General features: G+C 56.3%; 5 protein-coding genes and 1 long non-coding RNA gene across 13 annotated transcripts; 4 read left to right on the top strand and 2 right to left on the bottom strand.

The window, feature by feature from the left end:
• Positions 1–7,979: 7,979 nt before the first annotated feature.
• On the top strand, positions 7,980–9,784 carry RETN (resistin). The gene is made up of 4 exons (XM_045496469.1): positions 7,980–8,169; positions 8,302–8,476; positions 8,847–8,924; positions 9,453–9,784. Exons 2-4 carry the CDS (start codon positions 8,362–8,364, stop codon positions 9,587–9,589), a joined length of 330 nt encoding a protein of 109 aa, XP_045352425.1. The 5' UTR covers positions 7,980–8,169; positions 8,302–8,361; the 3' UTR covers positions 9,590–9,784.
• Positions 9,785–15,222: 5,438 nt separating this feature from the next.
• On the top strand, positions 15,223–17,906 carry MCEMP1 (mast cell expressed membrane protein 1). Of its 3 annotated transcripts, none has more exons than XM_045496464.1 (7): positions 15,223–15,314; positions 15,666–15,805; positions 16,336–16,464; positions 16,692–16,742; positions 16,821–16,967; positions 17,247–17,312; positions 17,435–17,906. In XM_045496464.1, the coding sequence occupies exons 1-7, from the start codon at positions 15,256–15,258 to the stop codon at positions 17,449–17,451; spliced, it is 609 nt and encodes a 202-aa protein (XP_045352420.1). In that variant the 5' UTR covers positions 15,223–15,255; the 3' UTR covers positions 17,452–17,906. The 3 variants fall into 3 exon arrangements, with proteins under 3 accessions (XP_045352420.1, XP_045352421.1, XP_045352419.1); XM_045496465.1 differs by having other exon boundaries at positions 15,225–15,349; positions 15,668–15,754; XM_045496463.1 differs by having other exon boundaries at positions 15,225–15,349; positions 15,668–15,805.
• Positions 17,907–18,952: 1,046 nt separating this feature from the next.
• On the top strand, positions 18,953–21,200 carry TRAPPC5 (trafficking protein particle complex subunit 5). Of its 2 annotated transcripts, none has more exons than XM_045496466.1 (2): positions 18,953–19,044; positions 20,588–21,200. In XM_045496466.1, exon 2 carries the CDS (start codon positions 20,600–20,602, stop codon positions 21,164–21,166), a length of 567 nt encoding a protein of 188 aa, XP_045352422.1. In that variant the 5' UTR covers positions 18,953–19,044; positions 20,588–20,599; the 3' UTR covers positions 21,167–21,200. The 2 variants fall into 2 exon arrangements, with proteins under 2 accessions (XP_045352422.1, XP_045352424.1); XM_045496468.1 differs by lacking the exon at positions 18,953–19,044 and adding an exon at positions 19,072–19,161.
• A 2,106-nt stretch (positions 21,201–23,306) lies between these two features.
• Positions 23,307–39,277, bottom strand: FCER2 (Fc epsilon receptor II). 4 transcript variants are annotated; one of them, XM_045496460.1, is made up of 14 exons: positions 39,133–39,277; positions 38,059–38,172; positions 35,627–35,678; positions 33,189–33,275; positions 31,229–31,349; positions 30,093–30,212; positions 29,714–29,767; positions 29,115–29,177; positions 28,822–28,884; positions 28,656–28,718; positions 28,461–28,550; positions 26,199–26,632; positions 25,965–26,071; positions 23,307–25,738 (listed from the first exon to the last, which is right to left on the bottom strand). In XM_045496460.1, exons 5-14 carry the CDS (start codon positions 31,248–31,250, stop codon positions 25,600–25,602), a joined length of 1,155 nt encoding a protein of 384 aa, XP_045352416.1. In that variant the 5' UTR covers positions 31,251–31,349; positions 33,189–33,275; positions 35,627–35,678; positions 38,059–38,172; positions 39,133–39,277; the 3' UTR covers positions 23,307–25,599. The 4 variants fall into 4 exon arrangements, with proteins under 4 accessions (XP_045352416.1, XP_045352418.1, XP_045352415.1 ...); XM_045496462.1 differs by having other exon boundaries at positions 26,199–26,350; positions 39,133–39,272; XM_045496459.1 differs by lacking the exons at positions 31,229–31,349; positions 33,189–33,275; positions 35,627–35,678; positions 38,059–38,172; positions 39,133–39,277 and adding an exon at positions 30,872–31,124.
• Positions 39,278–48,810: 9,533 nt separating this feature from the next.
• Positions 48,811–52,095, bottom strand: CLEC4G (C-type lectin domain family 4 member G). Of its 2 annotated transcripts, none has more exons than XM_045496456.1 (9): positions 51,962–52,094; positions 51,529–51,630; positions 51,130–51,183; positions 50,844–50,906; positions 50,608–50,712; positions 50,197–50,286; positions 49,848–49,996; positions 49,613–49,728; positions 48,811–49,344 (listed from the first exon to the last, which is right to left on the bottom strand). In XM_045496456.1, the coding sequence occupies exons 1-9, from the start codon at positions 52,041–52,043 to the stop codon at positions 49,206–49,208; spliced, it is 900 nt and encodes a 299-aa protein (XP_045352412.1). In that variant the 5' UTR covers positions 52,044–52,094; the 3' UTR covers positions 48,811–49,205. The 2 variants fall into 2 exon arrangements, with proteins under 2 accessions (XP_045352412.1, XP_045352414.1); XM_045496458.1 differs by lacking the exon at positions 48,811–49,344 and adding an exon at positions 49,351–49,473 and having other exon boundaries at positions 51,962–52,095.
• A 478-nt stretch (positions 52,096–52,573) lies between these two features.
• LOC123607328 lies at positions 52,574–55,956 on the top strand. The gene is made up of 2 exons (XR_006716714.1): positions 52,574–52,661; positions 55,659–55,956. It is a non-coding gene; the product is annotated as an uncharacterized LOC123607328 (long non-coding RNA).
• Positions 55,957–60,948: the final 4,992 nt, after the last annotated feature.

Here is a 60,948-nt window from a genome sequence, read left to right as displayed (position 1 = left end):
ATGTGTAAATGTGTGTGTGCGTGTGTGCGCGTGTGTGGTGAGAACTTTTACAATCTATTCTCTTATAAGGCAGTTTGCAGCACTGAGCCTGCTTGGGATTCTCTCTCTCCCTCTCTCCGCCCCTCCCCCCTCGGAAAAAATAAACAAACTTAAAAGAATACATATACAATACAGTAATGTTAACTGTAGTCCCCAGAATTTATTCATCTTCTAGATGGAAGTTTGGACCTTTGGACAACCTTCACCTTCACCCCTCCCCCCGAACTGCCTTGACAACCACCTATCTGTTCTTTTTTCTATGAGTTTTTTTTTTTTTTAAGATTGTTTTATGGGGGACACGTGGGTGGCTCAGTCGGTTAAGCATCTGACTTCGGCTCAGGGCATGATCTCACAGGTTTGCGAGTTCGAGTCCTGCCCTGGGCTCTCTGCTGTCAGCACAGAGCCCACTCCGGATCCTCTGTTCCCCCTCTCGAAAATAAACAAACATTAAAAAAAAAAAAAAAAAAAAAAAAAAAAAAAAAACCTTCCTAGAGAATGGGACACTATTTACTGCACTTTATTACTCTCCTCTATTTACTTTGGTAAACTGTCCACCGTCCAGATGAGCGTATGATGTTTACGCAAGAGAGCGGGAGGCGTTTTCCACAGCCATAGGGTGCCAGGAAAAGGTAAAGTGGTTTAGGACTTTCTATGACCCGATTACAGCTGTCAAGGAATTTTCTGTATTTTTAGGACTTTTGGAGGACCTTGCAAAACGATCATCTTTCACAGCCCCAGAGTCGATGAGCATCATGAAACTAGCATTTCAGTTGCTTTTCCTTATAAAAGCTATTTTAGGGGCGCCTGGGCGGTTCAGTCCGTGAAGCATCTGACTTCAGCTCAGGTCATGATCTTGTGGTTCCTGGGTTCAAGCCCCGCATTGGGATCTCAGCTGTCAGCGCTGAGCCCGCTTCAGATCCTCTGTCTCCCTCTTTCTGCCACTCCCCCACTCTCTCTCGCTCTCTGTCTCTCTGTCAAAAATAAATAAGCACTAAAAAAAAAAAAAAAAAAAAAAAAAAAGATTGAAGGGCGCCCGGGGTGCTCAGTTGGTTAAGCGTCCAACTTTGGCTCAGGTCATGATCTCACGGTCTGTGAGTTTGAGCCCCGTGTCAGGTTCTGTGCTGACAGCTCAGAGCCTGGAGCCCGCTTCGGATTCTGTGTCTTCCTCTCTCCCTGCCCCTCCCCTGCTCTGTCTCTCTCTCTCTCTCTCTCTCTCTCTCAAAAATAGATAAATATTAAAAACAATTTTAGGGGCGCCTGGGTGGCGCAGTCGGTTAAGCGTCCGACTTCAGCCAGGTCACGATCTCGCGGTCCGTGAGTTCGAGCCCCGCGTCGGGCTCTGGGCGATGGCTCAGAGCCTGGAGCCTGTTTCCGATTCTGTGTCTCCCTCTCTCTCTGCCCCTCCCCCGTTCATGCTCTCTCTCTGTCCCAAAAATAAAAATAAACGTTGAAAAAAAAATTAAAAAAAAAACAAAACAATTTTAAAAAATTAATATGTGAAATCTAAAAAAGCCAGGCTGGATGGAGGCCTTTCTACCCCCCTGACCTTGCTCTCCATGTACCCCCTCCCCGGTCCGTGTACCACGCTCCCCATGGTTGGGGTGGGAACATGCCTTAGTTAAAAGGGAAGACTTTGGCATTGGGCAAATCTGAGCCTGAAATCTCCCCTTTGAAAGTGATCGACTTCACCCAGGTGAGTTTTCCCGTTTTGCAAAACTTCACACGGCTGCTTGGAGAACTGGGAAGGCGGTCGTAGGGAGCGCGGGGGGCCGTGGTGGAGGCGGGGTGTGGAGGCTCCGGCCAGACGAGACCTCCCCTCTATCCCCTTATATTCATATTCCTCAGCTGAAGGGGGGGGGGGTGCAGGTTGCTCTGTAATCGCCCCCATTTTTTGATTACTCTGCATGAGTAGGAATATGGGGGACATTTATTTTATAAACTTCTGTATTCTTGGAACTCCTTTTATTTTTTTAAATTTTTTAATTCCAAAAAATTTTTAATTTTTATTTTTGAGACAGGGAGAGACAGAGCATGAGCGGGGGTGGGGCAGAGAGAGAGGGAGACACAGAATCCGAAGCAGGCTCCGGGCTCTGAGCTGTCAGCACAGAGCCCGACGTGGGGCTCGAACTCACGGAGTGCGAGATCGTGACCTGAGCCGAAGTTGGACGCTTAACCGACTGAGCCACCCAGGTGCCTCTTTGAATTCCTTTTTAAATAGGGACGTTTTATTTCTGTCATTTCTTTTTTTAAAAATTTTTTTAAATGTTTATTTATTTTTGAAGGAGAGAGAGACAGAGCGTGAGCAGGGGAGGGGCAGAAAGACAGGGAGAAACAGAATCCAAAGCAGGCTCAGCTGTGCTGACAGCTCAGAGCCAGATGTAGGGCTCGAACTCACAAACTGTGAGATCATGACCTAAGCAGAAGTCGGACACTCAACCAACTGAGCCACCCAGGCGCCCCTTCTGTCATTTCTTTAACAGAAAAAGAAAAGCTGCAGGAATATTCTCTTTTGTTTTTTATTGTTATTATTTTTAAAAAATTTTACAGAGAGAGAGAGAGAGAGCCCGAGCAAGAGGGGGAGTGGGAGGGAGAGAGAGAATCTTAAGCAGGCTCCACACTCAGCACAGAGCCTGACACGGGGCTCGATCTCACGACCCTGAGATCATGACCTGAGCCAAAATCAAGAGTCAGACACTTAACCGACTGAGCCGCCCAGGGGCCCCTACCCTTCTTTTTATTTTTTAAGGAAAGCGGGGAAACTTGCTGTGTGACCTCAGGCAAATGACTTAGCCTCTCTGAGCCTCAACAACCCCTTTTGTCGAGATAATAACCTCATCTACCTGACAGGATGGTGGTCACATGTGTAAATTTCTCCACAAACAGTAGATGGGATCGCCTCAGAGCTCCCTGAGGAGCCTCCACGATGAAAAATATTCCGCAAGGAGGCAACAGGCCCAAGGAACCGAGCCTGGGACGCTGGGAGGCGGGAGATGGTCTCTGCAAAGGAAAATCTCAGGGAGTTAACACTGGAAAACTCTACGATCTTTACCACCCGGCCTCCAGACTCTGTTCCTTGCCCCAGGGGACAGCCTGGCCCGGTCAGCTCCTGCCGGAGCCCACAGCTTATCGTCTCCAAACCTGTGCTGTTTGCTGGCCGCTGCTTAGACTCCCCCTTCTGCCCTGCAGACTCCCCGCCTGCCCCGCCCCTCCCCCACCAGGTCAGAAGTGTTTGTAAATGAAGCCAGGCTCGCCAGCTCTGGCTTAAAGAAATCGGGCAGCGTTCCGAGGCTTTTACTTTCCTGTCATTCAGGCGGCACAGGAAGCAAGTGTCACTGATTCTTTCCTGATTTGGCTCAGCCACCTGTCAGCTCAGCTCTGTCACCAGAACAGCAAGCTGTCTGTTGCCCAGGGAGGCGAGCAACCAACCGGAAGCTCATGTTGCTTCTAGAGGTCAGTTCCCCAGGCTCCGTGCCTGCAAAGCAATCCTTCAAGGGCACATGTACAGTAACCGAGGCGAGCACAAGCCGCTAACAGTTGTGAATATTTCCAGGATCTGCTGCCCCACCCAGGAAAACCAGTTGTACGGGGCACAAAAATCCTCTCTGTCTGCAGTAGGCTTCAGGACACAGGTTTCCTTCAGATTGTTGGGAAACTCCTTTTTTTCCAACCATCATTTAAGTTAGAAGACTTCGGTGCTGGGGACGCCTGGGTGGCTTAGTCGGTTAAGCGTCCGACTTCAGCTCGGGTCATGATCTCATGGCTTGTGAGTTCGAGCCCCGCATCGGGCTCTGGGCTGACAGCTCGGAGCCTGGAGCCTGCTTGGGATTCTGTGTCTCCCTCTCTCTGCCTCTCCCCTGCTCACGCTCTGTCTCTCTCTCTCTCTCAACAATAAATAAACATTAAAAGAAAAAAGCGTTTGGTATTGATAATCACACAGCTCTATGCGTTTGTGGAAACTCATAGACCTCAGTAAAAAGGATGAATTTTACTTTATGTAAATTACACCTTATTTTTCAAAGAGACAATGCTTGGGAAAAACAAAACATTCGTGCTGCCTGCAGATATATATGTTTGCAAAATGCATCCAACTGAATGCTTAAGATAGATGTGGTTTATTTAAAGAAAATCATACCTCAATAAAGTGTGTGATTGCCGTACTATACATTTTAAAGGCCTGGCTCTGGAATTTTATTTGATAGCATTTGATGCAAAATCGAGGCCACTAGAACTCAGTTTCATTGATAGAAATCTGGGGGGTGGGTAAAAAGGGGTGGCTTGGTCGCTTAAGTGTCTGACTCTTGATTTGGGCTCTCTCCTCCTCTCTCTCTGCCCCTCCCCCTCTTGAGTTCTCTCTGTCGCTCCCTATCAAAATAGATAAACTTAAAAAAAAGAAGTCAGGGATAATGAAAACATTTTCTCTTTTTTTAAGATTTTTTTTAATGTTTGGGGCGCCTGGGTGGCGCAGTCGGTTAAGCGTCCGACTTCAGCCAGGTCACGATCTCGCGGTCCGTGGGTTTGAGCCCCGAGTCGGGCTCTGGGCTGATGGCTCAGAGCCTGGAGCCTGTTTCCGATTCTGTGTCTCCCTCTCTCTCTGCCCCTCCCCCGTTCATGCTCTGTCTCTCTCTGTCCCAAAAATAAATAAAAACGTTGAGAAAAAAAAAAAATTAAAAAAAAAAAAAGATTTTTTTTAATGTTTATTTTTGAGAGACAGAGAGACAGCGTGAGTGTTTGTGTGTGGGCGGGGGGGGGGGGTGCAGAGAGAGAGGGAGACACAGAATCCGAAGCAGGCTCTGGGCTCTGAGCTGTCAGCCCAGAGCCCGACGCAAGCCTGACGCGGGGCTCGAACTCACAGACCCAGAGATCATGACCTGAGCTGAAGTCGGACACTTAACCGACTGAGTCACCCAGGCACTTCTATTTTCTTTCTTTCTTTCTTTTTTAATATTTATTTATTTTGAGAGGGAGAGAGAGAGAGAGAGAGAGAGAAAGAGAGCCCATGCATGAGTGGGGGAAGGGTGGGGAGAGAGGAAGAATCCCAAGCAGGCTCCGTGCTATTAGCATAGAGTCTGGTGAGGGACTCATCCCATGAACCTTGAGATCACGACCTGAGCCTAAACCAAGAGTCAGATGCTCAGTCCACCGAGTCACCCAGGTGTCCCTTTTCTTTTTTTTTTTTTTAACTTGGCCTTTTTTTTAGTAATCTCTACACCCCACGTGGGGCTGGAACTCACAGCCCAGAGATCAAAAGTCGAATGCTCTTCCCACTGAGCCAGCCAAGCGTCCCGAAAATATTTTAGTTTTCTTTAAAGACAATGAAAAGGCCTGTGGCCCTTTCCTGTTACTTAACTAAGGGTTTTCAAACTAAGATCCCAAGGAATCCTAGGGGTTCCTCATACTCCCCCTGATTTTCATCCAACCTGAAGTCAGAGCTGCCTACTTCTGTGCCCCTCAAAAGCTTTTACCTGAAAAGTTCTGAGACCAAAGGGTTTGAAGAACCAGAACTCTCAAACGATGACTTTTGCTGCCTCCTGAGTCACCCTTGTGCCCAAGCCGTGTCTGTCCCTTCAAGGAAGGGAGCCTGTGACATTGCTTATCCCAGCCAAGCTGTCTTCCTGCCCCCCTAGTTTTCTTTCAGTTCCTCAAAGCTGGTGCGCCCTGTCCTTCCCCAGGGCCTTGGGACATGCTGTTCCTTCCACCCAGAAAGCCTTCCCTCACTGGTTCTTTTGCTGAACTTGTCTCATCCTCTGATTTCTTCTCAGCCATCTCTTCCTCCACAAACCCTCCCTGGATTCTTCCACTGGGGGCCATGTTCTTCTTCTTCTTTTTTTTTTAAGTTTATTTCTTTTGAAAGGGGGAGAGGAGGGGCAGAGGGAGGGAGAGAGAGCGAATCCTGCATTGTCAGCGCCGAGTCGGATGCGGGGCTCGAACCCATGAACCGTGGCGTCATGACCTGAGCCGAAATCAAGAGTCAGATGCTCAACCGGCTGAGCCACCCAGGAGTCCCTTGGGTGGGACATTCTAATGTCAGAAGTTCTCCCAGCACCAGGTTCCTGTCCTTCAGGGCACAAGTGACTGGTGGGGGTTGAGGCTGACTGAGCACTCTCTTGGTGTCTGTCTTCTTCCGACAGGGCAAAGTGCATGGCGGGGTGGGAGGGGAGGGGTGTCCCCTTGCTCCCCACCACACGCACGTGCGTAGCGTCACATCTGGCACATAGTAGGTGCTCAATAAGCATTGCCTATACTATGGCTCGTGTACACGGCTGTTTTTACATAGGGATTTCACACACACCTATCACTTTCACCAAAATACGACATACAGAAAGACATGGGTGCGGACCTGAGCGTCAAATTTTTCGCTCCGTTCCCAGAAACCCTCCCTCTGCCCTTTTCTCATCAGACTCCCCAGGAAACTTCCATCCTCCAACAGCATAGATTCGCGGTGCTTTTTTTTTCCTTTCTTCTTTTTTTGGCCCTTTTGTTTTGTTTTTTTTTTTTAATGTATGTTTTTCAAATTTATTTTTTTAATTTTTTTAATGTTTATTTATTTCTGAGACAGAGATCGAGCATGAGGGGGGGAGGGGCAGAGACAGAGGGAGACACAGAATCTGAAACAGGCTCCAGGCTCTGAGCTGTCAGCACAGAGCAAGGCTCGAACCCATGGGCTGTGAGATCATGCATGACCTGAGCCGAAGTCGAACGCTTACTTAACCAGCTGAGCCACCCAGGCACCCCTGGCCTAGATTCTTTGGCTCACAATTATAATGGTGAGAATCTTCCAGACTGTTGCATATAGCTGCAAACGATACAGTGTGATGTCTCATTCATACTCATTTCTGTTGACCGGGGTGGGCAATTTTTTTTTTTTTTCCTGTAAAGGGCCCGATATAGCCAGGTTCACCTCTGTAGGCCATATAGTCAGTCTCTGTCACAACCTCTCAACTCTGCCACTGACCTAGGAAAAGCAGCCTCAGATCATCTCTAAAATAGTGGCCATGGCCACGTTCCAAGAATGCTTTATTTATGGGCGCTGGGATTTGAATTTCATATACGTTTCATATGTCACTAAGGATTACATTTTTTTTCCCCCAACGATTTAAAAATGTAAAAACTCTTTGGCAGCTCCCCAAAGAGTTAAACATCGAATTGCCATATGATCTGGCAATCTCACTCCGGGAAACAGGGACTAGAGATGTTTATACACCAATGATTACAGAGGCATCATTCCCGACACCCAATAGGTGGAAACAATGCACACGACAACTAACAGAAGAATGGATAAGCACAAAGTGGCCTGTCCATACAGACGAATATTAGCCATAAAAAGGAATGAGGTTCTGGGGCGCCTGGGTGGCTCGATCAGTTAAGCGTCCGACTTCAGCTCAGGTTATAATCTCCCGGTTCGTGAGTTCGAGCGCCCAGTCGGGCTCTGTGTTGACAGCTCAGAGCCTGGAGCCTGCTTCGAATTCTGCGTCTCTCTCTCTCTCTCTCTTTGCTCCTACGCTCATGCTCTGTCTCTCTTGCCCTGAAAAAATAATAATTAAAAAAAAAAAACAACGCAAAAAACCCAAAAACGTAAAACCATGCTTAACTCCTGGGCTGCACAGAAATAGACAGTGGGCCAGATTTGTCCCATGGGCTGTCGTTTGTCACCATCTGTTGCGGATGGTTCCATTGAAGGAAAATAAACCATGAATGTATCCATTCCATTGTTGATGGGCATCCGGGTATGAACCTCCTACGCAGTTCACACACGGGGAGGTTATTTTGGACATGCCTGCACTCCCCACCCCTGCATGCAAGCTCCCAGCGTCTGGAACCAGGGCTTCTGGAATCATGCCCCAGGCACTACCTCCTGGACCAGCCCCAGCCCGGATGTGACAAGGGTGGGGGGGGGGGCTCTTGAATGGGGAAACTGTGGCAGGGGGAGAGGGGGGCAGGGCTTTCCACCCCTAGGCCCCTGGAGTCTGGCCTGGGGGCTTCCTCTTGGCCCCGGATATGGGATGGGAGGGTCAGGGAGCCAAGAAACTTTGCCAGGACAGGAAGCTCCACATTCAGAAGCTTTAAAGAGGGACCTGTGGCAGGCGCACGAAATCAGTGTCCGAGATTTGGCCTGCTGAGTCCATCCAGAGGGTAAGTGACGGCTGCCCAGAGCCCAGCCCTGGCTCAGCCCAGAGCCCCAGCCCGAGGGGGCCATGGCAAAGCGGGGACTCCAGCCGCGTCCCCCACAGGGACCCAGGGTTCCATATCCCTCCTGCTCTGTAGGCGCGATCCTCCCCGGACCCAGCTGTGGGTGTCTTGGTTCCCTCTTGCATTTCCTGCGGAATGAAGGCTCTTCCCCTCCTCCTCCTCCCGGTCCTGGGGCTGCTGGTGCGTGGCAGGTCTGTGTGTCCAGTGGAGGAAGCCATCAATGAGAAGATCCAGGACGGCACCCGCTCAAGTGAGGACCCTCAGCAGGGGCCTCAGAAACCCCTCTAACTCCTGACATAGAGCCACCATGAAGCCAGCCCCAACCAGAACCAAACCTCACCCCCAGACCCGACCCAACCGCAGCCCCCATGCAGCTCGGCCTTCAGCAGAAGCCCCGAATCCTCCTTCCTCTAAAACACTCATGGGAGCCTGGGAGGCGGTGAGCTGCCCGCCCACGGCTCTCGCTCTCTACCAGGGCCCCCCCCCCCCCCCCCCCCGACCACCTGGGCCTTCCTCCAAAGCGCTTTCCAGACCCCCTGGGCGGGTCTCCAATCCACCCCGGCAGCATGAGAGTGGGGGAGGGGCAGCTTGGTCTCATTCGGTCCCTTCTTCTCCCACAGTCCTTGAGACAATAAGGACCATCGGCCTGAGCTGCCGAACGGTCACCTCCAGGGGTGACTTGGCCACCTGCCCCTTAGGTGAGTACAGAAGTCCTTTGTCCAGGCTCTCAGTTATATTCCCAGTACCCCGTACCCCCTCCCCCTAAGACCAGCCTCTATTTCTTTCCCTTTAAAGGTTTCTTTATTTTGAGAGAGACAGAGGAAGGGAGGGGCAGAGAGAGAGGGAGACAGAGGATCCCAAGCAGGCTCCAGGCTCAGCAAGAGCCCAACGCGAAGCTCGATCCCACAACTCTGGGATCCTGAGCTGAGTCCGAGACGAGTCCGAGGTTTAACCAGCTGAGCCCCCCCAGGCGCCCCCAGCCTCGGTTGCTTGAGTCCACTTCCCTGGAGTCCTGGTCTGCAGCCCCAGCCCTCCCCGCGCCCCCGCTCCGGGACCGCATTTCCTTAGGACACTGGAGAGTCCAGGCCACCCCCCCCCAGCCGCCGGCCTCCCTGCCGCAAGCACTGCGGCCCCCGTTCCCAGGTGTTGGGAGCCTCCAGCCCCCTCCGACCCCCAGGCCCGTAGCCTCCGGCTCGGAGCCAAGCTCCCTCCCCTGTCGCCCGCAGGCTTCGCCGTCACCGCCTGCACTTGTGGCTCCGCCTGCGGCTCGTGGGACGTGCGCGCCGAGACCACCTGCCACTGCCAGTGCGCGGGCATGGACTGGACGGGGGCTCGCTGCTGTCGCGTGCAGGCCCCCGCCTGAGGTCACCCGGCTGGGGGGCGTGGCCAGGCCTCAGAGGGGCGGGGACGGGCTTCAGACGGGGCGAGGCCAGGCCTCGGAGGGGCGGGGCTGGAAATAAACCCTGAGAAGACAACGGCGAGGGGCTGGGCGCCGCGCTGTCTTGCTGGGGTTTGGGGGAGAGAGCTGGCGTCTCCGAAAAGAGCGGGGCACGTAGACGCTGGAGGGAGGCGGTGGCCGGGGGCCATCCCCCTCTTGCCATGTTTGCCCCCACCTCTGCCTCGGAGAAGAGGGCCTCAACTTCCTCTAAGGACACTCACACCCAAAGAGCATCGCCTCCTTCAGGAGGGGAAGTGGGTGTTACCTTTGAGGCCACTTTGACGATCACCCTCGGGTCTCTGGCCTTCCAGGAAGGCGCTGGTTCATTCTGCCCCAGCCCCCACAACGAGGCTTCATCAGGGGTCTAGGTCTGGACGGCACGGGGACCCCCGCCCCCCATCCCTCATACACTCCAGGCCCCCCAAACCCCCAGTAGCCCCAGGGTCAAGGTGGACCCCTGAATCACCTCTCAGCCCAGAGTCCTGAGCCCCCATCCCTCACTCCCCAACCTCATTGAGGGTCCCTCAAGGCACAGGCAAAGCCAGGCCGTGGACAGGGAGGAATCTCCACCGGAGCCGGCTGAGAACGCTTACCTGAGGCCACGAACCGCGAGTTCACGTTTTCACACTTGCAGGCGCAGTTTGGAGGAGTTAGTTAACAACCCGCGGTATATACACCCTCACGGACACTTGAATATGAAAACAGAGTGCAGGGTACTTGTCCGCTCTTTGGTGTATCCCTGGCGCTTCAAAGAGAGCATGTCACATAGTAGGCACTCAGGAAATGTCTGTTACATAAATAACCACATACGCACGTGGATACCCCACGCAGGTGCACACCCTTCAGGTCCAGACACAGTTACACACGGCCATGTGCACACAGTACGCAACCCAGTTACTATGGTCACACAGGGATACGCCATGCCTACACACACACACACACACACACACACACACACACACACACACACACGTAGGCACAAGGAGGCACCCCTGAATCACAAAGGTGTGCCCGTGGAAAGAGGAGCACAGACACATAGACATATTTAAGTCCTGGACAGAGTCCCCATCCCAGCCTGGAAGGACCGCGATCTCAGTCTGAATTCTGACCCAGAAGATGAGTCACGTGTGACCCCTGCACAGCTTCCTGGGGGCACAAATCTGGTGATTCAGAGTCCAGTTCCCTGGGACTCCTAATCCTAATTTATTATTATTATTATTGTTGTTATTATTATCAAATAATAATCCTATTCGTTAAGATAGTTTTAAATTATCTTACAACCCAGTCCCTTGAAAGACACAGACTCAGACTTCAGAACACGTGGTGCCCGGTCTTGAAAGGGACCCCAGCCTCAAATGTCCCAGTCCCCAGCAGCACGCTCCAGGGACTTGGGAATGGGCAATGGGGTGGGATCCTGGTTTTCAAGATGTTTTGGACTCTCCTTCCACAGCCACCCACCTCCTACGATGCCACAGCCTCCTGTCTGCTCCTGGTGGCCATAAGCTGACATCACAAACACTCCTGTTGCCCCTGGAGCCCACCCAGACCCCAATCCAGAGGTTCCTCTCCTAGGTCCTCCCTCCTGACCCCACGGCGGCCATGGGGTTGAGGTGGGACCACTGAGTCAGAAGTGTGTGGAGGAGGAGAGAAGTTGAGTCTAGTGCCTGGCCTGTCCCGCCCCCTCACTGATGTGGAGGGGGGCGCCCTCCTTTGTCCCCAGATTCTGGTCAGAATGCGTCTTTACCTCCAAGTCCTACTCAATTGCCCCCCTGTATCTGGACCCCAAGAAGGTACTCTTCAGAGACTTCACTTCCAATTCACTTCACTTCACTTCACATTCTCTGTCCCACAGTGCACACTTGGACAGGCAAGCTCCTTTCTTAAGCCTCCATTTCCTCAATTGCCAACTGCCCAGCCCCCTGAGGCAGCCAAGATTGGTCTAGTCGCAAGTGCCACAAATGCCACTTCAAACCAGTGTGAGCAAAAGTAAAAGGAAAATTCTGGGTTATGCAACTGAGAGGCTCAGGGTAGAGCAATGGGTTCAGGTATGGCTGGATCCAGGTATCAGATGATGCCTCCAGGACCCGACTGCCTCTCCGGTCTGCTTTCCTCAGGGCTGGCTTCTCTCTCAGTAGGTCCTTCCCCATCACAGCTCCAGGCTTACATCTTCCCAGTCTCTGAGAGTCCCAGTGGAGAGGAAAAAAAAGACGAAATGCCTTTTTTTTCCTGGTAAATGCAACAAAAGTCCCGGGCCTGAGCTTCATGGGCTGACTCTGGCTCATTTGCCCACCCCTGTGTCAAATCTTAGACTCTGATTGGCTGGGCCTGGATCATGTGCCCACTCTAAACCAACCTCTGGTTTACGGTCGGTTGGACTTGAGACGCATATTCTTTCTTAAGAGAAAACTGAGACTATTACTCCATGGCAGGGGCTGGTCAGGGAACCCCACAGAGCCCCCTCATGACCGCTCGTGGGCCTCCAGTCTCACAGCTACCACTTTGCCAGAGGGCTGGAGTCTGGTCTTGGCTTCAACTGACCTTCCGTAATGCGCGGTGCTGCGGCCCCACCCCCTGCACCTGTCCATCACAGCAGAGCCAGCTGCCCATTGGTCCGGCTCCTCCGCGGCTGTTACATCAGGAAAGGGAGTTGAATTCCTCAGTTGCTGACTTCTTTCTAAGGTCAGAGGGAGGAGCTGCCATCTAATCACTATTTTTAAAAAAAATTTTTTTAACGTCTATTTATTTTTTGAGAGACAGGGCATGAGCTGGGAAGGGGACAGAGAGGGCGGGGGGGTGGGGGGAGTCGTAGATTCCGAAGCAGGCTCCAGGCTCCGAGCTCTCCGCCCAGAACCCGACGCGGGGCTGGAACCCATGAACCATGAGGTCATGGCCCGAGCCGAAGTTGGCCGGCCCAACCGACTGAGGCACCCGGGCGCCCCTGCCGTCTAATCACTATTAAACCAATCTCTGAGCAGACAAGGTTGGCAATAGTTTCGAGAACAGTTTAATCACACATTTAAGAGCTAAAACATACTTCTCACACATAAAAGTCTTTTAAATTCTTTTTTTTTTTTTTTAATTTTTTTTTTTTCAACGTTTATTTATTTTTGGGACAGAGAGAGACAGAGCATGAACGGGGGAGGGGCAGAGAGAGAGGGAGACACAGAATCGGAAACAGGCTCCAGGCTCTGAGCCATCAGCCCAGAGCCCGACGCGGGGCTCGAACTCACGGACCACGAGATCGTGACCTGGCTGAAGTCGGACGCTTAACCGACTGCGCCACCCAGGCGCCCCTTTTAAATTCTCTTTTACTTATTGTTCCAAAGGGAGGAAACTGGGATAGCTGATGAGGGAGCACGAGGCAGGCTGAGCACAAACTAACACCCCACCCCACCCCACCCCCCTCGCCCGGGTGGGATCTGTGTGATATTCCTTGGACACTCCCAGCTACCCAAGAACAAAGGAAAGGGGTTTAAGTGCTTGCCGTGGTGATGTGGGAAACTAAGGCAAATGGAAAATCAAATCCGCTTACTGCCTACAGCCCATTGACAAGTCCTTGTGACGTCCCTCTAGGAGCTCAGCTGCCTCAAGGATGACACTTTCCTGGGGGCAAAAAAAAAACCTTAGCTTAACGCGATCCCTACCTCAAGGATCCTGTGAATCCATTTCCTTTATCTCAACTGCCCCAAGATATATGCTGGCAACCATCCTCCCAGCTTCTGGCCCCTCCCCCATATACATCCGAAGGGTCTCGTGACTGAGGTTTTATCAAACAGTAATAAATGGTGTTTCCCTAGCAACAGCCAGCCCCTCAAGGTCCTGGAACCCTTGCTTCCAAAATTCCTTAGAGACTTACTCCATCCCTGACCCCCTCCCAAATGAGGGCATATTTGAGTTACCTGTCACAACCCCAGCGCAGCTCTTTTCGCGCAGGCGTCCTGTCCCCATGCTTTAAGAAAATCACCTTTTTTTGCACCAAGACATCTTTAAGAATTCTTTCTTGGCCGTCGGCTCTGGACCCATCACCCCAAAACTTCATCAATAGTCTAGACCAGCGCTGTCCAGTAAGGCAGCCATCAAATACTTGAAATGTGCCTTAAGTGTAAACACAAGACACGTTTGTTTTCAAGGATTTAGTACCAAAAAAAGGTCTCAGAGCCAAAACCCAAAGGTCTAAAAACCAAAAACCAAAAACATCTCGATAATTTTTTAGTCTCGTCTACATGCTGAAGTGATAATTGTACTATGCTAAGTACAATACATTATTAAAATTAACTCTCTGCTTTTTTGTTATCTTTTTAATGCGGCTGCTAGAAAATTTTAAGATGATTTTTTTAAAAAAAATTTTTTCACGTTTATTTATTTTTGAGACAGAGAGAGACAGAGCATGAATGGGGGAGGGAGGGAGAGAGAGGGAGACACAGAATCGGAAGCAGGCTCCAGGCTCCGAGCCATCAGCCCAGAGCCCAATGCGGGGCTCGAACTCACGGACCGCGAGATCGTGACCTGAGTTGAAGTCGGACGCTTAACCGACTGAGCCACCCAGGCACCCCCAGAAAATTTTAAACTGGAGATGTGGTTTACATTACATTTCTACCAGAAGGCACTGTTCTAGAGTTAAAGAGAAAATTCCCTGTACACGTTGTCTCATTTTTATCTCCAGTCTTCAAGGTCACAGACAAAGAGAGCTCTAAGACATCTAGACAGAGTGCCACCGTGTGAATGCATGAATATGGATATTTCTCTAGGGCAAGCACTTGTAGAGGCATGCCAATGAGCAAGCCATGTGAATACGTGAGCAGATGCGTAAGGGTATTTGGGAGTGTGTGTGAGTGTGGGCAGATGAGCAGATGTGTGGATGAGAGTGAGTGTTTCCAGTGAGTCTCTGTCTGGGGACCCGGGGAGAGGGGACACCCCATCCAGGGTTAGGTCAAGGCATGGGTCTGGCTTCAGTCCCAGATGTGGGTGGGGCTCCAGTAATTGGTCCTCTTGCCTTAATTCCGTTCCTTTCCTCCCATGGGGCCTTAAAGAAGCAGAATTCTTGGGGTGGAGCTGAGGGGTGGGACTGGGGCCGGTGGGGAGAAAGACGTGGCAGGCTCAGGAATCCTGCTTCCAAGCCCGGCTGCCTCAAACCTAAAAGGTGGGGACCCCAGGTGCCCCAGGTTTTCTCCTGAGAGGGGCAGGGGACAAAGTTCATTTGGGGAGACACACAGCTTCCTGTAAAGTTCCTGATCGTCCTTTAAATTCTTTTGAATTTATTTACATCGAGCATAATTGACATGTCACATTGTGTAAGCCTGATGATACATTTGTATATTGCAACAGGATGACTGCCACGGGTTCCTGACCGTTCTGTCCTGTCTCTGGGTCCATGGGCTTCTCTGCTTGACCCTCCGTGAGACCTCTGAACTCCTAAGACCCTCTGGATCTGGGAGGGGAGGAGAGGATGCCCCAGGGTCAGAGGGTCCCAGATCACTGAAAAGAGGAGGCTGACCTCTCCTCCCCCCACCCTCAACCCAGAGATTTCCTCATCTGCCGCGACACCTTCCGGTGGGTGTGGTGTGTGTGGGCAAATTGGCAGACTGGGAACCATGGGGTCTGAGGAAATCTGCTGGAATCAGGAGGTCAAGATGCAGGCAGCAGCCTTCAAAGACAAGAAACAGAGGGCCCCAGACCATAAGGAAGGTTAGGTACCTCCAGGTGGGGAGGGGAGACGGCAGGAGGGAGAGGTTGGGATGGGAGAGGTAAGGGGCTGAAAGCTGGGTCACAGGGCTCCCTCCCCTACCCCAAAAGGCACGTGTGTACGTGTACCCCCCAAACACTCACACACGCCCTCTCCACCTAACCAAGAAGCAGATCTTGTTTCCCCATTCCTTCTCTTTTATCCCAGAAATCTGTTATCTGCAGGGGTTTGGTTGAGCCAAGATCTCTGAGCCCCCCTCCGACCCCCACCCCAGCCCCAGAGCTCCAGGCAGGTTTCCAGTCTCACTCACCCACCTACAGGTGCAGACCCTGACTATGAGAATATCACCTTGACCTTCAGAAACCAGGAGCAACCAAGGGGCAGCCATTCACCACCCAAGAATCGAGGCAAGCAGCCACCTGCCAGCCCGCACCGCACAGCCTCGGGAGGGGCCCCTGGTAGGACATCACGGGAACAAGGGCACTGTGAGGAGGCCTGGGGCAATGGTGTGGGGCGTGGTGGCCTCAGGGCTTGTGAGTTACAGTCGCGGGGGTAGCTCCGCAGGTGGCGATGATGATGCGAGTGGTGCTGGTGTTGGTGGGAGTGTTGGTGACAGTGTGGGTAATGTTGGTGAGGTGATCGTGCAGTGGATCAGGAAGGAACCACCTAGACAAGAGCTGATGAGACTTGTTGCTGGGGACAGTGCTGATAACGACAGGCACTGAGGTGGATGGGCTTCAGTGACAGCTGCTGCTGATGTTGTGAGTGCTGGCGAAGGGGATGGCAAGGGGGAGACCTGACGGTGACAGCGTTACGGACAACTACTGGTGGCTGTGGGCGGGGTGCATGCTGGTGGTCGCAGTGGCTGTATCGGCAGGAGTGGGAGCAGGCGAGACAGCTCTGAGTCAGAGCTCAGTGTAGAGTCAGTGCCGACGGTCTAAGCGGCAGTGTTGGGTCCTGGAGGTCACCTGTCCTGCCTCTGCTCCAGTCCCAGCCTGGTCGAGGCCGGCCCCAGACTCTGCCCAGGTCCCTCGTTGGCTGCACAGAGCCACCCTGAGCCTGTACATCCTCCTTGCCCTGTTCTGCATCGTTCTCTTGGCCTTGGTCCTGGTGAAGAGTGAGTAGGGTCTTCGGTTTCACTTTCCTTTTTGTCGTTCTTTGGTGGGTGGGGAGGGGGCTGGGGCGGCGTAAAGGGGGGCCTCGGGAGGTGGGGGAGGCCCCGTGTTCCCACCCTGTCTCCCTTCTCCCTCGTTGCTCTCCCTTCCCCCACCCTTGTTCCCAGGACAGCCCAACTGGGGGCGCTTCAAGGGTGTTCCTGCCTCCCCCGCCCCTCCTCCTGAACAGATTCTGAGGTGTCCCAGGAGCTGCTGGTCGTGAAAAGGGAGCTCCAGAATGGTAAGGGTGGGACCTGGGGGAGGCCCATGGGGTCGGGGTGGGCAGCGGTGATTCAGACGTGTCTGTTTCTTGCCTCAGTCTCCATCTCGGGACAACAGTGTCAGGAGGAGCAGAAACAGGGCTGGAGCAGCATCCAGCAGCTCATCACGGAGGCCAGGCAGCACATTGACATGATCCAGAGAAATGTCCACGTCGGGAATGAGAAAGTGAAGACGCTGTCAACAGGTGCCCCTGCAGACCCTTACTGGGCGGGCTTTGTCTCATGCTGGGCGCTGGGGGATTGGGGGAGGCGACAGCAGGGGTCTGCCCTCCCAGTGCTCAGGGTTTAGGGGGTGATGGATGTCACCCTCTGGGCGGGGATATTTAAAAAGGGAAGGCCAAGTACATGGGCTCTGCAACACCCAGGCTGGGGCGGGGGCGGGGTGGGCAGGGAAGAGGCTTCCAATAAAGGTGAGGGCCTTGTCTGAGGCCCAGACCAGCTTTCTCCTGTCCCCCTGCCCCCAGACTTAAGCCAAATCAAGACTAAATTACATGAAATCTCCAAGGTACTAGAGAAGAAGCCGCAGCCACGTAAGTTGTGCTAGGGAGGTGGATGAGGAGGGAGCCACATCTCTGGCCCTGGTTTCTCTCTGGGGGGGGGGGGGGGGACGGGGGAAGGGATCTGCCTGACCTTGGGTCTTCATCCTGCTCAGAGCCCACAGCTCAATAAATGAGAAGACATTGACACCCGGGCTGCAGCTTGGAGGACGGGGCTGCACTTCCCCGTGAAGACGGCCGCACGTGTGCCTCATGGCGTCATGGGAGCGATAACACATGACACAGTGGGCGGCTGTGTCAGCAAGGACCGCAGAAGTGTGTCAGCCTGAGCGCGGGTGTTGGTAGCACGTGTTGCACTGTGAACACGTGTGAATGTCCTGTGGTATGTTGCGTGTGAATGTCCTGGAGCTGTGTGTGTGCGTGTGTGCGTGCGGAGCACCCCCTACATGACTGTAACTGCAGGTGTTGAGAGTGTACCCCGTCACTCCCTGTGTTGTCTGAACAGGTGGGTGTCAGTGTGTGACTGATTATGTCACCGAGGGTGTGCAGAGCGGGTACATTTGTGCGTTCCCTTGTTTCTGCACTCACGTTTTGTGATTTGTGACGATAAAGGCCAATGGGAAAGAATGTGGCTTTCAGATCTGTTCCTGGGAGCATCTGGGGGTGGGGGTGGGGACCCGGTGGTGGAAGGTCTGCAAGTATTAAGGGATGAGGAAAGTCACACAGCAAGCACGCGCACTTGATAACCAGGAGCCCTGGGGGCACGAGCGTGTGTGAGCATGAATGCCCTGAATGGGTCCTTTTGTGCCCATGAACTTGTACCCAGCGAGGAACAGTCTCCGTGCCTGAGATTGTGTGCCCAGTAGGGTTTGTGGCCCGAGATATACACTGTTTCCCTAAGTGGGGCTCCTGGGTGGCTCAGTCGGTTGAGCGTCCGACTTCGGCTCAGGTCATGATTTCCCAGTTCGTGGGTTCGAGCCCCGCGTCCGGCTCTGTGCTGACAGCTCGGAGCCTGGAACCTGCTTTGGATTCTGTGTCTCCCTCTCTCTCTGCCCCTCCCCCACTCGCGTTCTCTCTCTCTCTCTCTCTCTCTCTCTCTCAAAAATAAACATTAAAAAAAAATTAATGTCTCCCTAAGTGTAGGGGGACCCACAGATACATCTGAACCCTTAAGCATGTCCCCATGGGTGTAACTATTCCTGAGTGTATATGCCCACTGAGCATATATTAGTGAGTGCGCATGCCCCTAAGTGCACTGTGCCCTGGCTCGTGGACGTATGTCCCCTAAGAGAACATGTGTCCACAGGCAAACGTTTGTCCCTAAGACAAATGGACATGTGCACACGGGCAGACGTGTGTCCCTGAGAGAACATGTGCCCAAGGATATACACGTGTCCCTAAGACCAGAGACTGTGTCCCCAAGGCATAGGTGTGCTCCCAGGCCAAATAGACGTATGCCCAAGGGCACACATGTGCCCCTGAGACCGAGACATGGGCCCATCGTCAACTGTGTGCTCTTGAGCCGGTAGCCATCCGTGCAGTTTGCCTGAGCGCTTGGCACCCCACGCCACCCCGGCCCTTGGCCTCAGGGCCACACCCCTCCGTCGGCTGCCCCGGACACGCGCGCCCCCAGGCGGCTGCTCTCTGGAATCTCCGTGAGCGCGCGCGCCCCGCCCACGAGCCTGTCCGCCGCAGCGCCTGCGCACTTAAGGCCTTTTACGGCGCCGTAAAGCTGCTCGGCCGAACCGAAGGCCTCAGTACCCTGGTGAGACCCCGCCCGCCCGCGACCCCTACCCGCGTCGGGCCTCGTCCGTTCTCGGACCCTCCCGCGCCCGGTGGGCCTGGGGATCCCGGCCTAAGGTCTCGGCGCCCGCGATCCCCGGTCCGTCCGCTTCGGCCCACGCAAGGGGGGACGGTCCTTGAGGAGGGTGGGCTCCCTCCCCGGCCCTCTGCCCGGTTCACGCCGGCGTGGGGGGCTTGGGGCCCCCGCCTCTCCGGGGCTTAGCTTACTGGCCCCCGTCACAGCCCAGTGGAGGGGTCTCAACACCCCCACCCCACCCCACCCCCCCGTCTCACGCTCTGGGCCCTCCTGTAGTCGGCTGCGCACCTGGGGGGCGTCTTGGAGCCCCTGGACCCCCTCCCCCGCTGGCCTTCCCCCCCCCCCCGCCCCCGCAGACTTCGTTGGGGCAGGCCCACCCTCCCCAGACCCCGCCGGCCTCTGGCTCCTTCCCTGGTAGTGGGAAGGGGGTTCTCCGCTCCTCCTCTCGACCCCACCCCTGGCAGAGGCTTCACACTTGAATGGGCGAGGACGGGGGGCGGGGAGGGAGGGTGTCTCCGCGCCTTTGGGATTCCCCCCAGCAGCTCCTGTCCCCCACACCCCCACCGTAGATCCGCTCCGCGGAGATCTTAGCGCCCCCTCTGGGTTTTCTCCAACAGCCTTTTCCGGGTCTCTTCCCCCACTGACCACTAGCTTGGGGCGCTAGGATGGGAGGATCACAGCGCCCCCTCCTGGGCCCCCCAAACTTCGGGTCTCACACTCGGCCTCGGCCTCCTCCACCTTGTCCTCCACTGTCCAGCTACATTTCTGGAGGGCGCGGAGATGGAGGGGTTCCCAACGCCTTCTGTGCGCCCCCCCCCCCCGCAGTCTTCCTTACAAACGCAGGCCCGCCCACGTCTCAAGGAGGCGTGCTTCGTGCCTGACACATGGGCGCTGCCAGAGCCGTTTCCTCCTAGCTTGCGCCTCGCATCTCCTCTGTTCGTCCCCCAAACCGCAGCCCCCCCCCCCCCGCCCCCGCCAGGGGTCTTGACGCACCCTACTGCCTTCTCCCGTTTGTCTGGCTTTCCGCAGGGGAGAGGCGGGGATGTTCTCTTCATCTGCAGAAGTCAGCGCTGTTTTTGCTGGAGCGCTTGCAGGGGACAGTACCCGAGTCTTCTCACGGCCCCCCATCCTTGGTCCCCCCGCCCCCCCATGCACTGGTTCTCTAGTCGCTCCCACAGGTGGCAGAGGGGGCAGGGCACAGAGGTCCTTTCACGTAGGAGCAATCGCCTGGAACTTAAGAGTGGTTTCCAGCGCCCCCTTCCCCTCCCCGTCTTGTGTCTTCCCACCTCCCCCCTTCCCCCAAAGGTGCAAACCTGCCTCTTTCCCCGTCTTCCTTCACGGGCTTAGGCTTCATGGAGGGGGCGTGCTTTACGCGCCGGCGGACGCCCCCCCTTTCTTTCCCCCTCTTCCTTTCCTACACGGGAGGTCAGCAGTGGCGTTCTCCGCACCCCCCTCCCCGCCCCACACGCGCTTCCTTGTGTCCCCGCAGGGCGGCGGCAGGATGGAGGCGCGCTTCACGCGCGGGAAGTCGGCGCTGCTGGAGCGCGCGCTGGTGCGGCCGCGCACCGAGGTGAGCCTGAGCGCCTTCGCGCTGCTCTTCTCCGAGCTGGTACAGCACTGCCAGAGCCGCGTCTTCTCCGTGGCCGAGCTGCAGGCGCGCCTGGCCGCGCTGGGCCGCCAGGTGGGCGCGCGCGTTCTGGACGCCCTGGTGGCCCGCGAAAAGGGTGCCCGGCGCGAGACCAAGGTGCTGGGCGCCCTGCTCTTCGTCAAGGGCGCCGTGTGGAAGGCGCTCTTCGGCAAGGAGGCCGACAAGCTGGAGCAGGCCAACGACGACGCGCGAACCTTCTACATCATAGAGCGGGAGCCGCTCATCAACACCTACATCTCCGTGCCCAAGGAGAACAGCACGCTCAACTGCGCCAGCTTCACGGCGGGCATCGTGGAGGCGGTGCTCACGCACAGCGGCTTTCCTGCTAAGGTCACGGCGCACTGGCACAAGGGCACCACGCTCATGATCAAGTTTGAGGAGGCCGTCATAGCCCGAGACCGGGCGCTGGAGGGCCGCTGACCCCGCGGGAGATAAAGATGCAGAGAGCCCCCTTCCCAAGTGTGTCTTGTGTCTTGTGGGGGGGCCTCAGAGATCCGCTCAACGCCTCGACCCAGGTCCCTGCCTCAGGCTGGTGAGGGAGGCCGGGACCCAAGCCTGTTTGGGATGCCGTGGGGCTGCGGTGGGGGTGGGCTTCCAGACGGGGCCGGGGGAAGGCCGGGGGGCAGTGTGGAGAGAAGTCTGCAGAAGGAGCTGCTGGCGTGGCTGGAGGCAGGAGGATGCTGACCCTCTCTGGAATCACGATTGGAGGCCAGGCCGGAGAGGTGGGGAGGGAGGGATCAGGCGGAGAGAGGCTCCATCAGGCGGGCACACTTCTTCTGTAAAGGACCAGATAGGAGTTTATGCCTAGAAGTCTCTGTCCAGCCACTCTGCTTCGCGGTGTAGACAGCAGTATGCCAAGGATTGGGTGCGGCTGTGTGTCTAGAAAACAGGCGGAGGGGGATCCTTTGCTGACCCCTGCTTTAGAGCCTTGCCTCTCAAAGTGTGGTCCACGACAGGCAGCCTCCGTATCTCCTGGGAGGTTGTCAGAAATGCGGACTCTCGGGCCCCCCCCCGAAGGCCCACTAACAGCGTGTCATTCGGCAAGATCCCCAGGGGATTCCGGTGTACCCTATTTTGAGAAGCGGTGCTCTAGGGCACAGAGTATGTTCCAACTGGGGTGGCCGGGCCCCACCCCCAGAGTTTCCGATTCTGCAGATCTGGGTGGGCTGAGGATTTGCATTTCTGGAAGTTCCCAGGAACTGGCTGATGCTCGGGGGGGGGGGGGGGGGGGGGGGCCCGCATTTTAAGAATTACCCCCCTGGAGACCTGGGGAAATGGATGGGCTCACTTCCGAAACCTCGGGGCACCTACCGTATTTTGAAGTTGATATCGATGATACATGAACATATCCTTGTTGTGTTTTTTTACGATTTTACTTTTAAGTAACGTCTACACCCAACACGGGGCTCGAGCTCACAACCCTGATCAGGATCAAGAGTTGCATGCCGTACCTACTGAGCTAGCCAGGTGCCCCGTGTGTGCCTTGTTTAAAAAGTAAAATCTGACGCCTGAGGCAACCCTGCCTTTCCCTTCTGCCCACCACCCTCGCGGGGTTCCTGAGAGCTCCTCCTCCCCAGGGTCCATCCTGCCAGACTTTTGGGGGGAAACTTTTCCAATGTCTCTTCCTCCCTCCCCCTCCCCCTCCCCCTGGATTTCAATGAGCCTGATGTGAAGGAGAACTTGGCGGTGCCCTGGGCTGGGTCCCTTCACCGTTGATGGAGGGTTTAAGGGCGGGACGGATGCAGCTTTTCCGTTGCATTTTGGGGGTGCATGGTGGAGGCGGGCATGAGGTGGGGAGACCTGAGGCGCCGGGTTTGGTCAGGGGGCAGTTTCGGGAATTCCAACCAGGGTGATGGGGGGGGGGGGTGTCGGCCCATCTCGAAGATACGTGGTCCATAAATGGAACTTGGGGGCGCCTCCCGTGTATAGCACAGGGATGGCCATGGTCAGGAAATAGCTGTTGCCTGGGGAAGGGGGTGGTCACAGCGGCAGTCTGAAACGGGGGGCGAGGGGTCAATGTCTAGGAAGCCAAGGAGGATTGGAGGTCTGGAGTCCAGGAGGCAGGTCCAGGAGTCAGCACAGTGGCGGGAGCCACCCGTCTGGGTGGAGTGGGCAGGGCACCTGGTGCCTGGGAAGCCGGATTTTCAGGGGGAGCTGCGGGAGGCTTTGGGCTTAGCAGCCTCAGGTCCCCCGGGGACTCTGGCGAGCTTGGCCTGCAGGGCCTGCTGGGTGAGGGGCAGGTTGCGGGAGGCAGGGATGGCCCAGCCTGCTGCATCCAGAGGCCTGGCAGTGAAGTTTGCCAGAGAGAAAGGGCAGGGGGAGGAAGAGATGGGCTGGTCCCCGAGGGCGGGATGCGGGGCGGGGGGTTGTGAGCTGCAAATAAAGTCCCTGCTGAAGTCCTGAAGCCCCCAGACAGGTTGGCGGGGGCCCGGGGGTGGGGGGTGAGGAGGAGGAACCCAGCACCAGCCCTCGGCGAGCCAGCCAGACATGAGGCTCCCCCTCGTCGAACAGACCACGAAGTGGGTTCTGCGAGAAGAGGTCATTTGCCCATGGACACACATTGATTATCCAACAGCTATTTATTGAACACCTACTCTGTGTCAGCTGCTGGGGTCACAGCTGAGAGCAAGACCAATGCTCCTGCCCTCCTGAAGCTCACATGCTAGCCCTGGGCGTTGGGGGGGGGGGGGGAGGGCGGCGAGCACACACAGATCCGTGAGTGACAAGTTTGGTTGGAAGGGGAAGTGTTCTGTGGTGAGAAAGGAGATCAAAGGTAAAAGGGAGCCGGAGTCAGGGGTGTCATTTTAAACAGGAAGGACGGGGAGCCCAGGATAGCCCTCACTGAAGAGCTAGCAGGGGAGGGGGCATGTGCAAAGGCCCTGAGGCAAAGAGCAAGCCTATATGTGTAAGGGCCAGTGAGGAGGCTGGTGTAGGTGCTGGGGTTGGGGGAGGGCAGAAAGGAGGTCAAGCTGGGGAGACAAGGCAAGCTGCAGGGATTCTGCAATTGCAAAGCACCCTGTAAGACTGTGGGTTTTTTTTCCTCTGAGCCAGAAGGAAACTTCTGGAAGGTCTGGGACAGTGAAGAAGAGATCGAGGCAAGCTAGGGCTGGGGCTATACCAAGGCGGTTGCTGGAGGGGTGAGAAGTGGACAGATTCTGCACATGGCTTTCCCTGAGGATTTGGAGGGTTCAGTGAGGGAAACCGGTGATGACTGTCATCCCAACATGGGCCTGGGTGACCTGCAGAGTGGGGCTGGGAGTCCCCTTTGCCGAGCTCAGGTAGGTAGTTGTGCTCTGGCCTGGGGCCTGGGAGGGGTCTGGAGGAGGCAGAAATTGGTGGTGGTGGGGGGGGGGGGGTTGGGAGGGACAATGGCTTGGTAACCGGTGACTTAGGACGAGCTCTATCCCTGCCCTTTCCCGGCCCCAGGTCTCCTGGGTGCCACTGTAGGGCCCTCCCCAGCCCCCTAGGCCCGGGCCCCTGACTCCCAGGTCCAAGGTGGTCCAGTGTGGTCCTCCCCCCACGGATTCCCCTCCAGGAGGCCTGAGAATCACGTGAGCCATCTGGTTCTTCCTTTTCTTTTTTTAATGTTGATTTATTTTTAGAAAGAGAGAGAGTGCAAGCAGGGGAGGGGCAGAGAGAGACAGAGACAGAGACAGAATCGGAAGCAGGCTGCAGGCTCCGCCCTCAGCACAAACCGATGCGCGGTGTTTGAACCTGCGAACTGTGAGGTCATGACCTGAGCCGAAGCCAGACCCTTCACCAAGTGAGCCACCCAGGCGCCCCTGGTTCTTTCTTCCTAGGCCGGGAGCTGGGGGTGGGGTGGGTAGGCGAGGAGTTTAACGAGGGGTGTCCTGCGATCCTGGCCCGCCTCCCTCCTCAGCCTCTGGTGCAGGGCTGGTGCCACCTGTTTCTTTCAAAACCTGTGTCAGAGTCATACCAGCACCTTTGGACCTGGGTGGCCAGGCCACCCTGGGCCTGCTAGCATTTACTGAGTGCCTTCTGTATACCAGGTCCATTCAGCACTTCCCATGCGTGAGCTTGTGCCCTCCTGCCAGCAGCCTAGGCGGGGGGGACCAGCCCACTGCCTGCCCTGCGGTACTTTTAGGCGTCTAGGGTGTTCTCTGCTCCATTAGATCCCAGAGGCTTTGTCTCCAGCCCTGTCTAGTACATGCTTCTTGTAATAAAGTAGAGGGGAAACGGTGGAGAGATATAATTGCTGCTTCAGCTGCTCTGGATACTCAGACGGACTCAGGCACCAGGTTCTGGAACTCCCGGCTCCCACACCCGGAGGCTTCTGAGATGGGGCCATCTTCGCCCCCATTTTATTGACATGGGCTGGGGGCAAGGGGACTGGCTGCCTGAGCTGGGGACCTCTCCCTGGGGTGCTAAGACACGGGGACTGCATCTGGGGAGGCCAGGGGTGGGGCGGAGGTGTGGTCCTGACTCCAGCAGACTGCGGGGCGGCCCGACAGAGGAAGCTCACAGGGGTCTGAGGCTCTCTGGAAAGTTCTCGAGGTGGGTACTCTGAGCCCTTGAAGGCAGGGACATGGTGACAGCCTGCTGGGCTGAGGAGTAAGGGACAGGCCCTCAGGGGCATTGGCAGGAGCTGGGGAGGGGTCAACAGCCCTTCTTCCTCTTGGGCAGGAGAAAGGGATGCTGGGGCCTTAGCCACAAACCAGGCATCCAGGCCGCGGCTGCGGGCCCCGCCGTGGGCCCAGCTGCTCCTGTGTCTGAGCTGGGGGAGCAACGCAGGGGTGCACCTGGCAAGTGGGCAGGGGGCCATCAGGGTCTGCGTCTCCAAGGACCTCCCGGGGAACCCCAGGGAGGGGGCCGAGGTGGCGGGGGAGGGGCGGTCAGCATGTGGCCAGCCGGTCACACACCCAGCCGTCCAGCCGGCTGCCACAGAAGGCATCGTTCCACTGCCCGGAGCCCTGCATCATCACACAGTCCTCGCCCTGGCCCTGGTTGTTGGGTTCCCCCGGCCGCCAGTTGCTGGAGCAGAAGACTTCAGGTCAGAGGATGGGGTCGGGGGCAGGAGCCCTACTGCCTTCGGCCTAGACGCGACCCTCAGGGTCTGGGCCCCTCCCCCCGTCCCTGGATCCCCACTCCCCACGCCCTGCAACCCAGGGACACCGGCTGCCCACATCCCCTCCCCTCAACCCGACCACTGCGGACAGGCACCCCCCCCCCCCCCCCGCCGTCGGAGTCTGGGCCTCACCTGTAGTTCAGGGGGTTCTCATCCATCCAGATAAACTCCCCCTCTATGTCCAGGTCCCGGAGGCCAATCCAGGTGCCCTTCCTGTTGGCGCGTCTGGCCAGGAAGTCCTGGGGAGCAGGACGCGGCTGCAGGGGCTGCGGGGTTGTGCCTGGGGTCCCCACCCCCACCGCACACAGAGGTCGCGGTGGGATCCCCGCCCCCTGCTGGCCACGCCCTCTGCAGAGCCCCGCCCACCTGCTCCTCTTGGCTGTGGATGCTGACCAGCCGCCCTTGCAGCTTGCTGCAGGCAAACCGGGCCTGGATCCACTTCTTGGCGCCCTCGCCGAAGTAGTAGCATTTCCTCTGGAAGTTGACCCAGTTCTCGGGGCACGTGTTACACGTGGAGCCTGGGGCGGAGGAGAGGCTCAGGGGCGCGGCCGTGGCGGGCGCCGTGGCGGGCTCTGTGGCCGGCGCCGTGGCGGACGTGGCCGGCACCGTGGCGGGCGCTGTGGCCAGCGCGGTGGCGGACGTTGTGGCCGGCGCCGTGGCGGGCGCTGTGGCCAGCGCGGTGGCGGACGTTGTGGCCGGTGCCGTGGCGGGCGCTGTGGCCGGCGCCGTGGCCGGCACCGTGGGGACAATAGGCAGGGTGGGTGGCAGCGTCTCTCCTGGGGTCACTCTTGGGGTCCGGGCTGAAAGCAGACCAACTTGCAGGTTGCCCCTCTTCCCGGCCAGACCAGCCGCCCGGCGGGAGCACCTCGGCTGCCCGCACCATTGCCACAAATATCGCCCCTCCCCTCCCCGAATGCCTGTCACCGACACCGTCATCGTAGACACCTCTTGGCCAGCAGCTCTTTGGCCTCTGCCAGCATCAGCCCCACAAAGAGACCCGCGGCATCACCACGTCACCAGCTCTGTGGCTCGTGGCCCCTCGACCACCAACGCCATCACCACAAACACGTTCACGGTCAGAAGCGTGTCAACCGCCAACACCATGGCCACCAACCCCACCGCTCTCGGCGGCACCTTCAGTCCCACCGCCATCACCGGGGGGACCCAGGATCGCCAGCAACCTCTCTCCAGTGCCACCAGCATGGCCAACACCATCGTCACACCAGCCACGGCTTAATCACCAGGGCCGACCTCCGAGGCCACGGTTGCCAGCATCACGGTCCCCTTGTATTGTCCCCACCAACAGCTCCAGTGACAACCCTGGTGGCCATTGCTCCCGGCACCCCCAAAACCAGCCTTGTTGACCAGATTTGGGGAGAATGCGACGATTTCTGTCTAGCTGGAGGGACCGAGCAGGAGAGCTTAGGGAGGGCCGGGTCCGCATGGCCTTGACCTGGGGCCACCTTGGTCTCTGTCTCCTCTTGTCCACATCCCGGAGAAACTCTTAGGCACTGTCAACCACACCTCCCACCCAGGACTCCCAGACGGGGGGTTAAACCCACTGTTACTGGGTTGACTCCCTCTTGATTGAAAACAGCTTTTCTTGGAATGACATGCAGAGAGGGCTCCAGAGCTTTGGAGGAATTTTTAAACGAGACCTGGGGTCCCCAACCTCTGGGGGATCAAAGCTGGATGTGTTTCTCACACATGGGCCAGTAACCAGTATGTGGCCACTGGTGCAGGGGGGGTGGGGAACATTAAAACCGGAAGGGGATATCCCCGGGCACTTGAAGAAAACTTGGAGGGAGGTACCCTGCCTGTGTCCCCATCAAGAGACAGCCCTGGAGCTGGCCTCAGCCCCCAGGTCACCCCAGGGACCGGGTAGGAACTGGGAGGTCATCCATCCACATGAACGTGGCCCGGAGCCCTCCCCAGAGGGGACCACTGCCGGCTTTCTGGCTGGGATTCCCACAGCCACGGCATGTCCCCGGGGGGCTGCACTCCACACCAAGCACAGAACCTTCCTCTTCTCTTCGCCAACTAGGGCAGCAGGGGCTTCCCAGGGGTGGAAAGTCAAAAACCAAGGGTGGGGGGTGGGGAGCGCCCGGGTTCCTGTCCCAGGTTGAAGGCACGCTGACGGGACTTCTGCTCTTCCTGAAGCCTGCCGGGGCCACCCCTCACCCCAAGCCTTGTCACCACCAGCATTGCCCCGTCTCTGCAGAGGGGACCCGCCCCCTTGAGCCCCGCGGCTGCTCAGACAATCTTCTGGGAGGGCTGTGGCTGAGGGCGTCCTACTGATGACCCTCTTCTGAGCCACGAGGGGCAGAGGAAGGAGAAGCAAAGTGAACCCAGAGATGGTGACACAACAGAGAAGCTTCGACCTGAAGGAGGGAAAAAAAGCGTGCGAGCTACCCCCCCCGCCGCCCCCCCCCCACTCCAGTTCCGTGGAGAGAGGCGGCTGGACTCAGAGAGAAACTGCCGCGTGTCCCCCATGGACCCTGCCGCACACATAAGCCCACACCCGTCCACGCTGTCACGTGCAGCCCTCTAGCACACCCCCCCCCAACACCCGTCCCGTCGCTCGCACGCCCCGGCACACCACAGGCTCAGGCTCACAAGCACACTCACCGTTGGACACGTGGAGCTCAATCCACAGCTTTACCACCTCCTGCTGGAGCCTTTCCAACGAGTGCAAGGCTGTGCGCCTCTCGTTCAAGCCTCGGGTGATTGGGTGGGGGACGGTGGTCAGAGACGAGCTTGGAGCGCGCCCCCCGCCGCCCCCCCCCCCTCCACCCTCTACCCCGTTCCCCTCCCAAGGCTCACTCTGGGACTTGAGGTTGCTCAGGTCCGAACGAAGTCCATCCAGGTTCCGGGAGAGCTCAGAGTCTGACGGGGCCGGGCTGGGGTCAGGGCTGGGAGTCCCCGAGCCCGGCCCCCAGCCTCTCAGTCCCTCCCAGCTCTAGGACCCCCGTCCCCACCAGCCTCTCACCCTGAGCTTTCATTCTTTTCTGTTCAGCTTGGATTTCCTCCATGTTCTGTGACACCTGGGCAGCTGGGTGCAGGGGAGGGGGCTCAGTGGTAAGCAGGTCCTCAGGGCCGCCCCCGCCCCCCCCCTCCCCTCAGCTCCCCCGCTGGCCCCTTTGTCCTTCTCGCCTCTGTCTTCGGGGTCCCCTGCTCACTTTGCCATTCACTGGTGGCCTAGAGCACTCTGTCCACATGTGAATCCAGGCTCCCCCACCCCCACCCCACTCCTCCTCCTCGACCTGAGCTGACATCGCTCACCCTGGGATTTCTGGGCCATCTCGTCCCCTCTGTGTCTTTCCAAGTCCTTGGCAACCTGAGAGACTAGAACCGCAGGAAAGACGATGTGTCCTCAGGAACCAGGAAGGCACGTCCTCAAATCCTTCCCCTCCCTGGCCCCGAGTGCAGGGTCCCCTCGCATCTTCACTTTGGGGACCAGGTACCGAGGAAGACGCAGGCAAGAATAGGATGAACACGTGTACCCTCCCCGCACCCAGAACGCAACGTAAAAGCAGCCGGCGTTTCCTGCAAGCTCACTGGAGGCAGGTCTAAATGCTTCACCAAGTCTCCGCTCGTTTCTGCCTCGACACCCTGAAATGATGCCCGCTTTACAGGTGCGGGAACCGAGGCCTGGAGCCATTACTTAACAGCCCATCAGACACCTCGTAGAGCCTCCGTCTCTCCCAGAGGCTCGGGGTTTTCACCCCAAGGGGAGGGGGCAAGGCAGGCTGACCCCCACTTCCCGGCAGGGGATGCTGGAGCCCCGTCCTTCTCCCACGTCCCACAGCGGCCAGTGGCCGAAGCAGGACGAGAGCCCCCCTCCCTGCCTCCTCTCCCCCCGCCCCTCCCCCCCCCCCTACCGTTCCGGGCAGTGGTTTCTTCCAGCTGTTTCAGATTCTGTACAGCGTCCCAGTCTGGGGAGGGGAGAAGAGGAGGGGCGAAGACGGGTTTTCAGGAGCCCCCGACCACACCCCCCCCCCCACCTGTCAGCTGGGGAGGGACGCCTTGGGTATATACCACTCGGGAGGCACAGAAAGGATGGGAGACAGAGACGCTGGACGGGGTGGGGAGCTCTCGGGTGGGGGGGGGCAGAGGGCCTCGGGAGGGGGCCGCTGGGGACAAGGTGGGAGGCACGATGGGGAAATTGGACTCGGAGGGGCGCGACGTCCCAGCATCTGAAAGTGGGGTTCTGGGAGAGAGCACAAGAGAGGGGCCGCATGGGGCTGGGGGTGTCCTCACGCCAGAAGAGAAGCAGGGTCAGCAGTCCGGCCCACAGCATGACGGTCACCAGCCCCAACAGTGCCATCTGGGTCCCTTGCCCACAGCACCGCCGCCGCCTTCCGGGAAGGTTTGGGAACTCTGCCGGGCGTGGAGGGGGGAGCGCCAAGGGGTGCAGCGTGAGACGGGGCTTGGCTCTGCCTGTCTCCCCGTCACCCACAGCCCCTAAGTCCTGGGAGCCTGTCCAGAGCCCACACTAAAGCCGTGGGTCTCAGTGGACCCCCAGCCTGCTCCGCACACCTTCCCCACATGCCGCCCTCGTGCCCCACCGCTGCCCCCCACCCCGACTCCATCCATCTCTGCGTCTGCGCATCTCTGAATCTGTCCCTCCGTCCGTCCAGCCCTTCTGCTCACACCCCAGTGGTCAGCAAGCCTGACTTGGGGCCAGGGCACCGTCCAGAAAGGCAGCCCGGGGTGGGGGGCCGGGAGCGGAGACCCTCCCTCCGTGGTCCCCCATCAGGTGGCCGACCGCCACCCAGCTCTCGCTGCGACCCTCTTCCCTTACGCCCTCACACACCAACGCCCGAGCTCCAGCCTTACGCCCAGGAAGCTGGGTCCTCCTTCCCCTTGGACCTCCTGCCCTCACCCTGTGGCTGTCCTCTCCACCCCGCACCCCTTCTCTAAACCCAGGACGCTGGGTCTGTGTTCTTCCTCCATATCCAAGCCCTTCCCCAGCCTTTCCCCCGGATGTCAGACCCCCCGGAGCCTCACCACAATCCCTGGGGCCCCCAGGACTCTACCTTGACTCCCCACCGTGGGTCCGGGCCCCCTGCCCTCGCCCTGGCCGTGAGGATTCATCGTGCTGGATTCTCCTTGCTGAGTCCCCGTTCTACTTCCAAATCTACCGGGCTCCCAGCACCCGAGCTGGAGCCGATTTTTTTTGTTGGAGGGCGTTGAGTCAGGGCAGGGAGGGGCCTGCGGCTTCCCCCTCCTGCTTGGCTCTGTGCCCAGAAGGCCAGTCGGGGCTCACCTCCCCCTCACCCCTTGCTGGGCCTTCTTCCCAGAGACAGACCCAGGAACCCCTCTCCTCTCCTGGGTGGAAGGGAGGAGGCCAGGTGCTTGGTTTTGCCAGGGTCAGCTCCAGAGAGCCCTCTCACCTGAGTAGACATGTTCCTCCATGGCCGCCCTGCTTGGATTCTCCCAGGGACAGGCTGCTCACCACCTCCCAAGGCAGCCCACTTAGCGGGTGTAGTCGCGGCTCTGGCCGGGATCCGGGTTCTGAGGAGCATTAAGGTTAGACGTCAGGCTCTGGTTACGGGCGCAGGACAGCGTCTGGGACTTGAGGAGCTCGGTGACCACTGGCTGATTTTGTTTTGTCCGTGACCAGGAGTCAGCGCGGCATTTCGCTGGGAGACACAGGCCTGAGACCAGAGGTGGGCGCCCCAGAGCCAACGCGGGCCGGGTACACAGCAGGTGCCTCATAAATGCAGCGAGTGACCGAACCTCAAAACCAACCGTCTCATCCATAAAACGCCAGTAACACCCGCACCACAGGGTGGTGACGTGCCCTTCACGGATGTGTCAGGTGCTTCGATCGAGGGCTGGTCCGTCGCCCCACAAATATCATCATCAGCTTGCTGCTGTCACCGCCGGTTGCCAACGTGGCTTGGGACTCAACCTTCCCGAGCGTCAGTGTCCCCTCTATAGAATGGGAGGGACGCTCGTACCCAACTCACAAGGTCGAGGTAGGATCAAATGAGATGACAACATAGGTGAATGTCTCGGCAAGATGCTGTGCGCGCACAGTGGGTCTTCAGATCCTAAACACTTATCAGGCACCTGCTGTGTGCCAGGCCTTGCTGGGCGGTGCAGAAACTCCGTCACCAGACCTCAGCTTCCTCTTCTGCAATGTGCCCAAGGCATCTTTAAAGTCTCTTGACTTTTACAAAAAAATTTTTTTAAGTTTATTTGTTTATTTTGAGAGAGAGAGAGAGGGAGTGAGCAGGGAGGGGCAGAGAGAGAGAGGGAGAGAGGGAGAGAGAGAATCCCCAGCAGGCTCCACACTGCCAGCGCAGAGCCTGACGCGGGGCTCGAGCCCATGAATCGTGAGATCGTGACCTGAGCCAAAATCAGGAGTCAGAGGCTTAACCGAGGGAGCCACCCAGGCGCCCCAAAGTCTTTCGAGCACCTATGTTGTGCCAAAGAGGGCGGGTTTGGTTACAGGCTGCCTTTCTTGCCGTAGGACTATGGGCAATATGCTTCCCCTCTCTGAGCCCCGGGGAGGTGGGTGTGGGGAGTGACCAGGCTCTGATTAACGGCAGCTCCAACTGGACCTTGTGCCATCATGGAAGAGGCCAGAGGCCTGACCATCCTGCAGCCAAACGTGCCTGAGCCCAAGCTGGACAGACTGGGGGCTGAGTCCCGGCTTCTCCCAGGACGAGCGACTTAAGTTTGCTCATCTGTCAACGAGGGGTGACCGTGCCAAGCCCACTGGATGAAGCACGATGGGCGTGGCACGCAGCAGGCGCTCGGTTAACCTGCTGGTGGGGAGCTGGGGAAACTGAGGCCCCGAGGAGGTAAGTAATTTGTCCATGCCACACGATGGTAGAACGGGGACTTGAACCCAGGACAGGTGACATCGGAGCCTATTCGCTCAACCACCTGGGGACACGGCCCCCTGATGGGTGTCTGCCAGTGAGTGCCAGGGGGCAGGGTCCCGATGCCGGGCCGTCTTTCTGACTTAGGAGCTCCCAGCCCTGCGGACGGCTTTCCGCGGCCCTCTGGGGTCCGCACGATCAGCCCCCGGTGCACCCACCAAGCTCATCTGTTTTGCTCGGTCACGCCAGGCGCTGGCTTCAACTGCCCCAACCCAGGACCCCGCGCGCCTGCCGATTCTGTCCACGCTGCCCGCTGCCCACCGCCCTTCTGTCCCTTGAGACCCAGCCCCGAGGCCGCTCCTTCCAAGGAACCTTCAACGTCCACGTCCCACTGCCGGCCCCAACACACACACACACACACACACACACACACGCACAGAGGGTCACATGCGTGTGCTCCCACATTCACACGCAGACACGCAGTCGCACGCCCACCCACTCGCACGTATCTCGCACTCACATGCGCTGCGAACGGCGTCGCTGTCCTGGTCCGCTGGGGCGGGTTGGAGGGGCCGGCGGGGCCGCGGGTGGTGGTGAGGACCTTGGCCTGGGGAGACAGTTTTCTTCTGAAAGCAGGCCCACCCACGGCTTCTATTTTCACAGGCCTAATTATGGGCTTGCCACCTGGTTACCCATATTACACGCATGGCCTCCCCTGATGCTCCCCACAACCCGGTAAAGTCCGTCCTATTATTATCTCCATTACGCAGGTGAGCAGCACTGAGGTCCAGAGAGGCTAAGCCACGTTCCCAGAGTGCTGGAGGAAGTAAGTGGGAGAGCCAGGACTGAACTAACGTGGCGAAGTCATTATACCACTGTGGCAGGGAAGAGGGAAGAAAAGGAGAGCGAAAGAGAGAGGGATGAGCAAGGAGGGAGCCTGGAGGTAGGGAAGAAACAGAAAGATCCATGAGACAACATTCTGGTCAAATAGTAACAATTTTGTTACAGGGTTGAATTTAATACCAGTGTGTGCCAGGGAGCTGGGGGGGGGGGACAGGTCCCGGTGTCCCAGGTGCATCGAAACATTTAACGTTCGCACGTTATGAGGTAGATGCTTTTGTTCCTCATGCTGCCTTCTTGGTGAAGAATGTGGAGCGCAGAGAGGTTAGGTAACTTGTCCAAAGTTGCACAGCTCATAAGTGGCAATGCCGGGATTTGAACCCAGGCAGCGCAGGCCCCAAGTCAGCAGCCCTAACCCCCGTGCGCCTAGCCTTGGATTTATGGGGACTTCTTTTTTTTTTTTTTTTTTTTAATGTTTTTATTTTATTTTTGAGAGACAGAGAGAGACAGCAGGAGTGGGGGAGGAGCAGAGAGAGAGGGAGACACAGAATCGGAAGCAGGCTCCAGGCTCCGAGCTGTCAGCACAGAGCCCGACGTGGGGCTCGAACCCACGAACCGTGGGATCATGACCTGAGCCAAAGTCAGACGCCTGACGGACTGAGCCACTCGGGCGCCCCTTATGGGGACTTCTTCACACCTCACACCCTGCCCTTCCTCCCTAAACTGTGTCCTCTGATCCTTAACCCTCTTCCCATTCTTGATTGGGGGACACCCCAGGCCAATCCCCACGCCGGGAAGGGCTGCCTCCGTCCCCCAGGCTTGATGCTCTGCCTCTCACTCTGCAAGACGCCCACTTGGGCCCCTGTGTCCCACTTTCCCACCGGGACCGATCTGGGCCAACCACCAGATGGGGAGGGGCCTGGCCCGACATGTCCCCTGGACTTTGCACTCCAGGACAGCAGGCACGAAGCTGCCTCATGTGTCACACTGTGTTTCCAGCATGGAGGGGTGGCCCTCAGTACATGTGTACTGCCTGAATGACTGTTGGGTTGAGGCTGTTCATTCAGGGCCCCGACTGTCCCTCTCAACTCGATCTGGGCTACTTGCGGGGACTTGAACCCACGGCGTGTTTTGCCAAGGGACAGGGGATGGTCATTGTAGGGAAGAGAGTGGTCAGGTGGGCACCAGAGAGAGGTCACTGGGGCTGCTGGGTGGACAGAAGGTAGCAGGAGCCCTGGGGCGGGGGGGGGGCCCTGAGTGTCATCATGGGGCCAGGTGGGGGTGGGGACGCTGGGGAGCTGTCACCAGGTCCAGGCACCAGAGGAGGTGTCTGGGACAGTGGCTGTGGGAATGAACAGACAGGTTTGAGAAGAGACGGGCTTTGGTGATGGGTGAGGATGGGGGGGGGGGCACCCAGAAGATGCTGTAACACTTGACTGGGTGTCAGTCGCAGTCTCTGGTAGACAGCGGGGCTGTCCTAGTGCTGAGGACACAGGAAGGAAGAGGAGAGAGTTTGGGAAGAAGCCTCGCTGGGTGGCAGTGAAGACACAGGACGGGGTAGGAGGTGTCGAATCGAGGATGGGGTGGGGATGCGGTTTGGTGTTCCTGAACCTCTGAGAGCTCTGCAGCCCAGGTGCCCAGCCCCCGTCCACACTGGTGCCCACCGTCTCCACCGTGTCCTTCCGGAAGGTTCCACGGCTCCTGCGAAGCTGGGTCCCTGCCAAGACCGAACTTGGACAAGAGGATGCTTTGGGGGTGACATCTCAACCCCCCTACTCGGGGCTGCACTAAACCCTGTCACGCGACTGACCCCTCCCTCTTCCCTTCTGCGGTATCGACCCAGGGCTCTGTTCACTTCAAGGGAAAAACAGGAAACCGTGCGGATGTGGGCCCCCATCGAGGGTGTCAGTTCTTCTTTCACGTTTGGGATCCTTGAGCCCGGGGCAGCCCCCCCCACCCCCGGCCCCCCCCCCGCCCCGGCCCCCCGCTCGGCACAGACCTGGATCTGGACGCAGGAGGAACGAGTCAGGGGTCCTGCAACAATGACAAACGATCCCCGGGCGGGTCCCCACCCTGGCCCCGGCCCGACGCTATTCAACCCCAACTCACCCCCAACACCTGTGCCCTGTGCGGAGAGGAGCCTCAACCTCTAAATTTAGAACCTCAGCACCTAGGACAGGGCCCCGCGTTCAATTCCAATGTGATGAAGGAACATCCACGCTGACCCCAACCCCACCCTGGTGGCCCAGCCCCCGGCTCTCCCCACCTGATCGGTCCCTCCTGGTGCTGCAAAAGGGAGAAAGGAAGGAGCTGGGGTGTGGGGCGGGAGGGAAGTGGGTGTGTCAAATCCCAAAGGGCTTGCAGGAGGAGGTGGCTTTGAAACCGGGTTTCTCATTCTCAGTTCTGTTGGCACTGGGGCCGGATGATTCCTTGTTGTTGGGGTGGGGGGCTGTCCTGTAGATTGCAGGGTCTTTGGCAACATCCCTGGCCTCTAGCCTCTGGCTGCCAGTAGTAGTCCCCCCTTCTACCTAGTCGCGACCGCCAAAAATGTCTCCAGGCATCGCCGAATGCCTCCTGAGGGGCAGAATCACCCCCAGTTGAGAACCACTGCTTTGAAGCATGATTTACAGACAAAGAGAAGGTTCTGGCTTCGGGCTTGAACACGCTTTCTCTGTGTCTCTGTCTGTCCCTCCATCTGCTGGGGACAGATGACCTCTCCTCTTTCATTTACTCAACAACCATTATTTGGGCATCTACTGGGTGTCAGGTTCGGAGAACAAGGGCCCAGTTCTTGCGAGGGAGGTTTCGGTTTTTCATCGTGATAAAATATACAGAACACAAAATTTACTATTTGAATCATTTGCAGGGGCGTTAAGCACACTCACACCGCGCCACCATCCCCGCCCTCAGTCTCTAGAACTTTCCATCTTGCCAAACTGAGACTCTGTCCCCCCCCCGAAACACCAACTCCCCCTGCCCTCGCCCAGCCCCTGGCTCCCTCCATCTACTTCCTGTCTCTGCGGAGGGGACTCCTCTAGGGACGGCATCTAACTGGGATCCTACAGGGTCTGTGCTTTGGTGTTTAGTCCCTTTCACTTAGCATGACACCCTCACGGTTCATCCACGATGCAGCATAAAAACAAAGTTTAAAATTCACAAATCCGCAGGACAGTCTTAGGTGCTGGAAAAGCAGGGTTAGGGTCCTGGGGGCGGGGGAGAAGGGCTAGTTTAGACTGGAGGGTTCTGAACCTGAGGGACGTGAAGGGAGGTCTGAGCAGACCCCTCGGGAAGGTTGGATTTTCCTTCTGTTTCATGCTGGTTGCCGGAGGCCCTCTCCGGGGGCTTTGCAACCTCAAAGCCTTGAGCTGGTGCCCCGCCCCCTCCCAGACAGGGGAAATCCATTCGGCCTTTTCCCAGAGGCCCCAGGTCCCAGAGAGGGGCTTGCCCTGCGGCCTCCCCCAGCTTGGCCACGTGGCTTCCACAGCCTCTGCCCTCTTTGGGTCTCAGTTCCCCGACGGAGGAGGGCACCGAGCTTGGGTCCTGGCCAGCGCCTCCCTGACAGGCACGGAAGCCTTATCACCTCCTGCAGGAAGGACCCCAGTGCTCTGGGAAAGTGGAAATTCTGCAGGACCGGGGTCGGGCTCACGTGAGAGCCGAGTGAGGGGTACAGGTGGGGGCCCCCAACACGCAGGCACACAGAGGCACGCACACACCCGGGGTGACGTGACACCGTCATCGGCAGAGGCACGCAGGCACAGAGAGACTGACGGTCCCTACGCGGCTTAACCGCAGACACACACACGCACGACGAATCACAGGAGGCATACGCACAGGTAGGCGCGGGGGTAGGGACACACACACAGGTCCAAATGTGGCCACCCCACACACACAAGATAGACACACCCCGTGTGCACGGAGACACAAGTAACACAATCGCACGTACCAACACAACCCCCCCCCCGCCCCCGCCCATAAACGCACGGAAACATACAAAGAAACGAAACACACAGACACGCGGAGAACGTTCCAGGCCCACGGACACGTGCAGACAGACACAGACATACACGGTCACACAGACACGCACGAGGGTCCCCTTTGCTGTCCCAGAGGAGAGGCTGATGGGGAAAAAGTAGCTCTCCTCCACTAACAGCCCTCCCGTTTGCCTCTGCTCTCCTCCCCGCCCCCATGCACGCCTCAGTTTCCCCTCAGGGACTTCTCTCTGCCTCTCCATGACCCCCCCTCGGCTTCAATCACCCCCAACCCCTGCTGACTTCCTACGTCTCCATCTTCTGCCCAGCCCCCTCCCCTGACCTTCATTTGGTCCTGAACTCACTCCTCACTCACTCACAGGCTCAGAGGCCCCCCCCCCCCACGCCCAACAGCCCTCTGCACTCCCCTCTCCCTAGCCCTGAGCTCCTACATTAAATGGGCACCTTCCCCAGGACTGGGAGCTGAGGGGCCAGAGGGCTAGCCCCAGCTCCCAGCCACACCCCCCACACTCACTCACACCCCTCCTTGCTCCCCTCCCCGACCCCCACCCCTGCAGTGACCTTGTCAACAGGAAGAGGGAAGGCCAGTGTGGGACAGGAGGAGGCTGGCTTTGCATTTTCATCTTCCTGGAGCCTGGGGGTCTGGAGCCCAGCTGGTTTTGTTCCTGTGTGTTGCTGGGATGGAGGGAGAGGTTGGAGGGGGGCTCAGGATGAGGGGGTCCAGAAGTCGGCTTGTCCACATCCTTTCTTCAGAAGGCCTTCCGGGGCCCACTGCCCGCACCTCCACACCACCCCCCAGACCCCAGCACATCCCCAGTGACTGGGGGGCTGAGCCAGCTCATCCCAGGAATCCTGAGAACATTCCAGGCCCACACTGGGAGATTTGGGGATTTCTTTCTGACAATGTCCACGGTTCTTTGAGGGGACAGGGTACCGTGTGGGGACCAGGCTGAAGGATGGCTCCCAGCCCCTCAGGGATTCAGAAATCCAGGCCCCAGGTCCCCGGCCCCTCAAAGACCCAGGCCCCCAGCCCCATAAGACTTTGGTCTAGATCGTTTGCTTTTTCTACTCCATCGGGCCCTTTTGCGCGAAGGTTCTCCAGCTGGGCCAGCACAGGAGGCGTGTGCCCCCTGCTGGACACATCTGGTCACTGCCCCCCACTGGGCGACCCCCCCCCCCCCACTGGGTGGGCAGAGGAGAGGGCGGGTGGCGTTCCAGCTCCACCCCCTTTCCTTGCGGGCTGACTGTATCCTCTCGGGCCTCAGTTTCCCCGTCTGTAAAGTGGGAAGAAACACAATCCTCCTACCTAGGGCCTCGTGCTCCTAAAGCTTTCCACGGGTGCCGAACGGAGACAAGCCCACAGCACAGGCGAGCCCCTGGGGAGCGCTGGAGTCTCTCCCGTGAGTAACCCCTACACCCCGCCCCGCGAAGGCCCCTCCAAGGAAGCCCCGGCCCCCCGCAGCCAGCCGGGCCCTGTGTGGCTGGCGCCTTCTCCTGCACGGTTGCCCCTTTGCTGCAGCCACACCCACAGGCTTCTCTGGGTTTCGAGGCCTCTCCGTGGCCCTTCTTCGTCCTCCAGGTGTCTGCTCTCTGAGGGCGGTGACAGTCACCCCTGGGACCGTCTCTATGACCTACCTCCTGTGTGTGGACGCGTGTGGTTTGCTTGTTACCGGTACCCGCTGGAAGGTGCGCTCCGGGAGTGGGAAGGGCAGGACTGTCACCGCGTCCCCAGCCCAGGGCTCGGCACACGGCACACGGCGCGCCGTAGCTGCGCCACGAAGCGTCACAGCCGTGTGAGCGTCCTAGGACTGCGCTAAGGAAGTACCAGCCGCTGACTTGGCGGCTTTAAACAACATAAGTTTATTATCTCACAGAGCTGGAGGTCAGAAGTCCCAGCACAGGCCTCACTGGGCTAAAATCAAGGCGTCCACAGGGCTGTGCTCCTGGAAAGTCAAGGGGAGAATCGGTTTCCTTGCTGTTCTTTCTGCTTCTACAGGGGCCCACCCACACCTCTTGGCTTGTGGCCCCTTCCTCCAGCTTTGAAGTCGGCAGCGGAGAACTTCTGATCTCTCTCCGACTCTGCTGCTGTTGTCACACCTCCTTCTCAGACTCTGATCTTCCTGCCTCCCTCTTCGGTTTTTAACTTATTTATTTTGAGAGAGAGAGAGAGAGTGAGAGAGAGAGAGAGCAGGAAAGAGGCAGAGAGAGAGAGAGAGAGAGAGAGAGGATCCCAAGCAGGCTCTGCACCCTCAGCACAGAGCCCGACGCGGGGTTCAAACTCACGAACAGTGAGATCATGACCTGAACCGACATCAAGAGCCAGATGCTTAACCCACTGAGCCACCCAGGCGCCCCCTGATTGCCTCCCTCTTATAAGGACTCGTGATGCTGACATTGGGCCCACCCGGATAACCCGGGATGGCCTCCACCTCCAGATCCTTGATTTAACGAATCCCGTCTATAAAGTCCCTTTCACCATGCAAGGCCACATCATCACAGGTTCCGGGGACTGGGACAGGGACACCTTTTGGGAGCCATTATTCAGCCGATCGCAGTACTCGAAAATGCTGTTGCTGTTGTCATCCCATTTGGTGGATGCAAAACCAAAGGCACAGAGAAGGAAAGTCACGTGCCCAGCCTCACCCAGTGTGTCAGTGGCAAGCACAGGTTTTGGTTCGGACTCTGGGCTTTCTGTCGACATCTGCCAGACTAACCCACTGGAGCCATCTGTGTCTGGAGCCAGGGATGGCATGGGGGTGGGGGTTTGAGGCAGATGGGGAAGGGGCTAGCTAGCAAGGGCTTGAAGAGAGTGTGTCCTGCCCTACCTTGGGGGACTCCCCAGACACCTCAGCCAACCTGGTAAGAGGCCTTGGGATCTCAGGGGGTTTCCTAGGATGGGGGGAGGGCAGTCGGAGTTTGGAAAGAACAGTCTATTCTGTCACAAGGTCATTTCCTGGGAAAGTGGGGTGATGGGTGGGACCGGTCTGTCCAGGAAACCTGGCTGGGCTTCGGGGTCACCACTGACTTGCTGACTCAGCCCCAGAAAGTGTGGTCGTGTGTCACTCAGGGGGCTGTTGGTGGGGACACCCACTGGGAAAGGGTCAGAGGGCACCGGCGTACCCTCCATGCCCCTCCTCCCTGCTTCCCAGTACAAGACCCCTTGGCCCCTCAGAGACAGACCCTCATTTCCCTCCCCTGCCTTCCCCCCTCAGACTAGAAGTGCAGGGTATGGGGGGTTGCTTTTCCAGAACCTTCCACCTGCAACCTTATCATGGGAGCATACCATGTTCTATCCCTCCTCATCGCCTGCCCCTCTGCCCACCAGACTGGGAGCCCCAGAAAGGCACCAACCACAACCTGAACCCCAACACTTCGTTATGACAATTTTCAAGCATACAGAAAAAATGAGTTTAAGGATGAGAAACCCACCCCTAGACTGCATCATTGGTATATTACACATCAATGCATCCCTCCGCCCCTCAATCCCCATCTTAAATTTTTCTGCATTTTTCAAAGTAAGTTGCAGACATCAGCTCATTTCCCCCTAAAACTCTAGCCCACAAAACACCAACTAGAGTCCAATATTTGCCATTCTGACTTTTTTTCCTTTTGAGTAAAACAATAAAACGTGCAATTCCCGAGTGCGTTTTCTTCGACCTTTGACCAATGCATTCGCCTGTGGAACCCAAATCCCTGTGAAGACGTATCCATTCCTTCGGAAAGTTCTTTCATGGCTCTCCCTAAGCAACCCCTGCCTCTGCTCCCACATAACTACAGTTCTCACGTCTCCTTTACCCCAGAGTAGTTTTGCCTGTTTCGATAATTTCATATAAACAGGCTCGTAAAGTCTATAAGATTTCACAAATGGCTGCTTCCGCTCTGCCTGTTTTTTCGGATTCCTCTGTGGCCAGAGACCCTGACCTCTTGTTCTCCATTGGAATCCCTGTGCCTGGCATATCATAAATGCTGAGGAGTGTTTATGGGTAGGGAAATAATTGCACTGAGTGAATGAATGAATGAATGAATGAAATTGTTCCTTGCTCCCAAGAGAGTTGATCTGACTCCTTCTCTCCAACTTTGCTCACCAACCTCCTCCTTGGTCTGGGTTCAGGGGCTGTAATACCAAATAGCAGAGACCCCACCCCCACCCCCTACCTCCTGCTTCCCGGTCCCCAGGCTTATCTTCCCACGAGAACACGGATTATCAGGCACATGTTACCACCAGCTTCCTGCTTTCCCCCTTTATCTGCCTCAACCTCCAGCAGCATTTCCTCCCTTCCTGCGCTTCTCTAGATAAACCCTTCCACCTGGATTTAGAACTGCTGAAGGCTTTCCTGGGTCAGAAATACCCTCCCCGAGCCGCCGGAGCTTCGAGACATTGCTGAGCGTGGGGACCCAAGATGGCGCAACCCCTTTGGGAGACCGGAAGTGTCTTCTAAACTTTCACGTTCACCTACCATCCGACCCACGCCTAGAGATTCCCCCGAGAGAAGCGACCATGGAAATCCGTAGAGAGATCTGTGCAGGAGTGTTCGCGGCAGCTTGATTCATACTAATTAGCATCGCAGCAGCACAAACACCTGTCAACAGGTGAACGGATGCGCACGTTGTGGTCCAGCCACGCGATGGCAGACGAGACAGAGACGAAAAGGAAGAGACTGGATACACACAAGAGCGTGGGTGAATCTCAAAAACATCACGCCTGGAGAGAGAAGCCGGGCACAAAAGGGTACATACCGTGGGGCTCAATTCAGACGACATCCAGAAGAAGCAAGCGTAGCGAGTCACGATGGACGGCAGAGCGGCAGTGGCCTGGGGCAGGGGGTCGGGAAGGAATGTTAGGGGAGGTTGGAAATGTTCCGTCTGGAACCTTGTTGAATTGTTAGCTTGAAGTGGGTGCATTACATTTTTAAAATTGGGATCGTGGTATAAATGCACATAACAAAATACACAGCTATTTCAACAAATGTTTGTTTATTTTGAGAGAGAGAGAGAGGAGGAAGAGGGGCAGAGAGAGAGAGAGAGGGGGAGAGAGAGAATCCCAAGCAGGCTCCATGCTGTCAACACAGAGCCCAGCGTGGGGCTCGATCTCACAAACTGTGAGATCCTGACCTGAGCCCAAAGCAGGAGTCAGAGGCGTAACCCATTGAGCCACCCAGGCGCCCCGTGTCTTAGCTATTTTTTTTTTTCAACGTTTATTTATTTTTGGGACAGAGAGAGACAGAGCATGAACGGGGGAGGGGCAGAGAGAAAGGGAGACACAGAATCGGAAGCAGGCTCCAGGCTCTGAGCCATCAGCCCAGAGCCCGACGCGGGGCTCGAACTCCCGGACCGCGAGATCGTGACCTGGGCTGAAGTCGGACGCTTAACTGACTGCGCCACCCAGGCGCCCCTATCTTAGCTATTTTTGAGCGTGTGGTATAGTGCATACACTTAACAGTAGTGTTAAGTATATTCACATTGTTGGGCAACCAATGTCTAGAAGTTTTTCGTTTTGCAAAACTGAAACTCTATACTCATGAAACAACAGCTGTCCATTTCTCCCTCCCTCCCAGGGACTGGCCATCACCATTCGACTTTCGGTTCCTACAAGTTGGACTACTCTAGATACCTCACGTAAGTGAAATAGTACACGTTCCGTCCTTTTGTGACTGGTCTTATTTCACTGACCATAGTGTCCTCAAGTTTCATCCGTGTTGTAGCAGGTGTCAGAATGTCCTTTTTTTTAAAGTTTATATTTATTTGGGGGGCACCTGAGTGGCTCAGGCATTAAGCCTCTGACTTTGGTTCAGGTCATGATCTTACGGTTCATGAGTTTGAGCCCCACGGCGGGTGAGCCCCCCTTCTCTCTCTCTCTCTCTCTCTCTCTCTCTCTCTCTGTCCCTTGATCACTTGCACACTCTCTCTCAAAAAAAAAAAGTTTATTTTTTGAGAGAGAGAGAGTGACAGGAGAGAGAGAGACCCAACGGAAGGAGGGGCAGAGAAAAGAGAGAGAGAATCCCAAGCAGGCTCTACGCCGTCAGCATAGAGCCCGACATGGGGCCCGATCGCATGAACCGTGAGATTATGACCTGAGCCCAAATCGAGAGGCAGACGCTTAACCGACTGAGTCACCCGGGTGCCCCAGAATGTCTTTCCTTTAAGGCTGAATCATATTCCATTGTATAGATGGACTGCATTTTGTGTATCTGTTCATCTGGCAGCGGACGCTTGGGTTGGAATGGGATTGCTGGATCAATGGTAATCTGTTCCTAATTTGGGGGGGAGGGGGATCCGCCATACTGTTTTCCACAGCAGCTGCCCCAGTTTACTCTCTCACCAGCCATACACGAGGGTTCCAGTTTCTCCACATCCTGGCCGGCACCTGCCGTTTTGTGGTCGCTGTTTTTTGACAGACCTTGTCCGAATGGGTGTGATAAGTTGGCACATTCTATTGTGTATCAGTTGCACGTCAACAAAGTCGATTTTTAAAATAAGTTACAAAAATTTGTCTTTTAGAGAGAAAGAGAGAGACCAGGAGTGGGGGAAAGGGGCAGAGGGAGAGAGAGAATCTTAAGCAGACTCCACGCTCAGCAGGAGCCCAAGGCGGGGCTCGATCCCGTGACCATGAGATCGTGACCGGATCCAAAATCAAGAGTCGGTCGCTCAACCGATGGAGCCGCCCAGTCGCCTCTAAAATTATTTTTTTAAAAATAGTTATATGGGGAGCAACTGCAAATGAGGACCACGTGAGACAAATAGAGACATGTGGCCACCTTAGTCAAGGTAGGAGGTATATGTGTATTGTCAGCTGACGGGAGGTGACGGTTAGATCTCAAGTGGTGACTGCCATGTTATGGATGTTCAAAGTTTGTTACTGGTGCTTCCAGTGGCTTCTGTGAAGTCGAGATGCTTCTGTGGCGGGGTATAGGCACCCACAGACATGTTAAGGTATGTTGCAGGATTATCACAGAGGGCTGGTTACCGCTGAGTTATGGGTGACCTTCAGGGAAACTCCTATTTAGTCCCCAGTGGCTGTGGTGATAAATTACCTCAAACTTAGTGGCTGAAAACAACACAGACTCATTATCTCACGGTTCTGGAAAGCAGATGTCTGACATCAGTCTCACTGGCCCAAAGTCAAGGTGTCAGCAGAGTGGCATTGGTCTTGAGGCTCTGGGGGGAAATTGGTTTTTTATCCTTTTGGGGCTGGGTGGGAGGTTAAGACGTTATTTTTAAAATTAAAAAATATATATTGGGGGCACCTGGGTGGCTCAGTCGTTTAAGCCTCCGACTTCGGCTCAGGTCATAATCTCACTGTCTGGGTTCGAGCCCCACATCGGGCTCTGTGCTGTCAGCTCAGAGCCTGGAGCCCGCTTCAGATTCTGTGTCTCCCTCTCTCTCTGCCCCTCCCCTGCTCACGCTCTGTCTCTCTCTGTCTCAAAAATAAATAAAAACATTAAAAAAAAATAAGGATTTAAAAAATTAAATTAAATTAAATTAAAAATTTCGTAGCCACGTCTCACCCTCCCCGATGCTCTCCTGCCTCCTCCTTTCACTTTCGAGGACCCTTGTGATTACAACGGACTCACCCGGACAACCCGGGATGATGTCCTCACCGCAAAACCCTTAATTTAATCACACGTGCCTAGTCCCTGTGGCCATATAAGGCGGCATATTCATAGGTTCAGGGCATTAGGACACGGACGTCTTTGGGGGACTGTTGTTCTGTCCGCTACAGGCCTATCAGGTGTTCTGAGCAATTACTGTTATGTCCCGGGCACATTACAGGTGTATTTTGGATCTTACGGGGGCTCTCAGAGCCTCTGGGGTCTCCAGGAAAGGAGGTCCATCTTTAAGACTGCTGACCTGGCCCAGCCAGCCTCTCGGCCGGGGAGACATCACAGGGCTTCTCGGTGTTCAGGTCCCCGCCTGTATCAGCTTTAGAATTTAGTCTTTCCGGCAAGACTGATTCTCCAGGAAAACAAAAGCCAACCAAAGGCCGAGGTCTGTTCTGGGATTAGGTTAGGCTCCAGGGACGCCTTGCTTCCCAGGGAGGTCGAATCTTGGAGGAGGGAGGGCCTGGGACCAAGAAGCCAAAGTTGGGGAACTTGATTGACCCTTTCATGCAGGGTCTTCGTGTGCCAACTGGATGCTGACAGGTTTGAGCCAGGCAGCGGGGAGGCAGTGCCTGCGAACTGACCGGGAGGGGACAGGGCAGACGGTAGAGGGCATGGGGGGGGGCTCTAGGCCAGTTACCTTGTCTGGGCTCCTACCCAGGGCCCCCTCAGGCCCCAGACCCCAACGTCTGAGCTGAGGGGCTTGCTCTAGCCGGAGCCGGGTCTCTGAAAGATTCCAGGGCAGGGGCGCCTGGGTGGCTCAGGCGGTTGAGCATCCAACTTTGGCTCAGGTCACGATCTCGAAGTTTGTGTGTTCAAGCCCCGTGTCAGGCTCTGGGCTGACAGCTCAGAGCCGGGAGCCTGCTTCAGGTTCTGTGTCTCCCTCTCTCTCTCCCTGCCACTTTCTCTCTCTCTGTCGAAAATAAACAAACATTAAAAAAATAAATAAAAGATCCCGGGGCAGCTCCTGCTTAACTCTGGGGCCACCCCCTTCTGCCTCAACCACGGTGCCCATTCAGCTCCATTCCCAGGAGAGATACCTGGGCCTCTTGCCCGTCTGTGCTGCGGGGTATCTGTCCTCCAGACCATCATTGACCCCACTCACCAAGCCCTTGGGCACCAAGCAGGTGTTCTGGCTGCTACCCTACCTGCGAGTCTGTTTGTCAGCTGGTCACGTCTGGTGCGAGGCTGCACAGTGGTCCCTAAAGATATCCATGTCATGATCCCTGGAACCTTGACTGTCATCTTACATGGCAACAGAGATTTTAGACCAAGAATTTAGAGGTGGGAAGATGTAGATATTTCAGAATTTGGCGGGTCTTTGTCCCTTGTTCCTGGAAGGGATCATCTGCACCCTTGGGATTTCTCGAGTGATAGGAGTGTCTTTGTCATTTGTGGGGTCCCCTTGGGCCACACCTGAGTTATACGGAGGGGATAACTCAGGGCGGGGGCTGGTCATGCCAGAGAGACCAGCTGTGACCGTCTGAGCTCCAGAGACGGGATCGTGTGGCCTCTGATTCCATCCACCACGCCTTCAAAATGAAGTCCCAATAAAAAAATTCTGGACACCAACTCTCAGAGGAGCCTCCTGGTGGGTGGAAACATCACTGTGCCCGGAAAGTGACATGACCTGAGTCCCTGGGGACTGAACACAAAAGCTCTGTGTTTGGGACCCTCCTGGCCATCGCCACACGGGTCTCTTCATTGGGCCAGTCTGGATGTGTCCTTTATAATAAAACTGTAAGAACTGTAGCAAACTCTCCTGAGTTCTAGGAGTCATTCTAGCGAATTATGGAACCGGGGAGAGGGGGGATTGTGAGATCCTTTGAATGTATATCAGTCGGTCAGAATCAGTTAGTTCAAAGAGCAGGTGGCCTAGGCAACCCCAAACTTGCAGCTGGTATCTGCAGTGAGGGCAATCTTGCCTTGCCGGTTCAGTCAGAAGAGCATACGACTCTTGATCGCGGGGTCATGAGTTCGAGCCCCATGTTGGGTGTAGAGATCACTTAAATAAATAAAATTTTTTTTAATTTTTTTTTCAACGTTTATTTATTTTTGGGACAGAGAGAGACAGAGCATGAACGGGGGAGGGGCAGAGAGAGAGGGAGACACAGAATCGGAAACAGGCTCCAGGCTCTGAGCCATCAGCCCAGAGCCTGACGCGGGGCTCGAACTCCCGGACCGCGAGATCGTGACCTGGCTGAAGTCGGACGCTTAACCGACTGCGCCACCCAGGCGCCCCAATAAATAACATTTTTAAAAGCCGGGTGGGGGGGCACCTGGGTGGCTCAGTCGGTTGGGCATCCGACCCTTGATTTCAGCTCAGGTCACGATCTCACGGTTTTGTGAGTTCAAGCCCCGCGTCGGGCTCTGCACTGACGGTGTTCACCTGCTTGGGATTCTCTCTGTCTCTCAAAAATAAATAAATGTTTAGAAAGAAAAAGGAACTGTACCTTTCACCTGTGGGTGGCATCTGAGCTAAGTCAGGGTGATTAGTTTTACAACTGTTTTACAATATCCCAGGGGATCCTCCTGGATTATCTGGGTGGGCCCTAAACAGCAATCACAAGCGTCCTTGTAAGAAGGGAGGCAGAGGGAGATTTGACATGGACGGCACTGTGGTCAGTGAAGCAAGATACTACCCCACCGATTTTGGAAACGGAAGAAGGGGCCAGGAGCCAGGGAGTGTGAGGGGTGCAGCTCTAGATGCTAGAAAAGGCAAGGAGGCTGATTCTCCCCTGGAGTTTCCAGAGGGAGCCTGGCTCTGGTGACACCTTGATCTTGGTCCAGGAAAACCAACTTTGGACTTCAGATTTCCGGAACCGTAAGAGGATGGGTGTTGTTAGTAAGCCATCAAGCTGGCGGTCATTAGTTACAGCAGTGCCACAACACTCATACCCCTCCAAGCTGACTGCCTGGAAATTCATCAGTCTGGCCAGCCGTCCCCTAGGTAGGTTATCTGTTGGGGACAGAGGTGGCTCCTGAGCCTGGTTAGTGCCTCGCTCTGGGAGAGCAGAGCACCCAGAGAAGTGTCGGGGTTCTCAGCAAGGTCTCCCCTGGCCAGGGGGTCTGCGAGCTCCCAAGCTGCCCAGGACTAAAGGCCACTAGCCTGCCCTTCCCCTCAGTTGGACCTGTCTCCACTGGAAATTCTGGGAGAGCCCCCATGTCTCCAGGACAGGAGCAGGAAACTTTGGGAGTGCAGGGTGAATTCAGATCAAAAGTCCCCAGCTGCGAAAGCCAGGCTCGGTGCACCCTGCACCCCCCAGAATGGGTTCGGCCATACTTAACACCCCCTGCTTGCAAACACCTTCCTTCCCAGGTCCTCCCGTGGTTGCTCGATAGGCCATGTTCTCTGCGATGTATTTCCTGATCGCTCCAGCCAGCGGTCACCGAACCTAGGTGCCCAAGCCAGAAAGGACTTGCTATTCAGGTCCGGGCAGCGCCTCTCCCACCTGCCTCGGGGCCTTGTCCACTCCTCGGAGTCACTGATCATAGCACTGTTCCAGTGCCCCGCTAGATCAGAGCGCTCGGTCTGAGTCATTCCAGTGTCCCCGGTGCCCTACAGCCAATCCTGGCCCAGTACACGTTACGCCCTGAGTTTTGGGGCACCATAGGACCGGGAGGTCACTGACAGAGGTCAGGGTCACTCACGGGGATAAATATCAGGGTCTCTGAGATTAAACGTTGAACAGCTCACCAAAGCCATGAACCAAGATTCATTTCTCAAGCATTTATTGATGCTTCCTAAGGGCTGCGAAGACAGCTCACAAAACCCCTGTCTGTAAGGCTTCCCAGTCTGGGGGGAAAAAATGCAAGAACACCAAACAGCTCGTCCGGAGTTGCCCGGTTTTGGCCGGGGAGGGAGGTGGGGACGGTGGGCCGCCCGCGGTTTGGGTCGGGTGGAGGCTCGGTTATGACCACCTGAGGGCCGGCGGTGAGGCTGGAGCAGAGGTCCCAGGGCCTGTACCTGACAGGACTGCGCGGGAAGGCTCTCGGTAGCCGCGGAGACGCCGAGAAGGCTTCTCGGGGCCGGGGCGGCGCCGGGAAGGTGAACCGCTCAGGGGACCGCCCGCCGGGCGGTGGGCGGGGCGCGCGGGGCGCGGGGCGGGGTCAACAGCTGCGCCTCTTCTCACAAATCCAGTTGTCCCTCTCGTTGTCGCACGGTGCATCGTTCCACATCCCAGTGCGTAGCATCATCACGCAGTCCTCGCGCCCCATAGAGTCATTGGGCTCCCCCAGGTTCCAGTGGCTGCGGAGGTTTGTCGGGGGGCTGTTTCTGGGAGTCTGAGGACGGGCCTGGCGTCCAGCCCTGAGGATCTATCCTGTTTATTGCTCGGGTCCAACCTAGACACTCCGAGGGTCTAACTTGAGCGTGCACCTGGGATACAGCTTTCTAAACTCCCAGAATTTAAACCCTCCGCCAGGTCCTGGGGTCCAGCCTGCCCATCCCCACAGATCTGGCCACAGCACTACCCCTGGGGTCTGACCCGTCCCTCTCCCCAAGTCCCTTCCCTCACCTGAAGCTGAGCGGGACTCCGTCTACCCACTGGTAGCCCTGGATCTGGCGCGCGCGGCGCACGGCCCTCAGGCCCAGCCAGTAACCGCGGCCGCGCGTGTTCCGACTCAGGAAGCCCTGCGCGGGGAAGGACACTGAGCCCGCGGGGTCCGCCTCGCCCCCGCCCCGCCCCTCCCAGGCCCCGCCCCCTCAGGTGAATTCCGCCTCCCTCCTGGGACCTCGGGGGGACTGCCCACCTGCTCCTCCAGGTCCCCCACTATCACCAGATGTCCGCCGGAGCCCGCGCAGTTGCGCTGCGACTCCTCCCACGTGGCCCGCAGGATGGAGAAAAGGTAGCAGGAGCCCTGGAAGGGCAGCCACGATGCGGGGCACTCCTCACAGGAGCCTGTGGGATGGCGAAGGTCAAAGAGGTGAATTGCCCCCGGGGTAGAGCAGACGGAAAAAAACTGGGGGGAGGTGGACCCCCGAGGTCTAGGGGCGGAGCCACAGAGAACGGGCCAAGGTCAAAGGGCAGGACGGGGCGCATCCCGAGGCCCACACGTAGGGTCCACTTGTCCCCTCCTCTCTCCCCTCTGTCTTGCTCACTGTTCCCCAGCCGGGCGGCCTCCAGAGCCCTGAAGAGCTCACTGCGGATGTCCTCGCGGTCCCTGCCCGCTTCAGCCAAGCTCTGGGTCACTGCGAGGTCAAGGGAGTCCAGATTATGGCTCAGGTCAGGGTCGGGAGTAGGGTCATGATTAGGTAAAAGTCAGCATCCACGTCCGGGGTCATGGTCATGGTCAAGAATGACATCACCGTCAAGGACTGTTACAGCTGGTTGGGGCCAAGTTGCGCTTGGGGTTAGGAGTTGGAGTCGAGATCAGAGGACAGCGGTCAGAGGTCAGGATCACAGGATAGGGTCGCGGTAACCCTCTTCAGGATAGGTGTTAGTATGTGAATCAAGGGTCGAGTGACAGCCCGGGTGAGGGATCAGGGGTCGAGGCAATGTCCAGCTCTCACCGCGATCGCTCAGTTCTTTGAGGGCACTCTCCTGCTCGATCAGCTTCGCCTGCGCCTCCCCCAGCTCCGCGCGTGCCCTCTCCAGCAGCGTCTGTGTCCCCGAGCCTGGGAAGGACGGGGGAGGATAGGCGCGGGACGTCGGTGACCAACCTGCCCCGCCCCCACTTGCCAAAGACCATCCCGGCTCGCCGCTTCCAATCCCGGCCCAAGCCCCGCCCCCAGCACACACGTCTTACAGCAGCTGTTGCAGGCTCGGACCTCCGCGTTCAAAACACCCAGCGCCGCCTTCTGCTTCGAGGCTGGAATGACCCCCGCACGCCCCCCACACACTCCAGGTCATCTGCGGGGACTCAAACAGGACACCCTCCCCCACTCCGGGGCCAACCCTTGGGACCGAAGGGGTCCTCACCCACCCACTACCCTGTCTCCAGGGTCCTAGACACTCCCGGCCCTCACATCTGGGGGGGGGGGGGGGCCGAGGCGCTAAGAGTCACCGAGTCACCGTCACCGTTCTGCACGCACCGTTTGTCCTCAGCAGGTCCTGGTGGCCGAACAGCGCCCCTCGCTCTGTGGAGGCTGTGGAGAGAGGCTCCTGCAGGCGGGGCCGGGGCCTCCGGAACTCTCCCCTTGCCCAGGGGGTGCAGGAGCTCCCGTCTCCGGACGCTCAGAAGGGACGGGCAGGCGCACAGCGCACGTGATGTGCGCGCGCGCGCGCGCGCGCACACACACACACGCCGAGGAGAGACATGCACGCATATGCATACACAGGTGGGTGCACACAGCCCAAAGACATGCACAAATTCTGTTCACACGTGTTCACACCCCCGACCCAGACAGGGGTCCGGGACCCAGCTGGGGGCGTCCTGAGACAGAGGGAAGGTCTGTGTCCCCCCCGGGGGGCCTCATTACACGGTCACTCACCCTTAGAAAATAGGATGCTCAGAATGAGGGCCCACAGGGCTAAGGCTGCCACCAGCACCAGGGCCAGGAAGAGGAGTCTCCGTCCCCAGCGTCCCCAGTGCCCTGGGATAACACAGATGGACTCCGTGGGTCCCTCCTGCACCAGGACTGCCCTGGATCTCTGGCCCCCCGAGGACAGAGCCTTGGGTGCTTGGGTTCCTCCCAGGGAACCGAGATTCAGAGAGACAAAGCAACTTGCTCGTGGTCACACAGCTTCTAAGTGGCAGAGTTAGAATCTGAACCCAGGTCCGGCTGGTTCTGGCGCCTGTGATGTCTCTTCTGCACCCACTGTATGGACCCGCTCTTGGCTGTTCCCCTCCCTTCTCCCATCAAACCCCAAACCTCTGGCCTGAGAGACCCCAGGGGGCCGGGGAGGCTGGCTTTTTGCTCCTACCTCCAGGGACTTCCTCGAGCCTGCTGTCCCACTTGGTGTACCCGGCAGTGTCCATGGTGAGCAGGCGCCCAGCCCTGGGCATAGATATAAATGTAGCCCCCTGCTGGTCCCGCCTACTCTTTTCCTTCCTTTCCATCTCCTTCCTCTCAGTTCCTGGTACCAGGGACTCATGGACCAATCACAGCGCAGGGCCCTCTCTGTTCTGGGCCGGTTTAGGGATAAGTGTGAAGTTTGTGTGTGTGTTGAGGGGTAGTGGAGTTAGAGGTGAGGGGTAGAAGGGCCAGAGGGAGTGGAGAGGGGTGGGGAGTGGTGTGTGTGTGTGTGTGTGTGTGTGTGTGTGTGTGTGCGCGCGCGCGCGCGCGCGCGCACGCACGCAGTTCCAGCCTCCCTGGCCCAGTAGCTGCAGCAACATCTCCCTAAGGATACTGGGGGCTTCATTTTGGAGCTCACCCCCATCTCTTACAGGTGTGGGGGCCAGACCTCTTCCCAAGAGGAGCAGGTTGAACCCAGCCAAGTTCTGGCCCTGAGAAAGTCTCCTCAGGCCTGGCCCTCCAGGCCAGCTCAGCTTCCTTCCTCAACTTCCCTGCAGGTGCCTGGAGGCTGGATTTGACCCCCGATTTGACCTTGATTCAATCCTTCTTGGCCAGAAGGGAGAACACAGACATCTGTTGGGTGGTGGCCAGCTCAGCTTCTGCATTGGGTGAGTGGGGATGTATGTGTGTAGTTTCTGGAAGCCTCAGCTTCTCTCCTCTATGCAAAGGGGGACAGTGAGGGAGAGTGACATGGCCTCCCCCCGAGGGATGCCAAGATAAGGACGTGAGCTTATGCATGCCAAGCCCTAGCACCACCCCTGAGCACAAAGCCCACCAAATGTTCATTCTTTCAGTAAATATTGGGCACCCACCTTGGGCCAGGCATCAATCTAGGAACCGGGCACACATCAGTGCCCCACCCAAACAAGCAAATTCCTTCCTTCTCAGAGCAAGCATTCCAGATGGGGGTAGAGAGGGACAGACAACGAAATAATGAACATAACGAGAAAGTTAAGTTGTGGAGCCTCGTGGTTCTTGACCGGGGGCGATTATGCTTCCCAGGAGACCCGCGGCCATGTCTGGAGACATTTGTGACTATCACAGTAGGTGGTGGGTGGAGGACACCCACAGGACACCCCCCCCCGCCCCCCGCAAAAAACCATCGACTCCCAACGTCCATGATGCTGAGGGTGAGAACCCTAATGTCATATATAAACAAGCTCTTAGTGCCATGAAAAAAAGAAGATTAAGTCAAGCAGTATAAAAGGCTTGGGGTGCCGGGGGGGGGGGTGCCAGGGCTGGGGCAGTAAGTGCCCTTCACTGAGGGGGACAAATGTTATCTTTTTTTATCGAGTACTTCCCTCATTCCAGCCCCCCTGGTAGATGCAGAAACACACTCCACCTTCCCAAATCCTCTCAACAACCCTCAGAAAGAACACACATTATCCGCATGTTATTTAAAAATTGTGTTTGCTGCCCATTTCCCTACCTTGTTCCAGAAAGACATGAGAGAGACACACATGATAAAATAAGATGAAAAGACAGAGAGGGGCGCCTGGGTGGCTCAGTCGGTTGAGCGTCAGACCCTTGGTTTCGGCTCATCTCACAGTTTCGTGGGTTCGAGCCCCACAGGTGGCTCGAACTGGCAGCACAGAGCCTGCCTGGGGTTCTCTCTCTCTGCCCCTCCCCTGCTCGCACTGTCTCTGTCTCTCTCAAAGTAAATAAACTTAAACAAAAAACGATGAAAAGACAGAGGAATTTTTTTTTTTTTTTTTTTTTTTTTTTTGAGAAGGCAAAGGAAAACTGAGAATCAGGAAGGGAACAGGAATCTAAGAGAGTCTGGTGCACAAAATTCAGCCAGAGGTGCCGGGCTCTTGATAAATGCAGCAGGAAAAGTAGGGTCAGACATCTGGAAATGTGCAGCAAATTCTTGGAGCGGAATCTCTCCAACAGACGTGTAGACCAAGTCCCCACTGAACTTTCCATAAATATGGTAGCCATTTTCTACCACTGGGTCAAAGTGGACAGCGTCGTGGCCAGGCAGGGCTTTCTCGAAAGCAGACTTACCTCAAATGAACGGCTGTCCTCACTGTTTGGGGGTGCTTTTAGCATGTTTCCGGAAGCAGTGACTTTGAGACCAGGGAGAGAATCTGGCTGAGTGAAGGGTGAGACAAGGGCTTCGGTGGGTACCTGGGGTCTGTCATCGGTGCTTGGTCTCTCTAAATAAGAATCCTGAGCCGAGAGGAAATCATTTCAGTGGGAGAAAATGGGCCTCGCACAGAGTAAGATATAAAATCTCACCTACGAGCCAGATAACCTCAGGCAAAGCACGTACTCTCTTGGTACCCCATTTCTTCATTGTTACCACCAACAGGTGATAAAGCTTTTGTCAACCCAATTCATTACATTTCTGTGGCCATGTAGGAGACAGATGGGGAAGGGGCAGAGAGAGGGCAAGAGAGAGAATCCCAAGCCCAAAGTCACACATCACGAGCTCATGAGCTGAGCCAAAGTCAGACAGGTAGCCGGCTGAGCCACCCAGGCGCCCCAAATGTTGTGATTATTATTATTATTTTTTTAATTTTTTTTTCAACATTTATTTATTATTTTTGGGACAGAGAGAGACAGAGCATGAACGGGGGAGGGGCAGAGAGAGAGGGAGACACAGAATCGGAAACAGGCTCCAGGCTCTGAGCCATCAGCCCAGAGCCCGACGCGGGGCTCGAACTCACGGACCGCGAGATCGTGACCTGGCTGAAGTCGGACGCTTCACCGACTGCGCCACCCAGGCGCCCCTGTTGTGATTATTTTTAACTTGAAATATTTTGATTAACTTTCTCAAGTGCCTGAAAACAAAGTTTTGTTGAGGTATCACTGACATACAATAAGCTGTCCACCCTTAACGTTTACAATTTGATGGGTTTTGACTAAACCCACGAAACCATCACAATCTGGAACGTGAAAGCACCCATCACCACCCACGTTTCTTTGCGCCCCCTGGTCAGCCCCCCCCCCCCACCCCCATCATCCCCCAGCAACCACCGATCTGCTTTTTGTCTTTAGATTCGCTTGCATTTCTCTGGAATTTTGTAGAAATGGCAGCATACAGCCTCTCGAGACTGGTTTCGTTTGCTCAGCATAATTATTTTGATTCATCCATGTGGCTGCATTAATACCTCCTTCCTTCTTACTGCTGAGTAGAATTTTGTTGCCTGAATATGCCAGCTCAATTATACGCTCACCTGCTGGTGGGCATTTGGGCTGTTTCCGGTTGTGGCTATCACGAATAAAACTGCCATGAACTTCTGGGAGCAAGTATTTTTGTGCACGGACGCTCTCCTTTCTCCTGGGTATATACCCAGGAGTGGATGGTTGCGTTACACGGGAGGTGTGCGTCTCAGTTTTTAAGAAACTGCCAAGACGATTTTCCGAAGTGGCTGTGCCGTGTTTCAACCCGACCGGCAATGGATGAGAGTTCCGTTTCCTCCGCGTTCTTGCCAGGACATGGCATGGTTAGCCTTTCTCATTTGGGCCATTCTGTCATGTGCGCGGTGTGACTTTCATTTGCGTTCCCTTGAACGCGTTCCCATGAATAATGGCGTGGGGCATCCTTTCACATGTTTCTTTGCCACCTGAATATTTCCTTTGGTGACCTGTCTCTTCAGATCTTTTGCCCATTGAAAGAAACGGATTGGCTCGTTGCGTCTGAGAGAGCAAGATGGTCACCGGCAGCTTTATTGGAGCCGAAGAAGCTGGGCCAGGGTTCTCGTTCTCGCTGTGTCTGCTCAGACTGGCACAGTCTGCTCCAGAAATACGGCTCAATATGTGCCCGCCAGTGTCTCCGTCACTATGAAGTGAAGCATACAGGCTTCACTAAGTTGGATCAAGTGAGCTTCCTTGAATGGATTATCCAAGATAACTACCTTAATGCTCACTCATTGTACATGTATAAAAATACTTCAATGAGGAGTGTTTTTTAAAACTGGGTTGCCGGGACCCCTGGGTGGCTCGGTCGGTTAAGCATCTGACTTCCGCTCAGGTTATGATCTCACGGTCTGGGAGTTCGGTCTGTGAGTTCGAGCCCCACATCGGGCATCGGGCACCGGGCTCGCGTCAGGCTCTGTGCTGACAGCTCAGAGCCTGGAGCCTGTTTCAGATTCTTCGTCTCCCTCTCTCTCTCTGCTCCCTCCCTACTCGTGCTCCGTCTCTGTCTCTAAAAAAGAAATGATCGTTGGGGCGCCTGGGTGGCACAGTCGGTTAAGCGTCCGACTTCAGCCAGGTCACGATCTCGCGGTCCGTGAGTTCGAGCCCCGCGTCGGGCTCTGGGCTGATGGCTCAGAGCCTGGAGCCTGTTTCCGATTCTGTGTCTCCCTCTCTCTCTGCCCCTCCCCCGTTCATGCTCTGTCTCTCTCTGTCCCAAAAATAAATAAACGTTGAAAAAAAAATTAAAAAAAAAAAAAGAGAAATGATCGTTAATTTAAAAAAAAATGCTTATTTTATTGTTTTGAGAGTTCATTAGAATATGCTGGTAACAAATCTTTTATCAGATATGAGGTTTTCCAACCTTTTCTCCTAGTCTGTGGCTTTTCTCTTCATTCCCTTAACAGCAGCTTTCAAAGAGCAAAGTTTTAAATGCTGACAAAATCCAATTTACCCATTTTTCTTTTATGAATCTTGCTTTTGGTGTTCTAGCTAGGGAATCTTTGCCTAATCCAAACACTTCTCCCATGCTTTTTCCTAACGGTGTTAGGTTTTGCGTTTGGGTCTTTGAGACAGTTGGGAGTTAATTTTGAGTCAGGTGCAAGATCTTACCATTGAAAAAAAAAAATTTGGGGGGAGGGGTATTAGCTTGAAACGTTGTTAAACTAGAGGCAACCCGAGGTCTAAAACAGTATAGCAGAGCGATAGAGAGCAGGGCTCCGGAGAGAGAGGAACCTGGGGTTGATTCTTGGCGGCGTCATTGTAAGCCTCAAATTCCTCCTCCGTAAAACGGAAGTAGTAAAGGGCTGTCAGCACGCTATCCACATCCCCTTGGCTTTGACCTCTCTCGCTGTAATCTCCTGGAATTCTTCGCCTGAAGAGTTTTTTCCCCTCACCCAAGTGGAGGGCAGGCCGGGAGTGCAAGCGAGTGAACGCTCTGGGGTTAGGAGAGCTCTGAGCCACTTGTTCCAAACTGCCTTCCAGCGATGCCCAGTGGGATTCAGCCCCAGCGCCCACCCCGGTACCCAGCACCGACTCTTTCCCATCCCAGTCCCATTTCCCTACTTTCCTCCCGGGGCCTCTAGAATCACCGCCCAGGGAAAGGACACATTTTCACGTTCTTAAACTCTGCTTCTGGGGTGACCCCAAGACTCCTGGTCTGCGTCCAGAGATCCGCGGAGTAACTCGCTCAGCCTGGCGGGGACGCGTCAGAGGTAGCTGTTCTGGCCAGTGCCATTATCATCCGCTCGCCGTCGTTGCCATCCAAGGTCAAGCGGGGCCCCTAGCGAATGGAATTATCCACGTTAGGGGGGAGAGCGTCGGCCAGAAAAGATTTAAGAATTATTGATTTGTGGCTCGTTTCCCTGGGGAGGGGGGGGGATGGTGAGCGAAAAGTATGACCAGCAAGACGACGATAATACGACATGGCCTCTACTTGAAAAATCCTGGCCACTAATTCCCCCCCGACCTGGGCACACCTGCCTCTGCACGACCGTGACTCCTCCCAACCGGAGGCGGTGTCTATTCTCCGCCCCTCGGGAATGGGCGTCATCCCCGTGACTCGCTTTAACCAATCGGTGGGCGGCGGCGGCGGCACGTGACTTGCCAGGTTGGGCCCCAGCATGCCTTGCGGCTTCCGCCTTGCCGCCTTCACGCCGCTGGCTGCAACGTCGGGGACCCTGGCTCGGCCCCTGGAGGCTGAGGGGCGGCGAGGACCGGCCAGCGGCCGCTTGGCCCTTCCAGCTCTTGTGTCCTCCGAATCCAACGAACCCGCTCATTCCGGGCGAGGCCAGGAACGGAGCCGCGCCAGCCACGCACGCCGCGGAATTGTGAACACTCGCAGAGGGCTGTTGTTGGGAGCCACCGATTTGGGGGTGGGGGGTTGCCCCGCAGCCGCCCACTGGAGCAGCCACGGGCCTCGACGGGTGCACCCTTGGGCCCCCGAGCGGACGCTGCGGTTACGATGGGGTCTGGGGTGAGCGGGGAGGGGCGCCCCTCTCCGCAGGCGTCCCGGGAAGGCGGCGGGTGTGTCAGAGGACATTTCCAGACACAGGACAGGCAGCGCTTTTTTACTTCCAGCATCAGCATTCTCGGAAGCGTGACTCTCCAGAACCTCGGCCCCCGCTCAGGCCCCGGGGCGGCCATCTGGCTTCTGCCCCGCAGCTTCCCCCAGTGCCAGGGCTTCCCTGCTCCAACCGCTTCCTCACGGAACCTGGGATCTTGTGGATTTCTGGGGGTGCGTTTACGGAAGTGGCCACGTCCAGCTTCCTGCGGCCTCTGGGACGCCTGCTCACGTGCCTCGCGAGCTGCTCTCTGTCAGACGCCTTTCTAGGCACTGGAGATTCAGCAAGGTCCAAAATTGGCAACAATATCGGTTTTTATGGAGATCACAATCTTGGAAAAGGAAAGACCGTAAACATATGGACAAATATGCGCCGGGGACCCGGCAATTCCACTCCTAGGTATCTACCCAAGAGAATTGAAAACACGTCCGCACAAAACCTTGGGGATGCATGTTCACAGCGGCATGGTTCCGAATAACCAAACAGCGGAACTGAGACGAATGTCCATCAACTGGTGAATGGACACAGTGCGGTACATCCATTCGATGGGGACTATTATTCAGCCCTAGATAGGAACGAAGCGCCGATATGTGCTATAAAGTGGATGAACCTCGAAAACATGCAAAATGAAAGAAGCCAGACACAAAAGGCCACAGATTGTGTGACTCCATTTTTATGACGTGTCCAGAATAGGGAAATCTATAGAAACAGAAACTTAACTCGTGGCTGCCTAGGGCTGGGAGTGATGGGGGAAACTAGAAGGTGATGGTTGGGGCGCTGGGTAGCTCCAGCCCCGCGTCAAGGCTCTGTGCGGACAGCTTGGAGCCTGGAGCCTGTTTCAGAGTCTGTGTCTCCCTCTCTCTGCCCCTCCGCCCCCCCCCACCCCCACCCCATGCTCTGTCTCTGTCTCTCAAAAAAAAGAAATAAATAAACGTTAAAAAATCTTAAAAAAGGTGATGGTTAAAGGGTACATGAATTCTTTATAGATTCATTCATTTTTTTTTTTTTTTAATTTTAGAGAGAGAGAGTGTGTGAGTGGGGGAGAGGGGCAGAGGGAGAGAGAATCTTAAGCAAGCTCCAGGCTCCACACAGAGCCTGATGCAGGCAGGGTTCGATCCCATGACCTGGGGATCATGACCTGAGCTGAAATCAAGAGTGAGCCTACCAGGCGCCCACGGGTACATGGGACTTGGGGATTATGAAATGTTCTTACTTTGGTTGTAGTGACGGATGCAGAATCGTGTGAATATAATAAAAACCACTGAATGGTAAGGGAGAATTGTGTGGCATGTGAACCGTATTTCAATAAAGCCAGGAAAGAAGGGGAAACATCGAAGCAGAGATCTAAATGAAGTGAGGGAATGGCCCTGAACATACTGGAAGAAACACACGCCAGCCAGAGGGAGCCCCGTGGAGACAGGAACGTGCTAGGGTGCGGTGAGCAAGGAAAAACCCACAGACTTACTCTTGTTTACGTAACACACGCCCATTTAACGACTCCTAGGGCCTGGGAGCTGGGAGTACAGTGAAGAATACGAAGCCAAAATTTTAGCTGTCCTAGAAGTCAGACATTAAACCGAGAATTCCAGTTACTACATTACTAGAATAAAATGTCCCATAAATTCATTTCTTTTTCTAATTAGTGGCTTTCTCCCTTATTAGCAGGCAGCTCAGATTTTCTCTCTTGTCTCTTGAGTTGTCCAAGAATTTGTAGGGGCCCGAAAAACCAAATGTCCGAGGAGAGGGAACAGAACGGCCTTTCCCCTCAAATGGAAATTGGCTTTTATCTGTCCCCTCCTGCACAGTTTCTTTCCAAGACATACGGTGGTGCTATTGAAGCCTGGTGCCCGTGGTCTGATCAGTGAGTGATACAGACAGCCTTTCTGGGCCCAGATACCTGCAGGCCAATGCTGTGTTTCTTTGCAGGAAGAAGATTCATTCCCTCTACCAGCACGTGGCCTGCTACACCCCCCCCCCCCCATCCCTGGTACTCATCCTCGTAGGTCACACACAGCAGCCCCTCATTAATTCATTCAACAGATTTGACTGCTAGTGTGTATCATGCCCTGTTGAAGGTCCTGGCGGTGGAATGGTGAACAAGACAGCCAATCCCAGCCCAGATGGCTCTAAACCTACATATTTGAAAAGCAAAACTTTGGGGGGAAAATCCAGGTAGGAAGGGTTTCTTTTTTTAAACAATTTTTTTCTTTTTTATGTTTTATTTATTTTTGAGAACGAGAGACCGAGCACGAGCGGGGGAGGGGCAGAGAGTGAGGGAGACCCAGAATCGGAAGCAGGCTCCAGGCTCTGAGCCATCAGCACAGAGCCTGACGCGGGGCTCGAACCCACGAACCACGAGACCATGACCTGAGCCGAAGTCAGACGCTTAACCAATTGAGCCACCCAGGCACCCCAATAGAAGATACTATTTTTAAGTAATCTGTACACCCAGTGTGGGGCTTGAACCTATGACCCTGAGATCAAGAGTCGGTCAGTCACATGCTCCACCAACTGAGCCAGCCAGGCGCCCCTGTCTTGTGTTTGTTTTTAAAAACTAATTTATCGGGCCGCCTGGCTGGCTCAGTTCGTTAAGTGTCTGGCTCTTGATTTCAGCTCAGGTCACGATCTCACGGTTTGTGAGTTCAAGCCCCACATCAGGCTCCGTGCTGAGAGCTGGAGACTGCTTGGGATT

Source organism: Leopardus geoffroyi, chromosome A2 (assembly GCF_018350155.1).
Source record: "Leopardus geoffroyi isolate Oge1 chromosome A2, O.geoffroyi_Oge1_pat1.0, whole genome shotgun sequence".
In the NCBI taxonomy this organism is placed as follows: domain Eukaryota; kingdom Metazoa; phylum Chordata; class Mammalia; order Carnivora; family Felidae; genus Leopardus; species Leopardus geoffroyi.
Note: the sequence above shows the minus strand (reverse complement) of the source record. Positions and strands in the feature narration are given on the sequence as shown.

What these genes read in the sequence shown, in the direction of transcription:
- RETN (XM_045496469.1), top strand. Translation starts at nt 8,362, where the DNA reads ATGAAGGCTCTTCCCCTCCTCCTCCTCCCGGTCCTGGGGCTGCTGGTG. An exon ending in CCAGGACGGCACCCGCTCAA is followed by an intron (nt 8,477 to 8,846) that starts GTGAGGACCCTC and finishes CTTCTCCCACAG; the next exon opens with TCCTTGAGACAATAAGGACC. An exon ending in CTTGGCCACCTGCCCCTTAG is followed by an intron (nt 8,925 to 9,452) that starts GTGAGTACAGAA and finishes TGTCGCCCGCAG; the next exon opens with GCTTCGCCGTCACCGCCTGC.
- MCEMP1 (XM_045496463.1), top strand. Translation starts at nt 15,256, where the DNA reads ATGGGGTCTGAGGAAATCTGCTGGAATCAGGAGGTCAAGATGCAGGCA. An exon ending in GGCCCCAGACCATAAGGAAG is followed by an intron (nt 15,350 to 15,667) that starts GTTAGGTACCTC and finishes ACCCACCTACAG; the next exon opens with GTGCAGACCCTGACTATGAG. An exon ending in AGCCTCGGGAGGGGCCCCTG is followed by an intron (nt 15,806 to 16,335) that starts GTAGGACATCAC and finishes CCTCTGCTCCAG; the next exon opens with TCCCAGCCTGGTCGAGGCCG.
- TRAPPC5 (XM_045496466.1), top strand. Translation starts at nt 20,600, where the DNA reads ATGGAGGCGCGCTTCACGCGCGGGAAGTCGGCGCTGCTGGAGCGCGCG.
- FCER2 (XM_045496459.1), bottom strand. Translation starts at nt 30,929, where the DNA reads ATGAATCCTCACGGCCAGGGCGAGGGCAGGGGGCCCGGACCCACGGTG. An exon ending in AGAAACCACTGCCCGGAACG is followed by an intron (nt 29,178 to 29,713) that starts GTAGGGGGGGGG and finishes CTGCGGTTCTAG; the next exon opens with TCTCTCAGGTTGCCAAGGAC. An exon ending in GAGCAACCTCAAGTCCCAGA is followed by an intron (nt 28,551 to 28,655) that starts GTGAGCCTTGGG and finishes CAATCACCCGAG; the next exon opens with GCTTGAACGAGAGGCGCACA.
- CLEC4G (XM_045496456.1), bottom strand. Translation starts at nt 52,043, where the DNA reads ATGCCCAGGGCTGGGCGCCTGCTCACCATGGACACTGCCGGGTACACC. An exon ending in GAGCATCCTATTTTCTAAGG is followed by an intron (nt 51,184 to 51,528) that starts GTGAGTGACCGT and finishes CTCTCTCCACAG; the next exon opens with CCTCCACAGAGCGAGGGGCG. An exon ending in CCGAGCCTGCAACAGCTGCT is followed by an intron (nt 50,713 to 50,843) that starts GTAAGACGTGTG and finishes CGTCCTTCCCAG; the next exon opens with GCTCGGGGACACAGACGCTG.